At 32.0% G+C, this 72,089-nt stretch overlaps 4 protein-coding genes across 5 annotated transcripts in view; 2 read left to right on the top strand and 2 right to left on the bottom strand.

The window, feature by feature from the left end:
* Positions 1–6,008: 6,008 nt before the first annotated feature.
* LOC139520444 (protrudin-like) lies at positions 6,009–18,805 on the bottom strand. Its single transcript, XM_071313051.1, has 12 exons — positions 18,682–18,805; positions 16,473–16,636; positions 15,501–15,571; positions 13,486–13,669; positions 12,754–12,849; positions 10,745–10,857; positions 10,421–10,506; positions 9,856–9,927; positions 9,001–9,127; positions 8,669–8,718; positions 7,647–7,728; positions 6,009–6,314 (listed from the first exon to the last, which is right to left on the bottom strand). The coding sequence occupies exons 1-12, from the start codon at positions 18,682–18,684 to the stop codon at positions 6,226–6,228; spliced, it is 1,137 nt and encodes a 378-aa protein (XP_071169152.1). The 5' UTR covers positions 18,685–18,805; the 3' UTR covers positions 6,009–6,225.
* Positions 18,806–23,944: 5,139 nt separating this feature from the next.
* On the top strand, positions 23,945–25,058 carry LOC139520408 (uncharacterized). The gene has a single exon (XM_071313001.1). It carries the CDS (start codon positions 24,264–24,266, stop codon positions 24,942–24,944), a length of 681 nt encoding a protein of 226 aa, XP_071169102.1. The 5' UTR covers positions 23,945–24,263; the 3' UTR covers positions 24,945–25,058.
* Positions 25,059–33,042: 7,984 nt separating this feature from the next.
* LOC139520409 (high mobility group protein 20A-like) lies at positions 33,043–47,903 on the bottom strand. Of its 2 annotated transcripts, none has more exons than XM_071313004.1 (11): positions 47,858–47,903; positions 45,893–46,086; positions 45,591–45,694; positions 44,619–44,800; positions 44,112–44,191; positions 43,069–43,192; positions 42,309–42,420; positions 41,621–41,673; positions 38,476–38,731; positions 37,527–37,618; positions 33,043–36,382 (listed from the first exon to the last, which is right to left on the bottom strand). In XM_071313004.1, the coding sequence occupies exons 2-11, from the start codon at positions 46,057–46,059 to the stop codon at positions 36,245–36,247; spliced, it is 1,308 nt and encodes a 435-aa protein (XP_071169105.1). In that variant the 5' UTR covers positions 46,060–46,086; positions 47,858–47,903; the 3' UTR covers positions 33,043–36,244. The 2 variants fall into 2 exon arrangements, with proteins under 2 accessions (XP_071169105.1, XP_071169104.1); XM_071313003.1 differs by having other exon boundaries at positions 47,785–47,903.
* A 21,835-nt stretch (positions 47,904–69,738) lies between these two features.
* Positions 69,739–72,089, top strand: part of LOC139520447 (programmed cell death protein 4-like) — a gene marked incomplete in the record, with an annotated part of 11,805 nt that continues 9,454 nt past the window's right edge. Inside the window, 2 exon segments of the mRNA XM_071313054.1 lie at positions 69,739–69,888; positions 69,984–70,295. Of these exon segments, the coding sequence (XP_071169155.1) occupies positions 69,992–70,295 (304 nt within the window).

The raw sequence follows: 72,089 nt of genomic DNA on the forward strand, positions 1-72,089 counted from the left end.
AGAGTTGTCTTGTTGGCAATCATACCACATCTTCTTTTTTTATATTTCAAAGGAAAAATCTTTACTTTATATGATCAGCTTGCTGTAGAGAGTTGATATTATATAGTGTTATTTAGTGTTTTCAGTCATTTTCCCTAATAAGTTCTTTCTGAAGATTAACCCAGACCTGGTGCTTGATTTGTGACAAGCATTTAAACATGTGGCAGTGTTTAAACATTTTTTAATATATTTACTGTCCCCTTTTTATCTCTGTCAGCTCCATGAACTAAGTAACAAATAGTACATTATACTCCTAAATAAACATTGTTGAAGGCCAGTTGCCTATAATAAGTTCCATCTAATTCACTTGCACTTTGATGGATAATAGTTTCATTGTCAATCATATCACATTTCCTTTTTTATCAATACACAAGTTCTTTAAAAAAATCCAATTATAAGCAATATCATATCATAGAATGTTCCTGTTTACTGGAAGAAAGATAATTTATGCATGCACAGGCAGCTACTCGATAACAAAAACAAAAGAAGAGTCCAAAATCATCATAGGTCAACTTTGTCAAGAAAAACTGGCATAAATATTAATACATATAAATGTTTATTTTATTTGTATTTTAATGTTCTTTCATTTCTAAAACATCTACTATCAAGCTAAAAATCGGAACAACATTGTATAGACTTAAAAGGAAGCACAAACAACCATAGATTGGTATATTAAAACATCTATTCATTAAAAACCACACAAACATTTTTTTTATCATACATTCATTTATATCCGAACCAAGAGTTTTATACAATATATATACACTGTAGAATTGTATATGTCTTTAAAACAAAACAAAATGTTTTAAGCTTCTTATTCTTGATCATCTATTTCATTTTTCATAAAAACGAACACTGCTCAAATGCATAACTACCAAGACTCCAGGATACTTTCAACTTGTTATTTTATCTGTATATTATAAAAATATTACATTGGTAAGTAAAAATAGATCATTGACAAAAAATAGCTAAAATGTTTCAAAAAAAATATTCTATCATATCATTAAAGTTTCACATACATATGAAATAAAAGATTTCTGTTGCAATTAATGATTGAAAAAAATGAATCTAAATAAAAAATTTTCTTCAATCTACTAAACTAATCAATAGTTAAAATTTTTATTACACAGCTTTGTTGAAAGAGATGTATCCCAATAAATAAATAAATAAGAAGTTACTTAAAAATCAATACATCTTACTTAGCATTATGCTTAAAAATAATGCTTAAAAACTGCGACAGCATATCAAATATTGGTTATCTATCATACATTTATATAAATGTAAGTATTAAGATGAAAATACAAGCATTAGTGTACCAAAGTTTTATACAAAGCACTTCTTTATAAATGAATTAACAGATCTCTATTTAAAAAATGTAAGACCTTAATGAAGTCACTCTCAGGAACAAATGAAAGGAAATGGCCTTATATTTAAATGTCAATCATTAGTACTATTCTAGAAATTAAAAAAAAAAAATTAACGTCAAAAAATCAATATGCACTTACGATTAAATTTATGCATAGGATAAATACAAAAATTAATATTTTTTTACAAAATTGTCTATATAAAAATGTTAAGACTAGAAAACTTAATTTTATCCACTTTTACTTCTTCTTACAGATCGTAATTGAGTTATTAAAACCAGCTATATGTAGGTGCATGATTGATAAACAGGCCAATTCCCAAAAGGGAATTTAACAGAATTACTGATATAGAAAAATATTAAAATACTATCTAATATATTTTTCGTTCTTGTAAAATCATTATTGTAACTATTTTTGAACTATGATCACCTAATGGTTTGTAAGATCACAAAAACAGATAAATTAATAATAATACAGAGAAAATTCATGAAAGATAGATTATGAACTGAACTATTCTTATAACATTTAGTTTTATTCAAGCCATTGGGAAGGTCTTAAAACATGATTTCACTGTTATGCATTTACTGGTATAATTTTTGAAGTTTTGGCTATTTTAAAATAAACCTATTAAATAATTACAATACTAAACAAATACATGCACTAAGACATGGCTTTTAAAAAGCAATGAGACAAAATATGGAATGAACTAATTACTAATGAGGTAAGAGATTCAGATGGATGTAAGTGATAAATCAGAAGTAACAATTGATTAACCAAATCGTCAAATGAACTTCTTTGACAAATTCTTGAAAAAAAATGATACTTTGAAAAATGGGAATAAATCAAGCGCCTGTTCAATTAATACATATATTGGATCAATTGCACATTGAATTCTCTACCATAAGTTGGTGTCAAGTACAATGAAAATCAATAGATCAACGAAAGGGTTATTGCAAGGGTTCTTTAACATTCTGATAGCATGGCTAATTAAATAGAAAAGAAATAATCAAAATAATACTATATAATTAAAAAAAATTTACCTATAATTTACATGTAGTTATGGATTAAAATATCCCACGAGAGATACAACTGTATGAATAAAAAAAGATACCAATATTTGTCAGTTAAAATTACTTTTGTCAGTTATAAACATTTATATAAGTGACATTTGTCAGTTAACTTAGATTGACTAGGATGATGACTAGCATTATAACCAAAAGTAAATATGTTCTTGTTCAATTTTGATAAAAAAAATATCATGTAACAAAATTGAATTGCTCTTGTGAAGATTATGTTATGTTATATATTATATATATACTGTAAAATATGAAATATTTCCATGCATTTATCATATTTTATTGCGATTGTTGAACAATGAACAATAATGTGAGATTAATTACTTAGCAAATGCCGAGTACAAATAATGCTAGCATATTTTACGTACGGTGAAAACTATTTCTCTTTCACAATCCCCCCCCAAAAAAACAACAGATTTAACAGTTATTAGTACAATAATTATTGAACTGCATGGTTGCATGAAAATGATTTAACATCTATAAGAGTAAATATAAAAGTATAAATGTTTCCAAATAGCTATTGTGAGTTTTTGGGTTTTCAGATGATACCTAAAAAGTATGATAAAGCTTTCAAATTTTTTCTCTGTCTCAATGAGAGGTTGAACAAATATGTTTAGATTTCCTCAATTTCATTTATATGCTTTAACTTGGATTTTCTAAAAAATTTCAAAAATCTTATCAATTTACAAATCTAAAATGTAAACCCAATCTTTACAAAAAGATAACTATTAAAGATAATTCTAACTAATAAGAAATATTTAACTGAGGTATTTGTTAATGCTGATGAAAAATTTAGGCATGCAACATGTGTAACATAAAGCATAATTATGGGCTTGGGTTTACATTTGACCAAAGTATGTTCTATACATAAAAATAAATTCTGCTCAAGAAAATATGGTAATAAATTCTTCAAAAGTAGTTATATTTTTTAAATCCTTTATATATTTCAATATAAACTTGAGAAAATTTAAAATTATAACTTATTATTAGCATTTTAATTTAATAAATTTTGTGAATAAAGTTGGATGTCTGTCATCACTGTTACAAGTTCTAAAACAAATTATTAGTGACCACTTAAGCTTATCACCTTTTAGATACAGCATGAGTCTCACTTTAATTATTTGTAAAACTAGATTTGTCCATATTACACAAATGGTATCAGGGCTCTAAAATTCGGTGAAGAGAAGGCCCACAAAAAGGAAATGATTTGTAACTTACTAATTAATATCTGTAAACCAAATATAAGCTTATTATCAGGTATAACAATGAACAAAGTCTGGATTACTGATTAGTTGTTACTGGATAAAAGAATTACAGAACAAATATGATGGAAAAGGATAACACTATATTCTCCCCTCAACTGGCATGAAAATGGTCAGTTATACTCAACCTACTAGAATAAAAAAACAATGCAGATTTCTCGTCACTGGTGACTGGTTTAGCCCCAAGTCATTCTTGATTACCCCATCAATATAAATAGCTGTTAATAATTGTGTGTAAAAAAAGAGTGTTAAATATATTGCTTAAAATATGTATGTAAATAGTTAAAATTGATCACTACAAATACTGTGAAAAAAAATGTTATGGCATCTGAAGTTCTTTTGTAGAAAGTTGAATAAAATTTATTTGTAGCTAAAAACATACAACATGTAGAGTAGGACCAGATCATTAGTAGAACAAATTGTGTTAGTAATATTCACAAAGAAAGTTTTAAAACAAAAAAATCATGGGTCCACCACCAAATTATCTCAAAACTAGATTAAAGGTAATACCAAGCAAAAAAAATTATGTTTTGTAGAAATCTATTCTACAACATATAAGCAATAACAACCTAATTCCTTGCATTTCATTCTCTAAATATTGTATTGAACAACTATAATTTAGTTTTTATTACAATCAGTATAAACATAGCACTGAAAGAGCAAGTATGATCAAAACTTGAATGCAAAATGTTCAGTTGAGCAAAGAAAATTATGAAATGAAAGTTTTGTATAAGAAGACTTGTCATCATTAATTGGGGATTTAAGAGTTGCAAAAGCAGTTTAACTTGTCATTCAGTAAAATGATATATGATAAACATTGTTGCTACATTTATGCTGATTGTAATTATGATAAGATGTACTATTCTAAAACTAAGAATGAACTGTAAAAAAATCATTTGAACAAATTCACTGCTTGATTATAAGATAAACATACAAGAAAAGACCATACAATATAAGAACCAGTTTAACAACTTTTATTATGGCATGTGTATCAGTTCCATTCACTGGAGCTCAGAATATTGCTGTTAATTCCAATATAGTGAGAATGAAAAACAAAGAATTACATTGTTAAGTCTAAAAATAATACTCTAGAAAGCTTATCACAGCATTTACATCTAATGCACAATCCCTTCAACTAAAATTACTCTTTCATTTACAATATTGTTATTCTGAAAATAAAAATTGCACTCACACAAATGGCATAAAATTGTTATTTTGATAAATAAAAAATGCATAAATCAATAAAAACAAAACAAAAACAACTGACTATTCTCATAAACAAATATTGAACACAATGATTTAAATATATGATGTCATAAAATTTGTAGTTAAAAATAAAACTGAACTTGACACATTTATATACATTTTTAGACACTTGTAAGAATTGTTTAAAATTACACATGTTTAATATACTAACAGTCTCATTAACTATTCATAATTCATGATTTAACAATAAAACGGTGGTTTATATTACAAGATCACTTTGATTTTTACATGAAACTCAGAAAGAATATGAAATTATATCAAATAGGATTTTACTTTCACATCAGATAAGATTTGAATTTCTCATTAAAAAGGTTTTTAACTTCATATTAAATAGTATATAACCTTTACATCAGGCAGAATTGACCTTCAAATCAGATAAGATAAGACCTATAGACAACTTCAACTGCTTTCTATTCGACAAACTATAAATTTGAAAATTTGTATGGCAATTCATGAATATTTTTTGTTTAATAAACAGCAAGAATTTCAGGTCCATATGACATTATTAGTGTAAAAAAATAGGGACCTTTGATATGGAGAGTACAGGTCATAATATTCTGCTTCTTTAAAAAAAAAAAATTTCAACAACAAATAATGAAGAAATTGTAAACTGAAATAATAAATTTTTCACAATAAAAACTTCAAAATGTAAGTTTAAGGTGGTACCTAACACCTGAACTAAAATTAATTTGGCTCGTTTAATTTTCTTAAAATTTTGACAAATTATTTACTTTGACCCTTTAACAAAAATATGAAAAAAATCAAAAAGATGGAACCAACCGTTTAATCAGAAAAATTACACTGGTTATATAGCAATTTGACAAACACTTATTTTGATCATTGAGAAGCTTAATATTCCCTTGAGAACACAACGTCATTAAAACGTTCTGCTTATTTTACAGAGTTATCTCCCTGTAGTGTCAGGTACCACCTTAATCTGATGTGGTTAGTTACAAATCATGTTTTAGTCATATTCATTCCACATTTTTCCCTTTGTTTCATTTTTTCAAGATCCGCCTCTGTCAAATTCACAAAGTTATTCTTCCATATAAATAAAAAATACATCTTCCAAATATTTTTTTTCTCTATTTCTGTGTACAGCTCATGCAGCACTACAAGATGTGGTTATAATAAGTATTCTTTGTAGCTCTTGGTAGTCCCTTTTCAACCTTTTAATATCAATAGGAGCTTCATATCAATATGGTACAGTGCTGTCTATCAGCTTTTCTTATCTTTATCTGGTGCTTTAGTCAGATTCTTATGACAAGTGTTACATACGAGAACAGTCTCTGTCTGTGCACTGGGTGCTGAAATGTAAATATTACTTGTTTAATAAAAACTATAGCTGTCCACAAAGCAGGAAAAACAAAATTCATATTTCGTATTGATGAAACTTCTGACTCTGACGTCACCTATTGGTAATTATGCATATTGTTAATATTGTTTGTAATATGTCATATGTATACACTGTACATGTATTTGACTATACTGATAAGCAATAAGGCTCAAAGTTAATAAAAAATTTTGAATTTAGAAAATTTAGAATATTGTAAATCTCTGAACACCAGCCGAAATGTCAGTTTAAATAAATATGATTCCAGTTCACAATCAAAACAAAAACTGCCAAAAAAATCAAAAATAAGAGATTTTATATATGCTAAAAATGTTCCGTTTTTTTTTTCACATGAATAAAACAATCACAATTATTTCTGAATTCATAATATTTTGATCAGGTTAACCAAACTCATTCAAAGTTTTTAATTTATTTAACTTTAATTAGGGTTAAGGTCAGAATTACTTGATTTTGGTATTTGACACATCTATATCCCATGGTGCTTCTGCATACAAGGTTTTGTCACTAGAATTTCATTTTGTACTATAAGAATTTGCTAGTTATTGAAAAAAATAATGATATTGTGTCTATGTCGAACTATCACTGTTGGTCCAGTCTAAACTAGTACAGAATTGGGTTGATTTAGACCTTGAGATTGAGAGATACAGATTTGACCATGACCTCTATGTTAAGTGTTTGAGTGTTTATAGGTTGCTGGCTCATGGATGTTTACTTTACATCTCTTTAAATGCAGATAAATTAATTAACTTTTAACCTTTTGTTGTTGGCAATCACTGAAATACAGTGTTGTTTGCAAATTTTTTTTTTTTTAAATCTATGATTCTCAAGCTTGTTTGTATTTTCAGATTATATTTACATATAAAAAGGAAGATGTGGTATGATTGCCAATGAGACAACTATCCACAAAAGACCAAAATGACACAGACATTAACAACTATAGGTCACTGTATGGCCTTCAACAATGAGCAAAGCCCATACCACATAGTCAGCTATAAAAGGCCCTGATAAGACAATGTAAGACAATTCAAACGAGAAAACTAACGGCCTTATTTATGTAAAAAAATGAACGAAAAACAAATATGTAGCACATAAACAAACGACAACCACTGAATTACAGGCTCCTGACTTGGGACAGGCACATACATAAATAATGTGGCAGGGTTAAACATGTTAGCGGGATCCCGACCCTCCCCCTTACCTGGGACAGTGGTATTACATTACAAAATAAGAACAAACTATAAAAATATGTTTATCAATATTGTATCATTAACTTGTATTGACTTACCAGTAGCCCCAAATACAGATTTTGGTACTCGTTGATTACAACATTTAGAACAGAAATTGTTACCACAGTGTCGACAATAGAACTGAAAAAATACATATTTATAGTAATACATAGACATAATAATAGCAATGGAATACTTTTTAACTATTCAGTTGAATACATGTAGTCTTAATGCAATAATGGAAATTTACAAGTTGTATATCTTTATTTTCATGAATTATTTCCCTTTAAGGGGTACTCTTATGTGTGTTTTTTTACTCAAGGTTGACAGTGCTGAAAGGAAAAGGTTGGATATACTTTTTGAACTACCTTAATCTGTTGTAATCTGACAGTCTGGGATGTGTTTCCAGTGTTTCAAATTCTGACTCTTTTCTCATAGCAGTATTAACCCTTTCCTCCATTGAATTTTTTTTTTGCATACTTGATTCGCATTGGATTTTTTTAATAAAATGCTGAACATATGCTTTAAAGTATTAAGGCATTGCGAAAAACAACTATTTCATCAAATAAATTTAAGTCGGATTTTCCTATGATATTCCTTTTCATATTGGATACAAATTTTATTAAGTCAACTGCAGACACTTTGTAGTCAAAGTGTTTCAACTCAGGTACTACACAGGCGTCAAAAGGGATCATTATGGAGTAAGGGGGGTGGCGTCAAAAGGCGTCATTATGGAGGATATACTTTGCACCAAATATGATATGAAACACTGTTGCTCAAGGATTTCATCTGAATTTCTCTGAATTCCACCAACTCTCTTGACAATTTGTAAGACTATCTACTGTTTTCAGTTGTAAAGTGTTCAAACCACTTAGATTATACCTTGATGTGTTTTATTGAGGACACATCTACCAAAAATAGAATCTTTTTCATGTGGAATATATCAAAACAATTCCAGCCATTTTTTTTTCCAAGAACAAGTATTTTTAAATGGTTTTTTTCTTTTGAATATTTGTGTGCATGCTTCCTTGCTTATACTAAATGTGTTGCTATTGTTGTTTATTTTTCTAAATATACATACTCTTCTTTTTAGAATTGATGCAAATGACACTTTACAGGCAAAACAGCTTTCTGAAAAAAAACAAGAATAAATTCGTATATTCAGTTCTATCCAAAATTCATTTCTGAAAAAAACAAGAATAAATTTATATATTCAGTTCTATCCAAAATTCCCAAGTAATATTTGACAAATGTCAACAATCCTTGGCTTAAAGTCAATCTAGTAGAAAGAAATAGCAATCTATCTTAAAAAAAATAAATGCTTTATAAGATTTTTATGTCTGTATTTAGATCAAACAGACAGTTTCAATCAAAAAGGTATTTGTTTTGTGGTAACTCATCCAAGATATTTACCATTGGCTATATGTTGTCTTCTTTTCTTTAATTCCATCAACCTAGCCACCATGCCTGGTTTGTTTGTAGAAGGTGATTTACCATCTTCATCCATTGTAACTTCAATTGTTTCAGCATCATAATCAAGCTGTAAAATAAAGTATATAAGCTAAGATATTCAACACAATAAATAAACAGTGTAGTCATATTGGGAAATCAATTAAATCCTAGCTATATATTAATTATTGAACATGAGTGACACGTACAGAAAATCTTACAAGTTATATAATTATTGGGAAGATAACTTGTTAATTTTGTTAATTTAATTAAAGTTGATAAATAAACTGGTACAAATGTAATATTATTTTTAATAGAAAGTTACAGGAGTAGAAAACAAGGTTATTTACCAATTCAACTACTAGCTCCAAATCTCTGTTCAAAACCAGTTTCAATTTTCATTATAACTTTTGTAATGATTATATTGTTAGTAAAAGCATTACAATGTAAAAGTTGAAATGGCAAATCTGTTCCAAAATTAGATGACTGCTGAAGAGAGTTAAATTAAATAGATACAGGGGACAGCTGAAATGACATGACTGTTAAATCAGGTTTGACTGTATACTTTGTCATGTTTGTTTGGTTCTAAAACAAATACTGTGGATTCATTTATTTTCGTGGGTTTCAATTTTCGTGGATTGATGAAAACCTTCATTTCGTGGATATTTGATTTCGTGGTTTTGCCAAAATATGCATACAACCCTATAGACAACTTGCAATTCGTTGAACATTTGAATTCGTGGTTACCTGTTCCCACGAAATCCACGAAAATTGGTATCCAACGAATAATAATGAATCCACAGTAGATACATGACTTACATCAGATATATCTTCAGAATCTTTAGCAGTAGATTGCTTGTCTTTAACTTCTTCTTCAGATTTAATTTCTTCCTGTAATTAAAATATATGAGATTTATAACAAAACTATGCATTGAACATTTATAGATGTTGAAAAAAATTCACCTAAGTAATATAAAGGTAAGTGCAAATTTAAAGATCTAGCCTGCACTCCTGAAGTTCTGAGGTTCACTATCAATGTATGGTGTATAGCAATGTACTCCCTAGAAACTCTAAAAGATTACAACAAACAGTTGTCATGATTGTTCAAAGAAAAGGCCACAACTTCAATGTGGTAAAAAAATTTAAAAGTGTTCACCTTTTTGATTTTAAAAGATTTAAAAAAAACCTGTAGCAATTCAGTCATTCATGCAATAACCTATATGTCAAGTTGACCTAAACTAAGCTTGTGGTTGGGATACATGAAGGATATTGAATTGTGTACTTCATTAACTAGATTTCAGAATGTGATTGTTTACATATTGATGTATCAATAACTGTGGGTTTGAAAACAACAAACAGTCATTGCATATTGAATTGTGCTTACCTTTGAATTGACTGTTTTTGAAACAGGAGACTGTAGTGCCTGTCCTGTCAGACAAACAAAAAACAACTGACTGTTATCTATAACAACTGGAATGTAAAACAAAAAACAATAAATAATACATTAAAAAGGAGAAAATATGTCATTTTAAAAAGACTGTTAGGTGAAAGCTGTCAACTTCAAATAAATAGAACAGTAGTTCAACTATATTAAAACTGAAAATTCTGTAAATCAATTTAACATTATATTATGACTTCAAAGTGTACAAAATATAAAATACTTTAAAAATATGTTTTTTAATATTTGAATAGCTAAAGCATAACTTACATTGTATGACAATATCATTGTCCAGAAACACCCAGTTTACTAAGGCTATATATATCCATCTCGTTGGTAATACAACAAAACTCAGTAATAATGTACAAAACTCTATGTGAAATCTGCAAATTAAAGTAACAACAAATATAATCCATAAGTTTCAATAACATGCATATCTTAAAACAAGAGTGCACACGCTGAAATGTCTCGCCTTCTATACTAATCATTGATATTATGTTGATAGTCTTAAGTATAAAGCTAAGCTTTATTACAACTGACACATAAACTTAACATTAACCAAGATAACTAAACAAAGACCAATGAACCTTGAAAATGAGGTCACGGTCAGATGAACCATGCCAGACAGACATGTACAGCTAACAATGCTTCTATACAACATATATAGATGACCCATTACTTATAGTTTAAGAAAAATAGACCAAAACACAAAAACTTAACACTGTGCAATGAACCGTGAAAATGAGGTCACGGTCAAATAAAACCTGTGCGACTGACATAAAGATCATAAAATATTTCCATACACCAAATATAGTTGACCTATGGCATATAGTATTAGATAAAAAGACCAAAACTCAAAAACTTAACTTTGACCACTGAACCATGAAAATGAGGTCAAGGTCACATGGCATCTGCCCGCTAGACATGCACACCTTACAATCATTCCATACAACAAATATAGTAGACCTATTGCATATAGTATGAGAAAAACAGACCAAAACACAAAAACTTAACTTTGACCACTGAACCATGAAAATGAGGTCAAGGTCACATGGCATCTGCCCGCTAGACATGCACACCTTACAATCATTCCATACAACAAATATAGTAGACCTATTGCATATAGTATGAGAAAAACAGACCAAAACACAAAAACTTAACTTTGACCACTGAACCATGAAAATGAGGTCAAGGTCACATGGCATCTGCCCGCTAGACATGCACACCTTACAATCATTCCATACAACAAATATAGTAGACCTATTGCATATAGTATGAGAAAAACAGACCAAAACACAAAAATTTAACTATAACCACTGAACCATGAAAATGAGGTCAAGGTCAGATGACACCTGCCAGTTGGACATGTACACCTTACAGTCCTTCCATACAGCGAATATACTAGCCCTATTGCTTATAGTATCTTGAGATATGGACTTGACCACCAAAACTTAACCTTGTTCATTGATCCATGAAATAAGGTCGAGGTCAAGTGAAAACTGTCTGACAGACATGAATACCTTGCAAGGTACGCACATATCAAATATAGTTATCCTATTACTTATAATAAGAGAGAAATCAACGTTACAAAAAATTTGAACTTTTTTTTCAAGTGGTCACTGAACCATGAAAATGAGGTCAAGGACATTGGACCTGTAACTGACGGAAACTTCGTAACATGAAGCATCTATATACAAAGTATGAAGCATCCAGGTCTTCCACCTTCTAAAATAAAAAGCTTTTAAGAAGTGAGCTAACGCCGCCGCCGCCGCAGCCGGATCACTATCCCTATGTCGAGCTTTCTGCAACAAAAGTTGCAGGCTCGACAATGAGTAACAATTATTCAAAAAAACATTTCGCAAAAAGATAACATACTGTAAACCACCTTATTTTTGTGGATACTTTATTTCGCGTTTGACCCTTTCTTAACCACTTCACGGCTATTTATTTTTCCGATTTTCTTATTTACTTGATAAAGTGTTATAAGGAAAGATCCAAGTTTTACATATTCGCGTTATTTTTCTACTAGCGAAAGTTGCAAAAACAAATCGATTGAGAAAATAAGTTGGTTTACAGTATTAGATATTTTATCCAGTGCTCAAATATGTATCAAATCTACTGCCTTTTGATCTTGATGTAGTGTGTTCATCCTGAATGTGCCCCATCCTTTGTTTACAAACAAATTGGAAATCATAGCAAATGGAAGATGACGCTAAATTCAACATTGAAAAATATAATTCCTTGCAAAAGTGTTTCAAGATTATCACTGATTTCCTTACCTTAATGATGGCAATATATTATCCCACTTCAGGATTCCATAAAGATGTGCCAGTAACTCATTACACTTAACAACAAACTCAAACATCTGTATTATGCTGAAATAAAGTAGGTATAGAATACTAAGTATGGTGGAAGATTTTCAATTGTTTTTCACTGATTCAGCACTGTAAATTACCTTCAACCCAAAACCGAGCAAAAAAACAAACAACTATTTTTAAAATAGACTTTAAAAAATTTTCTTTTAAAACAATATCTTGTCAAATTTTATTTTTTCCAAAAACAAATTTGCAAAACAAAGTATCAGCAATTTGTGTGGTAAGCATCTACTAAATAAAATTTAATTTTAAATCATACATGTATTCATTGTTTTGTTTGTGTCTGTCCCAAGTCAGGAGACTGTAATTCAGTGATTGTCTTTAGTTATTGTATATCATATTTGTTTTTTGTTCATTTTTTTTTAACATTTCTTGTTTGAATTGTTTCACATTTGTCATGTCATGGCCTTTTACATCTGACTGCGGTATAGGATTTGATAATTGTTAAAGGCCATACAGTGACCCATAGTTGTAAACTACTATGTCGTTTGATATCTGGTGGAGAGTTGTCTCATTGGCAATCAAACTACATCTTCTTATTTTTATATGTACATTGTGCATCTTTAATAAACAATTGTCAAATCTATACATGTATTGACAAGAAAAAGAAAAAAGATCAGATTCCGAACATCATACCTAACTCTGAATTGTCTGACTGTACTGTAGGCTGAATCTTCATCGTTCTCGTCTGAGGACTCATCATCAGGATTAGAGAGATGATTGACAGGTAATATTTTATCTAATATCCTTGTGTGTATCTGTACCAAGCCAGTGGCAGCTATTACTACCACCAGTAACGACACAAGAACAAATACAGCACCTAAAATATATACATATTGGACATTTAGCAATGTCAGAGGGCAAAGTTTACATAGACCATCTGATTACAGGAATAGGCCAGTAACTTACATCAGTGATTTTGCTAGCGCTCGTCACTTTCGTATTTTACGAAAAGGTTTTCGAAATGACGAAAATATTTCATATCAATTTCGTCACTTAAATTTGGAAAGTGTAAAAATATTTACACATCAAATTACTTGAATTTTACCTGTCTTTATGTTTCTGACAAGTTTATGACCCTCAGGTAATTAACGTTTACCAAAGGTGTTAAAAGTTGTGATGACAAGTAATCCGCCTATAGCCAATCAGATGGGTCACTAATCCCTTAATTATCATTATAAAACCTCATAAATGACCATCATAATAATGTATTTCAGTTAAATCAGTCAGTCAGCATTTCATTTTAATCATTTCTCACAGATCAGTCGTATTTTCGTCATTTGAACATCCCGGACATTTCAACTTTATTTTTATTTCAATATTTTCCTTACGATCATAATTTGCAGTTTGCTTGTCGTTGTTTCGTCATTTCAACGTATTTTCGTCATACTTTATATAAATATTCATCAAAAACTTTCGACAACTTCGATTAAAAAGAATGAACTTTATTCAAAACGTAAATATTTTCACTTGCAAACAGGTGCTTCCTGTTCTATGCATTGTGCATGTGTAAAAGTTCGTAGATGAATCCGGTTTTATTCTGAAATTATTATTCAATTGTCACTTCCCGTTTTCATTTCATTTCGTTTAAAAATCGAAAGTAAACGTGCTCTACAGTCTACAGTCATTAGAATCGTCACATTAAGTTTAGATGCAGATCCTTCTATCCAATAATAAAGAAATTGATTCCAAATAGATATTAAAACGTATTTTCAAGGATATAATTGATTGTGAAGTGAAAAGTCGTTACAAGTTCATTTGTGCAGTGGTTAAAAAATAGAGGCACCCAACTTTTGTTGATTCTTGTAAGGGGTGTGCCCTGAAAATAACTGAATTGAAGTTTTGACCATATTACCAGATCCCTGTTCTTATCTTCATATCTTAGCATCACATTAGTCAATTCATTCAATATTGCCAATAACTGCCTACATTAGCAATCCTAAAGTCTTCAAAGATCCTAGACTAGTCCTTGAAGGACTTGGACATATATGTATAGCTAGTTTGATAAACATCCTAGATCCCTTGCTTTATAAAAAAATAAGGCTGATTTTTCACACACAAAAGTGACTAAAGCCCTCAAAATCCTAGCTGAAACCCTGCTTACATGTATATATACAAAATAGACCATGTGTTTAAGTTTGAAATAGATTCTTTAAATTAAAATTAGTCAAGTCATTGCAAACAAAGTTTTGGCATCTCTTTCACACATCAAGAGACCTGAGCGGATCAAATTTGCTAGTCTTCACCAAAATTATTTTTTTACCGTCCTGTAATAGTCCCTTATTATTGTATGATAATCTACAGAGGGGGGGGCTTCCGCTAGGTATCAGGTTAATGATCACTTATCACTTTTACTGGTATTGACACCAGACAGGAAAAATATTAATCAAGATCACATTATTTACTTCATAATCAAATAACTTTTATCCAAATTTAAAGGCTAATGTAAATATATATTTTAAAATTAAAAGCTTTTTATTCTATTTTGTAGGGAAAAGAAAAGTAATTTTCACCTAGTCCAACAGATACTTTAATTTACAATTTAATATATATATATATATATATATATATATATATGCATGTCCCTCCCTATTTTTAACCAAAACAGTATTTTTTTATAGGTCAGCTGTGGTATTTTCTAAGATACATACCTTTTGTGAGAATTATACAGCAAAGATTACAAATAATCCATAAACATAAAGTAATTTTGGGATATCTCCAACTGAAACATAAAATAGAATCTGTAAACATGCAATACAGCAAGGTATAATAGTTTGTGAATTTCAATAATTTTTTTTTACAAGTCATTGTTCTCTTCAAAAAATAAAATTCTTAAATCATTTGAAAATTGGACTGCAGTATTCTCTTTTATAAGATCAAGACTCTCTATATGTTATACACTACCAAAATCCTGGTGTAACTGTAAGGTAAAATGATGGTGAGTTATAATGTTATAATAGTATAATAACAATTTGTTTACAAGATTTATAGCTCTGTCAATGAACAGTTTTAAAAACAAAAGCAACACAAGATTCTAAAGAGCTAACCTTATTTTATGAATTTTACATACATAGCAAGTGGCGTTCAAATCAGTAAGATTAAACACACTTGTTTTACATGTACAAATGATGTACATTGTACATTGTACACATAAAGGGATTTGGGATGGGAAACTACAATTATAATGATACTATATGCTGCAATTATATATAACACCAAAATGCAATTTTATTTGGTAATACAAATGTATCTTTCTGGTGAATGAATAACAGTAAAATAAGGCGACTTCTTGTGATTGGACGAGTGACAATGCAAATTTACTACCCTGGAATAAAGGAAATATTTCAAAGTGATTCAACCACAAAATATTGTATTCATTATGAAAAATTAGTAAATTACATGTAGATTGTATAATTGTACTAAATGTATAGTGATTCATAAATGAATCACATTTTGTGCACATACATTTTTAAATGCTTTCACAAATGACATGCTGGTTCTGTTATGCCCCTTAGGCTCATTAACATGTACATGTACATGAACATATGTATTAAATCATTGAACATGTTGAAATGTGCCAACATTTAAATTTTGTCCAAATCTATATATAAACATGTTCTTACTTCCTGATGTCATCCAAGCAATATAAAACAAATGCAAATGGTTCAATTAATCTAGAAAATCTGTCAACTTCTTTCACAAAGTCTGCCAGGTCAACTCTGCCATATTTTCCCGTACTATTTTTTGTTTTTGGTGAAGTTCCATTGACATCAGTGCTAATCTTCTCCTAAAAATTTTAAATATATTAGAAAATTATAATCTAAGACATAGATGATATTCCCATTTGATAAACTTATTGTGACTTTTGTTAATAAATAATAAAACAGAAAATCATTCTCAGGGTTCTCACTAAGGCGAGTCCATGAGTCCTGGACTCATCAAAATCTGTCTGGACTCACCATTTTCAAAACTGGTGAGTCCACAGATGCATCAAAATTGAAATATTTTGTATAAACTGAACACAGTTAAACACAAATATCATCATTTTATAGCAAAAGTTTAAAAGTGATCTGAATTCATTGCTCTGTTAGGAAATGGAGACTAAAATATTACTTTATATTGCAATAAAATATTTTCTTCTTGCTGTTGGACTCGCCTTCAAAAATCCTTAGCGAGAACCCTGATTCTTAGAAATGATCTAGATAAATCAAAGTGGGATATGTACAAAGCTGATGTATTATCAATTTACAATATGTGTCTGAACATACAAGTTTTTAAATTATTTTTGTATTACACAAATGTACCAATGTATATATTACCTTTTAACTAGCATCAAAAATACACATGTAAACATGTTATTTGCACACCTTAATCAAAAAGTAATTAAATGATATTCTTTTATCAGTACATACATATGCAACAAAAAATGTACAATTTAATTTATACATGTACATGTATCAAACTACATATTCCTGTAGAGTATAGAAAGAACAATTCTGTCAATTTAATGAATTTTGATATATTTTTACCAGTGAATTTATGTACATATACATTCAATCGTTGTGATATATTTCTCCTCCATGAAATTTACCCCAGGTATAGGCAAATTGTTATAAATCTGCAACAAGTGTTTGACATTTTAAAACTATCCCTCGAACTGTGTAATCATGGTAATATAAGTTTGTCTTGAGTGAAATTAAAAAAAAAATATATGAAAAAAAAACAGAATATATTTACTAAATGCAAATCAACATGTCAACCTTGGGTGCTATCAAATAAAATTTTCATGGGTGTCTATTTGACGAGGTACTGAATAGTCTATGTATAATAATGCCGAAGGAATCTTGGTCCATATGCCAAAAAACATTTGCCCCTTTTAACTTTGGCACCCTACAGGTTTCGCAACCAAAGTTCAATCAAACACTGCACCTTTTTTATTGGTTTCGTGTTTTGTAATGATTGAGGTTTGATAAGCAATTGCTATAAATGATTTTTTCACAATGTTTCAAAATAAACATGATAAAGTGAGATTCTGACAATTTTTTTCTTGTTAAACAAAAATTTATACTGATTTGGTAAGTGTATTGCTATACAAATTTTCTTTTTTAATTTCATAATAAAGACAGTAATTTAAAAATCGAGATCAATCTTTATCCAGGATTTTTTTTTGTTGGTACATGTCATGTATATAATATATATACATGTATGTATATCCATATAAACATGATAAAAAAGACATTGTAATTCAACTGGAATTTGAAAAAAAATTGGATGTGCATGTGAAGGGTGTGAACTGACCTAGGGGTGATTGTTTAGGTGCGAAAGTGTATTGGGTACAAACAAACCTGATGCTGAATTAACAAGGATTTGAAGATCAAATCACTTCCTTTTACTTTAAATGTTCTAACTTAAGATAAAACAATTCTTTCAATCATTAACCCTAACCTGAACAACATAACCATAAATGAGCTCTAACCCTAAAGTATATGCTCTAAGAACCCCTCAACATGCTATTTGGATGTTCAAACAAAAACGATTGGTGGAAGAATAAGGAAGAAATAGCAAACAAACTGGGTGAGAGATGAACTGATAAAAGGCAACTGGCAATACTATAGATATAAAGATTGGAATATTATTTCGAAAACTAAAATCGACCCTTCTTATATATTTAGAATGAAAGAAAGTGTAGGTGGGTGGAAAAGGGAGGTCTCAATTCCCAAAAATGCCAATGAGTTGTTAATCTGTTTGGTGTTGAAGACATGCTGATCTTACAGTTTTCAAGCCCCTACCACAATGAAATCGCACAAACTTGGGATTTTCATAACATCATACCATGTTTTCCTGATTCTCATTCAGTTATTGCATCCTGTTAGCCCGAAAACCATCAAACATTCTTTTGGGTAAGGTTGAATGTATTTTTTTCCAACACTTCCGTTTTTCAATGGCGATAGTAAATAATGTATGTAGAAATCAATCCGGAAAAGGGTATGTTTACTGGATACGGATTCAAGTTCAATAAACAAATTTAAACAAATTAAATAACAAAGAGAACAAAATCAATAATAACTAAATATAAGAAAATATGCACAATGGAATTTTCGTTTGCTTCTCCTAATAAAGATGATTCTCAGTTGAATGGAAGCATATACTTGGACCCCCCCCCCTTTTACTCTGGGTTGGGACCCCCCTTTTTTGAAATGGCTGGATCCGCCCCTGCATGGCGTTCCATAGAGTCCGATGTCAGAAGATGTATATAGTTATTCCGGACTGGTTCGGTTCTTTTTAATGCATCCGTTGCCCTCAAATATTTGGCATTGAGCGTCCGTCTTAAGGAATTTATATACAAAAGAGCTTCAGGCACAAGCAGTGTTTGAAGTATTGTTATAATTTTGATCAGTATACGTATCTATCATTGTTTGTCTAATGGTATAGTTCAAGGAGGTAGCGTTTAACAGGTGGACCCAATTTGCTGAAGTTCTCATAGAGCTAAGTATACTGTTTATCATAGAACGCGCTGTCTTTAAATTAATATGTTTACCACAACTTAATACAACAATGGAATCGTGGCATCACAGTAAAATAAAGGCGGCTCCATAAACTGAGTTAATGTAACAAACGCCATTATTTAGCTTTCCTAACGTTACGATACTAGTATTCCGGGAGATTTTTTTTGTTTAACGTCTAGTGAGAAATATTTCATAGATATATGAAGATGTGGTATAAGTGCCAATGAAACAACTCTTCATCCAAGTCATAAGTAAACCATTATAGGTCAAGGTACGGTATTCAACACGGAGCCTAGGCTCACACCGAAATCTAGCTATGAGGGGGTGCTAGAGGGGGTCTCATCCCGATTTCCCGGTTTTAATATCAGAAAATCCCGAAATCCCGGACATATTTTGTTATAAATCCCGATCCCGATAAACAAGAAATCACCATTTATTTATTAAAGAGGTCCTCCACTATTTTAGGTAACGAATAGACACATCTGACACATCTTTTAAAGGAGGCCGTCCTGGTAAACTTTGAAAATTAAACCCTCTGAGTAATGTTTTTCTTAATTATTTGCTTTCCTGAATTTGTGCATTTTGAACAATATATTCAGTACGTACATTTTAAACACGTCAAGTTGGGGTATTTGTTTTCTTCAAAATTGTAGAATGTCATAAGTATTTTTATATGATATTCGATTATAGAGAAACTGACTGTGTCTGTGAAATTATCTGTGTAGTAAGGCCAAGAAAAAATACAGGTGTTTCAGGTAACATCCCCTAAAAAATTAGGATAGGTAGGAAAGCAAAATTATTTTTTTTTCAAACGTTTTTGACTGGTTCATATGGAAGAAAAATTCTGACTTTATAAGTGCTTGTCCACATAACATACAAAAAACTTTAGTTGTAGAATTAGATTATAGGTACTTATAATTGGGGTAGATATATTTAAGGGTACCGGAAACACATGTGTTTTCTTTTAGGTCTTACATAATCTTACTCTTATTGAAAATATCCAAATCAAGTCTAACTTTTGGGAAGGGTTGTAAAGAGGTGTTATGTTCACGGACAAACGCGAAATAAAATTCAAATTTCACGATGAACAAAAAATAAAAAAAATGCTTGCACGTTGCCATTTTTACCAATTTCACAGTGAAGCGCGAACTATTTTCACAGAAGGTTGAAATTAAAAATGGCAAAACACGTTGCACGAAAAAAAACCTTTACCACCCTCTTTGGGTATACTGATCCTCTAAATCAGAGCGACACTAATACCAAGGAGATTAGACATTTATCATGAATTTTGGTTAGCATTTCATTCACGTACAGTGGATATAAAATATATGGCACTGGCTACGGTTACTTTAAAACAAGAATGTGTCCAAAGTACACGGATGCCCCACTTGCATTATCATTTACCATTTTCAATGGACCGTGAAATTGGGTAAAAAATCTAATTTGGCCTTAAACACGTTAAAGGTAAAAAGATCAACCAATAGGGAACATGTGTACTAAGTTTCAAGTTGATTGGACTTGAACTTCATTAAAAACTACCTTGACCAAAAACTTTAACCTGAAACTCGCACTTTCATTTTCTATGATCAGTGGACCATGAAAATGGGGTCAAAAGTCTAATTTCGTTTTAAAATAAGAAAGATCATATCATAAGGAACATGTGTACTAAGTTTTAAGTTGATTGGACTTCAGCTTCATCAAAAACTACCTTGACCAAAAACTTAACCTGAAGCGGGACAGACGGACGAACGAACGGACGGACGGACGGATGAACGGACGCACAGACCAGAAAACATAATGCCCCTCTACTATCGTAGGTGGGTCATAAAAACGAGCAGAAAATAACAATAAGATCTGGATCTACTCTGTTTCTAGATGCGATTCTGATTGAAGTATTATGAAAATGGCACTTTTATCTGTCCAAGGTACAGTTTTTTGTCAATCCCGTTATATTTCAACATAAAAATCCCGATTTCCCATGGCTAAAAACGTGGGTTTCCCGTATCCCGATGTTTTTCTATCCCGAATTCCCGATCTTTAAAAAAGGCAATCCCAATTTCCCGTTGCTAAAATCGGTCAATCCCGGCGTCCCGAAAATGGCCTCAGCTATAAAGGGCGAGTAAAGGGCCCCGAAAATTACTAGTGTAAAACCATTCAAACGAGAAAACCAACGGTCTAATCTATATAAAAACGAGAGACACATATGAACCACATACACAGACGACAACCACTGAACATAAGATTCCTGACTTAGGACAGATGCAAACAATTGCAGCGGGATTAACGATTCAAATGGAACCAACTAACATTATCCCTCTTCTGAAACAATAGTATAACATCGTAACATAGTAAGACACACTATAAAATATCAATTTGAATGGCTCAACTCAATAAAAAAAACCGTAGCAACACAAATTAACACACAACGAACAAATAAATTTGATCTTCATGCATATTTAGGATGAGAAAAAAAAAATCAACTATTATAAATAAAATTGATTTCTTCCTGTATTAAAAATGGGTCGACTATTATTTAGGCTCGGCCATGCTATTAGCATGGATAGCCACATGAAAAGACGAATTGTGTGAAGGCACATAATTGTTGCCTTACAATATGAGTAACTATTCTAAGTTTAATAGTTGAGAAAGCATCGAATCGGATATGGCTGCTATACATTCTTATAACATTTACATAGTTATGATTATTTTTGCTATGTGTGTATGCCCCTGGGGACATAATTTGGAAAATAAAATATCCTATCTTATCTTATATTCTGCATAGCCAAAGTCAATAACTGCCAGACATGACCATATGATTATATCCAGTTAACCATGAATTAATTATATGGTAGAAAACGGGAAAAAATGAAAAAGGCGTAAATGTTCACCGGTTAATCCTTTTATAGATACCGGGTCCAATAAGCATCTGAGATTTACTGTGTGTATTGCTACATGTGTATTGCTGTGTGTTTGTTTCAAATTATTCTACATTGGTTACATGTATAGATCGATGGTTGAGATCTCAAAAACCATGTTTACGCCGCATTTTTTTGCACCTGTCCGATTTCAGAAGCCTCTGGCCTTTTTAAGTATTTTTTTTTTAATTTTTGCTCTTTATATGTTTTTTAAGTTTAGTATGACGTCCATTAAAAATTTTCACTGAACTAATACACGTTTATGTTTAGTGGCCAGTTGCAGCCCGACTCCGGGTGCGCCATTTTCTCGCTGTGTTGAAAACTCATTAGTAGCCTTCGGTTGTTTTTGGTCAGGTTGTTGTCTCTTTGAATCATTCCCCATGCATATCCACTCTCAATTTTATTTCCATTTGTAGAATATAATGTCGAGCAGTTCGCCAGGGTCGGTTAGTCTGTACGATATACGTCACCCAAAACCAATTTGAATTTGTTGAACATTTACACTATTTGAGCTTAAACATCTTCTTTCTTTCTCTTCTCAATCAGTTTACATTTCAAGGGGACGATCAAAGTAAGTTTTGGGGAAGGCGCACAGGCACCTATCTCAGAAAAACCCTATATCTGTGGGGGATCTGAAATAAGTGTCTGTGGGTAGAGGTAGCAGCAGCGGATAATTTTCCACAGACGGAATATTCGGAATAAGAGCATCATAAGTTTTCGCGGACGGAATATTCATTCAACCTGTTTCTAAACCGGCCTTTTCTTTTAATCTTATTTCGCACAACATAGTGGATGGAAAAAACATTGACCTGCATGGACTTAATTGTCCCTTTAAGAGTTGCCATTCATTTTTTCCTTTGGTATCCACACCAAGCCATTTCATAACTGGGTTTGAACAAAAATTATAATACGAACTTAAACTTAATTTTGGCGTAAAGTGAAAGAAATAGCACACCTTCAACCTTGAACCAGGTAATATTTAAGCACATATAATGCTTACTTTTGTTATTTTTCAATTTACCTCAATCCAATCATCTGTATTCACATGACATCACAATAAATAAATGAGACGTTTGTGACACAATAAATTAAACCCCCGGGATATTAAATGAAAAACCAGTTATGTATATGTATCGTTATTATATCAAAATATGAATGTTATACGAGTCTTTAAATCGACACTTATATCAAGAAGTGTTTTCTTTGATACTGCTTCGTTTTACCACAAATGTATGGCAAGCCGTTTTACTATTTATTCGAATTTCAAGATATCTCCTATAATATATAAGATATCTTATATAGTAGTTTATGATATATCTTATAAAGACAATTATTTAAGATATCTGATAAATTATATGAGATATCTTATAAACTATATAAGATACCTTATAAAGTTTATGAGCTTGAAGTAAGAATAAATAGCAAAACGGCTTGCCATACCACAGGCACTTGTCTCAGAAAAAAAAATCCTATATACCTTAATATATAATGTTATATTAAGGTATATAGGAAATTTTTTCTGAGACAAGTGCCTGTGTGCCATACATATGTAAATATCCATTTACATCTATGAATTACTTAAATAAAGAAATCAGCGGCTTCCATCAATAAAATTATTTTGAGATACTACAGTACCTGGATTACAGTCTACCTGAACAAAAGACGTGTCATTGAACTGTGTGGGTTGTCCTAATTTAGATTTGAAGAAGAAAGTTGACCTCGTAATTTAATGAAGCGATGATGAAGCTGCACTCGAAGTAAATATAAATATTATTATATTTTGATTACCGAAGTGTATAATAATCACCAGCACGCGTATCTGCACGTCTGTAGCAATCAACTTCAAATTATCTAAAGCATCAGGAATGCTGTCTTATCATCGTTGATTGTTTACCATGTGGAATTGGTATCATCTTAGGCATATAAATAGTTTCGTCTGCCTTACATCTGTTTACACACAACAATTTTTGGCAAGGAACTAGTAACGATCAAAATGGCAGAAGAAATTGAATTCCCGTTCAAGGTTACCGATGGATATCTCGGGCCACAGGCAAAGTTTTTCCCGTATGGGCTGGCGTGTTTGTCGCATCCAGAACCAGTTTTAATATTGGACACTAACAAGTTGGAAATTGTTATTGGTACTTCCGAAAAGACCAGATTTACTACAAAATTTTTGCAAGTTGAACCGAAAAAAGAATGTAGCCAATATGTGTTCACACAAAATCAAGGATCGGAATACCATTTTACTATTGCTGTACCGCATACTGGATGGTACAAATTCCAGATATTTGCACTGCCGTCATCTGAAGCTGGACCAAACATGATAAATGTCTTCAACTACATACTACACGTCCAACAAGCGGACCACTATGTAGAGTCTTTCCCAAAACAATATCCTCTCTGGAAGCAGGAGGGATGTTTCGTGTACGAGCCACACATGATCTTGAAAGGAGTCCGAGAAGTCGGGGTGAAGTTTCGATATTTTATCCCGAAGGCCGTTGATGTCCAAATTAAAGTGGGTGACGACTGGAATCCAATGGAAAAGGTTGAACCTGACATTTATGAAGCCTTTTTAGATTTCAGCAAAGGTTATCCTGCTGGAACGAAAGTGAAATTAAACGTAAAATTTGGACGGAGCAGTAAATATGACATTTTGTTGGAATATACAATTTAGAGAACATTTACATTTTTTATACGCTTGTGTTTGTTTTTGGTAAGATATGTCACAATGTAAAATAATTTATTTTTATTTAATAGTTAATTTATATAAAACAAAACTTTGTTTTCATAGCTTGTTTTTACTGTCATTATTGGAAATAGGGGGCGGATCAAAAAATATTTAAAAAGGGGGTTTCAACCCAGGATTAAGGGGAGGGGTCCAACGAAATGTCCCGATTCAAAAAAATTTGATCGTCACAGAAGGGGCCGGTGTTCCAACCACCGGAAACCTTCCCCTGGGTCCGCCACTGTTGAAAGACACGCGTAATCTTACATTAGAAAAAAATTAGCAAGGGTAGCTGTATGTGACTCTTTGAACAATTCTTGAAGTTTTTGGCATAATAAAGCGTCATATTTGTATGCACGGGATCGGTCAAAATGCACACGACAAGTCACTAAGTCCACATTTTAAGATATATATATTATTATTTTATTTATATTGCAACTAATTTACGGTAGGTCGAAATCGTTGGTTTAAACTCCACAGGATTTTTTTCTGGCAATTTTCTATTTCCGGCGTATACGTATTCATGGTATTAAGATAAATAAAAACATACAAATTAGCAAAGATAATTTATTGTTAAGAAAAGTATGTAGGCAGAGGTAATGATAGATTGTGAATTGGACACAGTATTTATCACCAATGATCTCATACATCTAAGTGTAAAATTGAGAAAGGAAATGGGGAATGTGTCAAAGCCTATTCAGCGTGATAAATAGATAAACATGTGTTTGGGATATTATCATTAGAAACAGCGGGATTCCGCCGAACAATGGAAAGATCATAAGATGTACTAAATTGTTTACAGACAATTATTTTCTGTGATGACTTTTACACTTGTATTGCTATAGGGTCCAATCAGTGCAGCTGTGTCCAGGGTTCTATCTTTTCTTCGAATGTATTTTTCAACAACATATACAAAACACGAAAAAGAGATGTCCCATAAAATGCAATTTATTAATATTTTGTCTGATATTTTCTTACAGTTTCCTATATGCAAATGTATATTATGAAACATCGGACTTTTAAAAACAAAACAAGTGGAAACCAAACCAACATAAAAACATATTGACAGAAGTGTAAATTACAATAAAAGAACTTATAGTTTCAACTTGGGCCGTGAAAATTAAACTGCAGTCATATTGATCAAAGGTCAATACCCCCTTACTGGGTGACTGGGAATATGCTGGACAGGAATAAATAAACAAGTACAGACATTATCTCCCCCAACAACAACAACAAAACAAAAAGGGACAAAAACACAACACAAATAAACACACGCCGTAGAATGAATTGCATTGTACATAATTGAAGAAAAAAAATGTTCATTTTGACAAGTTTTGAGGTATAAATATAACATTTCAATGCTGTCAGTGGCGGATCCAGAACTTTTCCTAAAGGGGGGGGGGGGGGGGGCGCTGACTGACCTAAAAAGAGGGAGGGGCGCTGACTGACCTAAAAAGGGAGAGGGGCGCTGACTGACCTAAAAAGGGGGAGGGGCGCTCCAGTCATGCTTCAATGATTCCCTATATAATCAACCAATTTTTTTCCACGAAAGGGTGGGGGGGGCAGGCCTCCCTGGATCCGCCTATGACTGTTAAAACACAGGTTGACGTGTCATTTCACCCCCTACCTACCCATTGCAGTCTCCCTTCTGAATTATAACTAGATCTACATTTTTTGTTGGCATAAAAACATACTAAACGAACAGACAGACACTTTTAAATGATGAAAGAAAAGGAGATGGGTGTAAATATCAGTGAAAGCAATACCACCAACACATTAGAACAAACAAGATATAATTTAATTCAAAATCAGACAACCATATCAATCTAGTTGCATTAAGAATTCCACTGATATTAAATTTCATCCGAATGTACATATCCAACTTATGAAAAGCCAACGATGGCATTAAAAAAGTAGAGTAATAGGATTTAAAACTGACCATTTTGAGTTCCGAAACTTCCTTACGACAGACCCATGTCTATATAGGAACATGTTATTATATTGTTTCTGTCTATATAAACTTAGTTTATCGCTATGCCACATTTTGAGGACATTTTGGTTTTATAAAATAATATGGTGAGTGAAATGTGAAGGTTGCTGCGATCTCTGATCTCGAGCTCATTGTTCGATTTCTAGCTGATCTCAAGCTTGATATTACCAAAATTCGTATTTCGTGATTGCTATGATGGGGATGCAAAAATGGCAGGCAAGTATTGCGCGTTTCACAAGCCATGAGGCAAATTGTACCTACTGTAAGACAGTTGCCTTGAACCTTGCCCTTATACCTGAGACTACTATAACACATTTATATCGTATGGGAAGGCTGAGTTTGAGAATAATAACCTAATGTTCTACTTTTTATTTTATTAGGAAAACATCATTTTTTTCTGTCTAACATTCACAAATACCACTCTTTTTCTGAGCTATAATATTCATAAAAATGATATTATATAATGCAAGTCACCATTTGCATATTAAAATCAAAATCTTCAAAATATCTAAGATACTTCATGTACCGGTAATCATAAGTAAGATTTTAGAGTATGCACGGGCAAATTTACTGGTGGCAGCAGCTATTTTAAAATACAGCATTAAGATTGTACTGGAACGCAATGTCTTTACCCAGGTTTCATAAACCACTGTCTAATTGACTGAATAAATATTAATCATTAACTGGGACTTGATGATGAGAAAAGACATTGCCATTCAGTGGCGGATCCAGTAATTTTAAAAAGGGGGGTTCCCAACACAGAGTAAAGGGGGGTTCCAACTATATGCTCCCAGTCAAATGCATTGATCTGCCAAAAAAAGGGGGGTTCCAACCCCCGGAAACCCCCACCCTGGATCCGCCACTGCCATTAACCATTATGGTGTTATAGTAGTCTCAGCTTAATATACATAGCAACAAAGATGTATCTGTACTACGTAATATGATGTCAACTGTACAAGAAATCGCATTTTCTTTTGATTATTCAGCAAAACGACTTCAAGGTTTTTTCTGCGGAATTATGAGATAATCAAAACATTGAAGAACAGCTGGAAAGACATACACAAAATTACTCATACTATGTGAAACAGATGGTCGAGTCGTCTCGATGCATTTCATGTTGTAAGACACTTTGCAGGAAGGCTCGAATAGCAGTCCGAAGGTTAGATAAAGAACGGAGTGATCCAAATGTATGGATCGCCTTTTCTGAAAAAATAGTTAAAAGTTGCAGATGATTACAAAATTCCCCCAAAGAGTTCCCAGGCGAGATGGACGTCATAAGCACCAGCAGAATCATCCAACTTGGTTAGTGACCTTTCCGAATATTGGAGCGTGTACCTTTACTAGTTTTTTATTATTAGTTAAAAAAGTGGAACATGACAGACGGTCAGCGACCACAGAAAATATTAGAAATACTAAATGCAACGAATATTATAAGGATTTAAATCCGAATATTTGCTCCATTCTAACAGTTTAACTAACAATGCCCGTTTCTTCTGAATTAAGAGAGCGCTCATTCAGCGTATTGCGCAGTATCATTAGCTACGTTAGGAGAAAAAAGGTATATAACTTGTCAATTTTGCATTTATAAAGAATTGATTAGGTCTTTGCTGGTTCATTTTAAACAGTGCACGCAGCTTTTAAGAGTAAGAGCAGAGACGGTTCTGCTCGGAGTACAAATAAACTTGTTAATGCGACAACGTTAATTTTACCATATTTACTAGCACCTTACCTATAGAGGCTGGCATTATCGGTCTAATACGCAGCAGATCACATTTACAGTCGATTCCAATGAGTGTGTTGGCAAAGAAAATATCTTTGGTAATCTTGCTTGCTAGTTGAACCATGAAGTCATTGTTAGTTCAAGTAAACTATCCTCCTTTAAGAGTAGACTTAGTTTAAATATATTTTATTTGCTGAATTAAAGCAAAATTGATTGGACACAAGTAATCATACTTAAAAAGTCTTCTCCATAAAGAGTTTTTATCCATCTGGTGAGTTAAGCCTTTTTCAACTGATTTTTATAGTTCGTTCTTATGTTGTACTGTTATACCACTGTCCCAGGTTTGAGGGAGGGTTGGGATCCCGCTAACATGTTTAACCCCGCCACATTTTTTATGCATGTGCCTGTCTCAAGTCAGGAGCCTGTAATTCAGTGGTTGTCGTTTGTTTATGTGTTACATATTTGTTTTTCATTCATTTTTTTTTTACATAAATGAGGCCGTTAGTTTTCTCGTTTGAATTGTTTTACAGTGTCTTATCGGGGCCTTTTATAGCTGACTATGCGGTATCGGGGCTTTGCTCATTGTTGAAGGCCGTACGGTGACCTATAGTTGTTAATGTCTTTGTCATTTTGGTCTTTTGTGGATAGTTGTCTCATTGACAATCATATCACATATTCTTTTTTATATAGTCTGGCAGATAACCAATCTATCCGTCTGTAGGACTAGGCTACTGCGAATGGAGGGTAGTATATCCAGAGACGTATATATGTCTCTGGTATATCTTACTTAACAATGACTTCACGGTTCAGCTAGCAAGCAAGCTAACCAAAGATATCATCATTAGCTACACACTCATTGAAATCGACTGTATAGGTTCCTATCCTAATATTTTCCATGCAATATTTGCACCAGAGCGTTTAACACCAATCCATCTGTCCATCTAATCACCCAATATCATCAAACGTATTTATACACTGGGTGTCACAAGCATAGATATACACCTTAACATGTGGTGTGTAAGTAAGTTCGTAAGTTCGTATTAACCCCTGCTTTGTAGTAAGTTCACGTTACATAACTGATTTATTTTCTGTGCAGTAATGCAGAACTGATTTTCGTCTTTTCGACGTTTTCTTTTGGGAAGGATGTTTTGGTTTTTCTTCAAGACTTATCGCATAGTTTTGTTGGATCCCTGGTCACAAGATGTGGATTATTTCGAACAGGATTTGGAAGGGGTGCAAACTAGGCAACGTTTGAAGTGGGTCATGTAAAAAGGTCTTTGCGTTAACCATATAAGAAGCTCCATACATCAAGGGCCCTCTAAATACATCTCTGGGTATCATCTCCCAACTGTGTTCAAGTCATAAATTTTCTCATAACATTGATAAATAACTATGGTTTCACAATTAATATAAACAAGTTATGGACTATTTTCAAGCTTCCATTGATTTATCTAGATATAGGAGAATATAGGAGGATGTGGTTAGAGTTATCTACCCATATATTAAAATTTCTTAAGATTTTTAAAATCTTGGCAACTTTCTTTGCTGTAGTTAATGATTGATGAATTGTTTACTTCCCAACCAGTGGCAAATATTTCATACTTATGCACATTTAGGACAATGAAGGTATCTCATAAACTTACTTAAAAATTGCAAATTGCTGAAAGTTCTTTCTTATTTGCCATGAGCAAAAAAGTTATAAAAATGTCAGTAGAAATATATTTATACTTTGTGATGTAGAGACTATTTTAATACGTTGAAGGCCTTTTCACAAGCAAAATTCTTCACAATCAAAAGTAAATGAAACACAATAATACATACTTTTTAGGACATACTTTAATAATTCTTATGAAGTCTTCTCCATAAAGAGTAGACTAGTCTGGCAGATAACCAATCTATCCGTCTGTAGGACTAGGATACTACAAATGGAGGATAGTATATCTTACTTAACAATGACTTTACGGTTCAGCTAGCAAGCAAGCTAACCAAAGATATCATCATTAGCCTATAGTTGTTAATGTCTGTGTCATTTTGGTCTTTTGTGGATAGTTGTCTCATTGGCAATCATACCACATCTTCTTTTTTATATTTTTTGCAGAAGAAAATGTGAAATAATATAATTTGAATTTAATTTCATAACACTTTAGAATAGATATTTGATTTCGTTTTTATTCATGAAATTATAATTTTAGAAGAATCTTCAGGAACTTCTTCTACAGAGTATTTAATGTATGTTCTTCCTTCTACAGAGTATTTAATGTATGTTCTTCCTTCTACAGAGTATTTAATGTATGTTCTTCCTTCTACAGAGTATTTAATGTATGTTCTTCCTTCAACAGAGGATTCAATGTATGTTCTTCTACAGAGTATTTAATGTATGTTCTTCCTTCTACAGAGTATTTAATGTATGTATGTTCTTCCTTCTACAGAGTATTTAATGTATGTTCTTCCTTCTACAGAGTATTTAATGTATGTTCTTCCTTCTACAGAGTATTCAATGTATGTTCTTCTACAGAGTATTCAATGTATGTTCTTCTACAGAGTATTTAATGTATGTTCTTCCTTCTACAGAGTATTCAATGTATGTTCTTCTACAGAGTATTCAATGTATGTTCTTCTACAGAGTATTTAATGTATGTTCTTCCTTCTACAGAGTATTTAATGTATGTTCTTCCTTCTACAGAGTATTTAATGTATGTTCTTCCTTCTACAGAGTATTCAATGTATGTTCTTCTACAGAGTATTCAATGTATGTTCTTCCTTCTACAGAGTATTTAATGTATGTTCTTCTACAGAGTATTCAATGTATGTTCTTCCTTCTACAGAGTATTTAATGTATGTTCTTCCTTCTACAGAGTATTCAATGTATGTTCTTCTACAGAGTATTCAATGTATGTTCTTCTACAGAGTATTTAATGTATGTTCTTCCTTCTACAGAGTATTTAATGTTCTTCCTTCTACAGAGTATTTAATGTATGTTCTTCCTTCTACAGAGTATTCAATGTATGTTCTTCTACAGAGATTTCAATGTATGTTCTTCTACAGAGTATTTAATGTATGTTCTTCCTTCTACAGAGTATTTAATGTATGTTCTTCCTTCAACAGAGGATTCAATGTATGTTCTTCTACAGAGTATTTAATGTATGTTCTTCCTTCTACAGAGTATTCAATGTATGTTCTTCTACAGAGTATTCAATGTATGTTCTTCCTTCTACAGAGTATTTAATGTATGTTCTTCTACAGAGTATTTAATGTATGTTCTTCCTTCTACAGAGTATTTAATGTATGTTCTTCCTTCAACAGAGGATTCAATGTATGTTCTTCTACAGAGTATTTAATGTATGTTCTTCCTTCTACAGAGTATTTAATGTATGTTCTTCTACAGAGTATTCAATGTATGTTCTTCTACAGAGTATTTAATGTATGTTCTTCCTTCTACAGAGTATTTAATGTATGTTCTTCCTTCTACAGAGTATTCAATGTATGTTCTTCTACAGAGATTTCAATGTATGTTCTTCTACAGAGTATTTAATGTATGTTCTACCTTCTACAGAGTATTTAATGTATGTTCTTCCTTCAACAGAGGATTCAATGTATGTTCTTCTACAGAGTATTTAATGTATGTTCTTCCTTCTACAGAGTATTCAATGTATGTTCTTCTACAGAGTATTCAATGTATGTTCTTCCTTCTACAGAGTATTTAATGTATGTTCTTCTACAGAGTATTTAATGTATGTTCTTCCTTCTACAGAGTATTTAATGTATGTTCTTCTACAGAGTATTTAATGTATGTTCTTCCTTCTACAGAGTATTTAATGTATGTTATTCCTTCTACAGAGTATTCAATGTATGTTCTTCTATTTAATGTATGTTCTTCTACAGAGTATTCAATGTATGTCTTAATTTAAAAGTTTAAATTAAATAAGTTCTATTTTCACTGTGCATGTATGAAAATAAAAAATTACTAATATTCAGTTGCTATGATACATTATGAAGTTATGATCAGCTATGATATAATCTGAAAATTACAGCATTAAAAATTCATAAAATCTGCAATAATATAAAGAGGCAGTACATCATATGTCAGTTTTTCTTACTATATTTATGTTATATGTAAGCTATGTGAATTAATTGATTGTTGTTTGTTAAAATTCCAGTGACAAATATTGCACACAATTGCCAGGTAAAATCTATTTTGAAGTACAGTGATTCAACAAGGAGTGCAAAAAGGCCATGATTTCATATCTTAATTATTTTAGATCATTATAGTTTTTCGTTGTTCTTTGGTATTCTGTAATACATATATAACTTGTATTCATGTTCATAGAATTTTACAATTCAGGTATTAATATAGCACTTAAGCCTTTATTGGCATATATCCACAGAATCATGCAATTATATACTGAGCACAATATAAAATATACATGTTTACATTTTTAATAAATGTTAGATACAACAACAATAACAAAACATATATCTATGTCCATAGGACACAGACCCCTTTCATATAATGTAAGGAGTTTAAGAATCGGTATTTCTGAAGAAAAAGTTGATAAATACTGTAAATAAATTACTTTGCCTAGCAAAGCTGGATGCCACTGCAAAGGTCCAACCCTGAACAGTTGGGGTAAATATGGACACAATATTCATGCTTGATACAGGTCTGAAGTTGGATTGTAATTAAATATTTGACACAGAATAACTGTACTGAGTCAGAAAACTTAGAATTGATTATATGATTTGAGTTTATATTCAATGCATTGCTATTGTGCAATACACCATACTGTTGTGAATTAACCCCCAAGCCACCACGCCCAAAAAAAAATACCCCCCATTTTTAATGGTTTATGCAATACACTATGCTGTTGAGAATTGACCCTCACCCCCCAAAAAAAACCACCAAACTAAATTTTGTTAACCCCCACCCCACCTTTTTTTTGACAAAAAAATATGATTGAAAAAATTTTCTTTTGAAATCTTAAGATAAAAAATGATGCCCCCCTTTTCCTCAAGATATGGTCAAAATCTCAATTTAAATTTCCAATGAAGTTTGCAACCATAATTACCCACTTAATCATTTAAAAGCAGAGTAAGGGAGGTAATTCAAATTTAACATTTTACTTAAAAATGATAGTCCATTAACCAGGACATCCTTGTTTTTTTCCTCTTTCATGCCCCTACTCCTAAAGGGTTTGAGCCATAACCCCCAAAGCCAATCCTAACCATCCCTTTCTGGTATGGAACCTTGTGGTATAATTTCATAAAGATCCTTACAGTTTCACAAGATATTGTCTGGAAACTAGAAAATTATTTGGGCCCTATTTTGGCCCCTAATTCCTAAACTGTTAGGACCACAACCCCCAAAATCAATCCCAACCTTGTGGTTATAATTATAAACCTTGTGTTTAAATTTTATAGATTTCCGTGACTGAATTAAATTATATAACTATGCGTAAGCCTTATTTTAGTATTGGTATTGTCATCTGTAAAGTCATACCGATTATAAGATACACAGTTTTCTCTGCTTTCAAATCTTTCTGTTTGAACCTGTCGACCTAGAACTTATCAATTATTGGTAATATTAATTATTTGGAAAACAAAAGGTCCTAGAATGGACTTTTTTTTAATCAACAGCATTGTCCTTTATAAGTTATAAATAAAGTTGAATTCTTTGATTCTCTATATATGTCGTGCCTGCTAACAAATTGAAAAATGTACCTATACGCCTTATTTTAAGTCCAGATTTTTAGTATTCATATTGTTATCTTAGAAAGTCTTACTGATTAAAATACTACAATGGGGAACAATTTAACAATGATTGAATTTAGTAGTGTCAACCCTGTGATTATGACCCCTGTATATAGCAAAATCTAAAAACACCGTTTGGTGGTGCGCCTGTCAGATGCGGAACATACAGATAAGGTAATAGGTAACAGGTGAATATACTAATGGTATCGGTATCGGATTCGACCCGGAACTTGTTAATTATTGGCAATATTAATAATGTGGAAAACAAAAGGGTCTGGAGTGGTGTAATTTTTAATCTACACCATTGTCCTATATTAGCTATATATAAAGTTGAATTCTTTGATTTGTCGTTTTTACCCCATGACGGCTGACAAATTGGACCTCGTTATTTTAGTATTATAGATATATATATTTATAATATATATGTATAAACTCACCATAAGTTTGGTAAACCTTTAAAAAAAAACATTCCTATGAGTCATCATACCTAAAGTTATTGTCCTGAAACCATGATTCATATAAATATATAAAAAATATTTTCTTATTCATCAAGTAGCATACCCCTTCATATATATTTCATAGGAAAATCATTACCCATTTATATATTTTCCTAGCTATCATGAACGGGATAATCATATTTAGAAATTAAAACATGGGGTCATTCATATTATCAGAATAAAAGATCAGAACACAGTTTTGACAGACCTCCTAATAGAAAATGAACATTTTTAACATATTAACATAAATTCCTACCATAGATATATTTCACATTCCAAAAAAGTGACCCATACCAGATAGGCATATATGTGAAAACCTTTTTATAGATAGAGACAACCTTCCCCCTTTGATGTGATTTTATGCATACCTGCCAACTTTTCCATAATATCAATGGTGACTTTAAGTGAACTTTGTTTGTTGTGCTTGAGCTTTGGATTTTGCCATTTGTTAAGGAATTTCAGTGGAGGATCCAGCCATTTTAAAAAGAGGGGTTCCCAATATGTAGTTAAAATACCCCTTTTAACTCATTTAAATGTATGTTTTAAGGTTTTCTGTGTACAGTATATAATAAAGAATTTCAAAATTCAGATTAACATCTCTCATAGGGAAATCCCCCATAAATCAGGATATTGTAAACCAACTTATTTTCACAGATACTTTATTTTGTGTTAAGCCCTTTCTATTCCACTTCAGGGCGATTTAATTTCGCCATATTCTCAATTATTTATGTAGTTCAATAAGGAAAGATCCAAGTTTTAAAAATTCGCTATGATTAATATTCGCGTTATTTTTCTACTTACGAAAGACCTGAAAATAAATCGCTTGCGAAAATAAGTTGGTTTACAGTAGTTGGCAAGTCTGTATATGGAAAACACAGGGTTAATGGTGACTCCCATTGACAAAGGATTGTCATTTGAAAACTGGCCAATGACAAACATTACATTATAGATATTGAAGATTTACCTGGTGTTGGTCAACTCAACTCAACTCGTCATAAATCAAAATATTATTCACAAGGTAAGAAACTTTGTTTGACATGAACTTTCTCTGGTGTTTCATTGTAAAATAAATTTGTGACAAGAGAGAGACGAATTTTCACGAGAAAGAAAAAGAGAAGAGAGCAAGGATAAAAAGAGGTGGTCAAAAGAAGAATCTGAACATCTTCCATCACCTCATAAATGATAAGGTTTGCAGTGTAGAGCCTTATTAGAAACAACCTCAATGAACTCTTTCATAAACAGTGGTACAGTCTTGATCTATTAATACATTGAATAAACTAAGCATGTCCTTTTGTCATACTTCAAAGTTAAGGATTCCAAACATTGCACTAAATGTACTAGAAATCATTTTAAGTGTCTCTGTCTGACTAATTATATTTTGACAGTACTGTTTATTAGCTTCTACTTCATTTGATAATCTGTTTTCATACATCTGAAAATAAAAATAGATAATTTAATTGATTTGAGACAGTAATGTAGTGTTATTCGTTAGTAAAACTCAGCTATTTTTTTTAATCTTTCCTTTGGCTAATTCATGCATCATACATGATGGTAACATCCATTTAAACTGGTATCTAAGTTTTCTTTTACTGTATTGATATCACTGCCACTATGTACTATCATCCCCTCATAGCTAGCAAGTTAACACTTGCATGATTTAAATAATATGTTTTGTTTATAAATCTAGAGTGTTTATATGTAATTTTAATGAAAACTATATTTTCTACTTCTTCAGATAATGTTGACCTAAGACAGATTTTGGCTGTTCTGTTCTTGCCCTCTTGATTTAAATTCTGTTAGACCATACCAAGTCAACACTTTGGATTTTTAATGTCATCAAGAAAAAGATTTTTTTTGGTCTGAAAACTTACATACATTTCTGCTTCAATCACATCCAGATCCAAATCTAAAATGCTCAAATATTGCCAAGTATTACTTTTACTTTACTGGCCAGCAGCTTTGTCCTTCTTAGTTAAGTAAGCACAATGCACAGACTCTTCTGCATGAGAATCTTTCTGCTGATATCGATCATTTTTGTTATCAAATTCTATAATCAAAGTGCTTGTAAGCACTAAAGGGTAAATATTGCTTTAATTTATCAGTGGTAAGCAACATTAAACATTGCATTGTATAAAGCTTTGGTTGTAGTTGATTCAACTATTATTATTGACAAAGGAAGATAACTCCAATTTTAAAAATTACATAGACAATGTCATCAGTGATATTTTTCTTTTAGTTTGGAATGGGGATATATGATTCCTGCACCTTGTATAAATTATGTTATATTTGGTAAAAATATCCTTTTGTGTTCTTTTGTAACATAAATATCTGATCATATATTTCAAAGATAAACTTCTGGAAATGTTCAGGGAAAGGATGTATAGAATGTTACATGTATGATCAATGCACTATATTTTGTGTATCTCAAAAGTAGTGATGATCCTTGGAAGATTTAAATATCAGGTCAGTAACATAGTTTTTTTTTTAAATGTTTACCCAAAAATCCCAACTACTATGCAGTGTTTCCTTTATTTTGAATAGTAAACCCTCAAATTCTGTATATGATCAAACCTTACCTTAAATTCTTCAATCTGTTTGTACAGAGAAGCATTTTCTTCTCTTGCTAATTTTACAGTATGCCTTAACCTAGATATCTCTATTTCTCGTTCTAAAAAGGAGGAAAAATTATTTTATTGGTTTAAGTTGAATATGTGGTATATTTCAACATTTTACAATGAGTAATTTGGTAATATCACAGACAAAAAGCATTTTTAAAGGAGTATGTTCTATATGGAATATTTTTTTAGCCTGAAATTCCAACTTAAAGTTTGGTGGCCATTATCACAATGTATCATAGTTAAAAAGTATAGTAATGTACAGGACTATAAAAAAAAATAAGAATTGATGTAACTTTCCCTCTAATAATCACAATAAAAATACTGTACCAAATGTAACTATTGCAAGGTCAACCTAATTTTAATTTCTCATGATAGAAGTACATTTTTGGCCTTATATTGGTCCTGCAATTTACTAAAAATACTGCAATATTTCATAAATGTACAAAGATTTAACAATTTAGTTTGAAGATAAAAGATTGTTTGCAATATTTTTCAATTAAGATATATTTTGGCACTCAATCATGCTTTCAACTAATTTCTCAATCCACAGAAATTATAAAATGATATGTTAATATACTGTGGATTCATTTATTATTGTGGATACCAATTTTTGGTTGATTGAAGAAAAATAGTAGTTTGGTGTATACTTTTTTCTAATTAATTGTCAAAAGTATGCATAGAAACATATAGTAAATTGTTTTTTATTTCATTGAACATTCATTGAAAGCCGCAGCGAATGACCATTAAAAAAAAACTAATATTTTTTTTTCACGTCAAATGTGATGCTATCCAAAATTTCTGGGGAGAACACTGTACAATTTAGATTGTGGTGTCCTAAACTTAAAATGCATGAAAATTGATATCACACAAAAACTTATGAATCTGCTGTATCCAAAAACAGTAATACCGTGATTTTGAGCCCTAAAAGAATTTATAAATCCCTGAATATCCACAGGTCCGTCTGACATAGTCTGTTCACTATCAGAATATTCTGTTGTATCAAAAAGTTCAGTTTGTTTTTGTTTATTTTTTTCTGTTGACTGTCTTCTAATCTCTCCTGATATATTTTGAAGATGTTGTCTACCGAACATGTGTTCTTTCTTATTATGAGCACTTGTAAAGTACATATCACAGATCTCACAGAATAAACAGTTCATTTCTTCCTGTAAATCAATAAAACATAATTTTGTAGATATGAGGGTATACAAATAAAGACACAGGCACATAACAACACAAACCAGATGCTCCGCAGGGCGTAGCTTTATACGACCGCAGAGGTTGAACCCTGAACGGTTAGGGCAAGTATGGACACAACATTCAAGCTGGATTCAGCTCTAAATTTGGATTGTGATTAAATAGTTGACACAGCATAGGTTTCTGACACAGAATGAATGTGTTCTAATGAACTTAAAATTTTTGTTTCTCTTAGAGCAATTCACTATGCTGTTGAATATTAATCCTCTCAAAAAAATGTTTGAAGAAATTTTCTTTTTTATTTATGAAATTTCAAATGAGAAAAATTGAACCCAATTTTTTTAATCACATCCCCCTTTCCCTTATTCCAAAACTAATCTCAATTAAAATTTCTAATGGAGTTTGCAACAATAACTACTCATTTAAATACATCATAAAATATTAAGATGTAAAAAAACTGCTTGTTATCACTGAATGGTAAAGATTATTTTAATTTATCAGTTGGTAGTAAAAAGTGAATATACATTGTATATTGTATATAACAAAGATTTAAGTTGATTCTGGACAAAGAAAGATAACTCCAATTAAAAAAAAATCTTGCTATTGCACAATATTTTGCAATTAGATATTTCTTGCTTACTATTCTGGACAAAGAAAGATAACTCTAATTAAAAAAAAAATTTGCTATTTCACAATATTGTGCAATTAGATATTTCTTGCCATTGCGCAATACTGTGCAATTGAAAAGACTTGCTATTGCACAATACTTAATATAATAATTTTAGATCCTGATTTGGACCAACTTGAAAACTGGGCCCATAATAAAAATCTAAGTACATTTTTGGATTCAGCATATCAAAGAACTTCAAGATTTCAATTTTTGTTAAAATCAGACTAAGTTTAATTTTGGACCCTTTGGACTTTAGTGTAGACCAATTTGAAAACAGGACTAAAAATGAAGAATCTACATACACATTTAGATTTGGTATATCAAAGAACCCCATTTATTCAATTTTTGATGAAATCAAACAAAGTTTAATTTTGGACCCCGATTTGGACCAACTTGAAAACTGGGCCAATAATCAAGAATCTAAGTACATTTTTAGATTCAGCATATCAAAGAACCTAACTGATTCATTTTTTGTCAAAATCAAACTAAGTTTAATTTTGGACCCTTTGGACCTTAATGTAGACCAATTTGAAAACGGGACCAAAAGTTAAGAATCTACATACACAGTCATGACAGTTAGATTCAGCATATCAAAGAACCCCAATTATTCAATTTTGATGAAATCAAACAAAAGTTTAATTTTGGACCCTTTGGGCCCCTTATTATGTTGGGACCAAAACTCCCAAAATCAAACCCAACCTTTCTTTTATGGTCATAAACCTTGTGTTTAAATTTCATAGATTTCTATTTACTTATACTAATGTTATTGTGCGAAAACCAAGAATAATGCTTATTTGGGCCCTTTTTTGGCCCCTAATTCCTAAACTGTTGAGACCAAAACTCCCAAAATCAATCCCAACCGTTCTTTTGTGGTCATAAACCTTGTGTCAAAATTTCATAGATTTCTATTCACTTAAACTAAAGTTATAGTGCGAAAACCAAGAAAATGCTTATTTGGGCCCTTTTTGGCCCCTAATTCCTAAAATGTTGGGACCAAAACTCCCAAAATCAATACCAACCTTCCTTTTGTGGTCATAAACCTTGTGTTAAAATTTCATAGATTTCCATTCACTTTTACTAAAGTTAGAGTGCGAAAACTAAAAGTATTCGGACGCCGGACGACGACGACGACGACGCTGACGCCAACGTGATAGCAATATACGACGAAAATTTTTTCAAAATTTGCGGTCGTATAAAAACCATTACATGTGTCCATCTCACGCTATCACATGTACATGTTCAGTGAATCACAAAATCTGAGTCAAACCTAAATTTGGCAACTGTTAAAAAAGGTTACATTTGTTCGTGTACTATATTTCAACCTGATTTGCTTCAATTTAATCTTAAACTTAAATCATTAAAAATCATTAATAAGCCTATTAAAAGGATACAGGGACAAATGTATGTGTGCATGTGTGTGTGTGTGTTGGGATGGGAATGTTATTCAGACCCCAAAACATAATTTGCTCCTCCTATAGAACACAGGTTTAAAATAGTGAATAGAGAATATAGTGCAATGTAAGAACTTTATGTGCCCCATATTTTATGTTCTATTTTCATGACATAAACATGTCAACTCTAGTATACGTTCCTCACCACTAATAGATGTTAGTTAGTTAACACAACTCGAAGTAATTTTGACCTCTTAGTTTGGTTCATACAAAACAAAATATAAATTTATATGCATTCACAATAAAAAAAGTGTGTTCTACATTTACAAATAATCCCAGTGTAGACAAGTTGTGAATAAAAGGGAGACAATCAAAGATCTGCCCACAACAAATTCAATGTATTATTATAGTCTAGTTAACAAGGTGAACCACCTGCAACTAATTGCAAGCCAACATAAAGTTATCCTCTAAAAAAAAGTCTTTTACTTTTTATGAACAACATACTAAAAATCGAGAAAAACTATTTTATGTAGAGTGATGAAATTAACTTTTTATTAGTTGTTTCCTCTTGTTTAGCAATGTTGAAAAAAACATATCAGACAACAACAAAAAATTCATAAGTTTGCCTTAAATTCATTTATGCAGTAAATATGTAGATTCGACAAAGATCGGCAACCAGCACATAAAGTATTGCAATGACTGTAGGTTTTTTTTCAAAGTAAATTTGCAGTGTGAGGCAAAACATGTGTCAAAATGCAAAATATAAGTCACTATTTTAAAACTGTTTTTAACCCTACCTCAATACTACTTTTGGTACTGCCTTCTAGTTCTCCTTCATGCAATCCATTTTCTACAGAAAATATGTGAAAGAAAAACCTTATGAATAGTTTTTAGTTACTGAAGAAACATAATCAAAAGTATGAACAGACACAATTTAATTATTAACATAAGACTCTCGACAATTACGTTGTTCTAACATTCATTTGTTTCCTTGTTAAAGCAATTTAGGGCCATATCTGCTGAAAAGCAAAAGTTAAATTTAAAAAAAAAAACATGACCTCCATTTTGTCATCAGTTATTACATTTAAATTAAATGCTTTGGTCAAATTAATTTTAAAATGTCAAAAAGTGACTAAAAACATGTAATTTGGCTCATTCAAGGAATGGGTACATGAGAAATGTTTTAGTCTATTATCGTACATCCTCCCAAAATAAATGTGATGTGTATTAGTCAAAGGATCTATTTAACAAAACTTGATACTCTCAAGTAAGGCACCTTCAATAACATGTAATTTTACTTTCATTTCTTTTTTTTACTATTTTATGTGACAAACTATTTGCTCAATGATAAGCTAAGTCCTTTTTAATAAACAAAGAATAAGCTAGCTACAATGACCTATCAAAGTTTCTTAAGATATGGTTATGGATAAAAATAAACTGTTGTTCTATATAAGTCTAAGAATCTTTTATTATGTCATACATTACCACTAGCTTTCCTTTTCTTCTTCATCAAATTTTTATAAGCGTCAGATTCTTTGAAAATTTTCATTTCCTCAATATACTTTTTCTTCAGTTCATCTGCTTCATCTAGATATTTCTGCCAAATGATTCAAAAGTGTAATAAAATTGATCCACTTCAAGCTTTTATTCCATACATGTATGCATCATAACTCTGCATAGAGAATAAAACTATCCATTTTATGAATAAAAATGTATAAAGGTTGTAAATTAAGCTTCTGCAATAAGGCCCCCTGCTCATAAAGGACACACATTTCTCCTCTCTTTAACGACCCCTTTTTCAAGTTTTAACAAATTTAGCATACAGGCAATTTAGAAAATATCCAGCTGGACACCAGAGTGACATGAAAGATAAATTTTCAGTTTAGATCTACTGATCAATGGATAGATAGACAACTTGAATATGGAAACCCAAACTATGAAAAAAAACAAAGTAGAAATTTGACAAGATTCATGGTTGAAAAGGAACAAATCATTCACAAATTTTACAAGGAATCACTAGAAAAACAATTATTTACAAGCTAAGTCATAAAAGCTCCTATTTTAACTGTTTGATCCTGTTCTATTTATAAGAATGACAGCCATGTTGGTATGTTTTGTAACATTGTAACAGCATTGGATATAATTCTATAAGTTTCTTTAAAAGTCCAAAAATCAATGAGAAAAAAAGAAAAGAAAAAGCAGGATTTGGTAACACTATGACAATGTTAATTACAATATATTGTACCTGTTTCTTGTCTAAGTCTAATGCAGTCCATTCATGACCTAACAATTTGGTTACTTGTGAAAATGGTACTTCTGGATGTTCTTCTTTTATTTCCAGTCTTCTTTGCATTGCAAACAGCACATAACTACAAACATTTTAACACAGAATAGTCAAACTATTTTTTTTAGTACATACAAAAAATTGATTTACAAACAAAAAAATTCAAAGTATAAACTGGACCAACTGTAAAGTCCTGGAAAAATAAGAAATGTGAGTTACCTCACAGAAAGATACATCCCACCCTACAACACTTATAGCTTACTAGAGCGCAATTATTTGTAATGCATTTTCCAGAAGGTACCACTGGTGTTCTGTATTTTTTTCCTCGAAGACTACACAAACTAGGGAAAAACGGGTAACAGTTCCTGTTACTAGAAATGCCAGTGTTGCATTCTAACAAAATAAAATAAATTTTTTTTTCGCTTAATGAAAAAGGCATATTATTAATGGCTCTGACGTGCAGAAATGGAAGATATTTTCTACTTCGTAAAATGTGAATATGATTTTCTGCATTTTTTAAACCTATTTGGATAAGCTTTTGATAAAATGTAATTCCAATCCTGTATCATCCAATCAGAAGCCGTATAAGATTCTATTCTGAGTACCATCTTTGGGTAACAAAACTTGCCGGTAAAATGTAAACAAATAATTGAGCTCTTGTAACCATTAGTGTATTACAGTAAGTAAATTCAATTATCTCCCCTTGAACATGAAAGTGATTATATTTCTTTTGGCACATCATTAAGAAGCTGTTCAAGAGGAGTTTTGCTGACAAGTCCATGGACAGACAGAGAGGTGGATAATTCTAACTGGTATATATTGAAGAATGTTGTAAAAGTATATAAAGAAAGACAACATATTTTAAATTTAGCTAACTTGGTACTTATGTACAATGTAATTGTATTAGTTTTAAACTAGTTTTCTGAATACCAAAGATTCCCTTTTTCATGATAGCTTACAACCTTGAACACTAGCTAATAGGCATACAAGACAGTTTTAATTACCCAGTTGGAGGTGCTTTTGGAGTAATAAGTTCAGGGACTTCTTTCCTTTTTTTTCCTTTTGGCCATCCACCTTTCTTTTTCTGAAAACAGAAGTGGAATAAAATTTACAAAAGGATTACAAACTATTCTATAAGAACACCAGAAAATTTACTTAACTGATTTCTTACTTAATATTATTTTGTGAAAAATTCCAACATCTTGTGCATACAGCAAATATATACATCATGTCTGATGAGGAAAATGCCCTTCTCTCTTTTTTTTTAATTTTTCCTGAACTGTTTATGATTTAGTAGGACAGAGTACATCTTGCGTTATTTATTTGATAGGTTATACTTAATCTTGATGTGTGTTCTTTTGCAACTATATGAAGACCATACTTTTATACTAAAAATCTCTTGTGTAAAAATTAAGTATTGAATAGTCATCTGCTGATTGATATGTGTATGTTATGACAACACACATCTGGCCACATCTATTCATATACAATTATTGGAATAAATATCTTACTACAGGTCCCTCCTGCTTCTTCAATCCATTTTGAAGATTTGTTGTGTTAGTCAGTTGATTTTGTTGTATGAGATGTCTTCCATCTAAACTATCCTCACAGACATTACCTACATGTGTTGTACTATAAACATGATTAACATGTTCCTCATCTATCTCTGATGGGGTAACTTGTTGAAAAATACCTGAAAAATTGAATCTTATCTTAAAAATACTGTAAAATAAGTAATGTTTGATTGAACGTTCACTACAATTAGACATATACTTAAAAATCATGAATAAAGGAAGAATACAAAGCATGTCCTATAATTCTAACAGTTGGTGGTATGAGTCCATGACAACAGTGTTGTGCAATTGACAGTTTCAAAACCTAAAGGACTATGGGTAATTTCATTGTTCGTACTCCTAAATGAAAAAAACGTCATGTCATTGGTTGTATTTCTATTGTCTATGATATTTTTAACCAATTGCACCTTTTTGGTGTACAATTTTGAAAATATTATATGTTTAAGTTTTTAACACTTCATAATAATTGCAGACAAAAAGAAATAACAGTATTGTATTAAAGTTGAAAGCTGAAATATGACGGTTACAAATATCTTTTTACAGACAGCATGTAGCCATTAAGACTATATTTCCAACCCTTCAAATCTACTATTGAAGATGGCATCTTTGAAAATAAAGGAGCTATTATTCTAGTTGTCTGACTTATAATAGTTAACACAATAATTAGTTTTTCTAACTGCTCACAAACTTAACTAAAATGTAGAATGTCCTTATGGTTGTCCTTTAAAAATACAAAAATTCAGAAGGCCTAGTATTAAAAGATTACACAAAAATGACTAAACAATAGTGGATTGCTGTTTTAAGACAAAAAAAGTAAAAAAAAATATATTTTTGTGCGACAGTCAAAGGAATGAATTTGTGTTTTGGAATAAATGTTTCCGAAGCAATCAACCAATCATTTTGATTTACCTGGAATCGCTATTGTTGACTGTACTAGTTGTGTCCCTGGAAGTTCTGTAGCATTGCTGTAGTTGCAAGAAACACCATTAAGGTCAGCAGCTAACTGTACATTTCTGTAAAATATCAATTTGTTCAAGATCATATCAAATGGATAAATTACCATCTTCAAAAAATTATTAACATCATCTGGGTAAAATAATTAGCATAACATAAATCAGTGTTTTAATTTTTATAATATATGTATTCCAATTTATGTACACAGCAAATTAATTTCTAAATTTATAATAATACTTATACATGAATGTAGTTACCTAGAAGAAGTATCTACTAAAACTATTCCAAGACAATTCTGGGGCAGTGAATATTGTGTTGAAGATGTTGGCAAAATTCCAACAATTGGAATTTCTGGTTTGTCATGTTCATTCAAACATCCAAGACTTTCTGCACCATCATGAAGTTCTGTCAAACTAGTTTCCATTATATTCTACAAGCATTCTTTATTACCCTGCAATGATAAAACTATTATTCAATGTTTTGGCAGAAGATTTACTCATAATTATTTTGCCTACCACATTCCAAAGGCAGCTCAAATGTAGGCAGCAACCATAGGCACTTGTTTCATTCCATGGGTACTGGTAGGTTGACTATCATCCATATAAATAGAAGAAGGTGGCTAACAAGATTTTTTAAGGTCACAATGGTCTCTGCTTCCTATGCTTTTTGTACCCTTTAAGTTAATGCGAAAAAGCCATACCTTATATAAATCGATTACTTGAAAATTTTTCTTTAACACTAAACATGTTTCCTCTTCACTGTAATCCAACATTATTCACTTAAACGTGGTGAAAACTTGAAATACCAACTTTTTAATGTATTTTCTTGTCAGATGAGAAGATTTTTAAGCAAACATGATGAACAAATTGTGTCAAATTTTTTTTTTATAAAGGGCAATAGCTCCTTAATTGACAATTTTGGTCATATTAACTTTTTTTAAGATCTCACTTAGCTGAACATCTTGCAGTTTATTTTTTATCTATGATAGAATTTATGATAAACAAAATCTGCAATATTTCCTTAAATTACCAATTTAATGGCAGCAACCCATTGGCATTAATGGGTGGTTAGATTCATCTGAAAATTTTAGGGCTGATAGAACTTGACATAATCAACATTTTCTCCCCATGTAATGATGTTAGCGTTAGTTTTTGAGATATAAGCCAAAAACTGCATTTGACCCCTAAGTTCTATTTTTAGTTCATGTTTGTTGATAGATCAAACCTTCTGATACATTTATTAACTAGATACTCTAACTTAAGGAATATTCAGTTAAAGTTTGAAGGTTTTTGACCCAGTACATGTAGTCAGAGGAGAAGATTCTTGAAATAGTTTAAGACGACAAATTTTTTTTCAAGGCATTTACACATATGATTTGGTTGAAAAAAAAAAATACAGGTCATTTTGTCCAGGAATGCATATCACTTTAAATGGACCAAACCAATTTTTACTTTGACCAACGACCTTGGGAATGACTGAATTGATAATATTTATTTTATTTAGATCAAATCTAACTTCTAAATGCTGATCGAGTGCTTAATGACAAACAAAGCATTAAACTTCTCATCCCAAAATGTATTTCAAATATAGACTACCAAAAAGATAACACTTACAAAAGGAATGTACTGCATATTAATTTTGTGATTTATTAACATGATTATTCTTTTATTTTTTAAATACTTTATAATATTGACCATTTTCTAGTGCTTTTTTATGAATGAATTATGCCAGTTGACCGACCCAAAATGAATTAGCCTAGTAAATGACATAATTGAACAATTGACTGTAAGTTGTAACTGTTATGTAACAACATGTACAATTTTAATTTGGGAATGTATGAAGGCAAATACACTAATCATAGTAATGTGAAGTAATTTGTCATGCTTGTTTACTAATCAGGTTTCACAATGGAAGGTAATAAAAACTCACACAAGCATAATGGATATTCTTTACTTTGTGTGTAGTTTATTATCTATAAAATATCTATGGACATGTCTTATATTATATACAATGTCCTAAAGAATAAATATGATAAAATAAATAAAAATGTAAATAAAACCTTTTGACAGTTTTGTATAATAAATTCAACTGCAAAGAAATGTTTCAGAGGAATTAAATAAAAAACACAACATGTGCCCGTTTAAAATACCTTTCTAAAAAAATTGAAAAAAAGTGTTACACTTTTTCTATCAACAAAGAAAGAAATATATAAAATAATTTACAGCCAAAAAAATCATCTGCTTTCTTGAAACCGGAAGTTTTCTTTCTAAACCTTGTTATTTAAACAACTACGGAATAAATGCGAACAACTTTCCGAAAACTTAACTTTTTTTATTCACACTTATTCATACTGTATACTGCAGCTGAAATGGATAATACACGTCATATTTTTCTGTATACTGCAGATGAAATGGATAATACTAGTCATATTCTTCTGTATACTGCAGATGAAATGGATAATACAAGTCATATTCTTCTGTATACTGCAGATGAAATGGATAATACAAGCTCAGAATACCGTGCAGATGAATTGGATTATAAAAGCAAGGAATTGTATTTACAATTCCTTGATAAAAGTCATATTCTTCTTTACAATATATCAAAATAAAGCCTATATTTGTTTTGCAATGGCAATCGGACACAACAGGCGTTTGTCTCAGAAAAAAATTCCTATATACCTTGATATAACCTTGTTAAACTGAGGGGAAAAATAGGGGGAAACATTCTGAGACAAGTGCCTGTGTTGAAAATGTACACTATTATACCGTTGGTTTTCCCTTTTGAATAATTGTTCAGTGACTAGGTATTTTTTGGGGCCCTTTTTAACTTACTGTTCGATGTGAGTCAAGGCTCCGTGTTGAAGACCGTACTTTGACCTATAATGGTTTTTCTTTAACTTGGATGGAGAGTTGTCTCATTGGCACTCATACCACACCTTCTTATATATACTAACTAAACAAGTGTTTACAATAGCAAAAACAACAGTGTCTTAATTCAATGTCAATGGGAAATACATATCGTCTTCTACTTTAGTAATACAACATTTCATCGACATCTGACGATAACATATTGCCGCTTATGTGGACTTTTTTATAAGCTTTATCCCAATTTAAACAAAATATGATTATTTAGTGCAATGAAAATAACGAGTTTGTGGTTCACACTACAATCTTGATATATGCTATCAAATAATAGTAGAGAGAACAGCAGGAGTGGTCGGGCTATCAACGGACGGTGTCGGCACAAGTACCACACGGAGCTGATTCCACTGTGATGATTGTATAAGAAAGGTATGGATGTTTGTGGGAGTCCTTATAGATGTATGTATATATGTACCTGTGTGTGAGTGTATGGTTTTTCCTGGTTCTTGAGCCGTGTGATTGAATGATTGTGTCAGAAGAATAGCTACATGCTGGTATAATATCTAATACATCATTACAAATCTATAGCCTATGTTCCGCTAGTGACGGCAATTTGTATGGGGTAGGCATGTTTGTATCACTATTTGTATTGTAATATTCATTGGAGATATACCGAACAGGACTTGGAGTTGGACCAAGAACAAGAAGGTTTTCGACATTTTTGGTAATACAACTAATGCCTTATTATCTCTAACACAAAAGCACAAACTACTTTTGTAATGTTTATTGATTTTGAAAAAGCTCATAAATGACAGTGTCTGAAAAGATGGTCTATGGTAAAATTGTACAATGGCATCAAAGGAAAAATGTGGATGTGGATAGATGCTTTCCTCATGCAGTCTTCGAGAAGCAAGATGCATGGTCAACAACTACAATTGTCCTTGGTTTCAAACCAGGATTGGTTTACCACAGGGATCAGGGATCTCCCCAATCCTGTTTAACATTTTCATAAAAGATATTTTTAAATCTGTGTCTAAGCAGATTGCTGTAAGCACAGTAGTCACTACTTCTGTGTTGACTTGAGTTATCATTGATATGTTCATAATTGTAAATTAACTGTAAACAAAACTTTAAATTTTAGAAAAACTAAGGCTTTTTTACTTCAGGAATAGATTACCTTAGCCGTATTTGTCATAACGTTTAGGAATTTTTGGTCTTCAATGATCTTCGAATTCGTACTTTATTTGGCCTTTTAAACATTTTTGATTCAAGCGTCACTGATGAGTCTTGTGTAGACGAAACGCGCGTCTGGCGTAATTATGAAATTTTGGTCCTGTATCTATGATGGGTTACTTTGCTGATGATTCAACTATTTGGCATTCACATTCAGATCCAAAAGTCATAGAAGAAAAATGGCAAAAGACCTTAATCAAGTACTAAAATGGAGCAATGATTAAAGAATGAAACTTGGCATTCAAAAACAGAGTACTGTTTATTCAGAAAAGAAACAAATAAAGTCCAAAATATCAAACTAAACCTTCGTGACACAATATAAAGATACAACCCTAATCCAGTTATACCGTGGATTAAAATTGGATGAACAATTACATATCAACAGCCAAATTCAATCTACAGTAAAGCAAGCCAATAGATCTTTAGAAATTATAAGAGAAATCAAAGGAATAGCATAAATACCAAACAAGACACTTATTCAAATTTATGACAGCTTAGTTTTTTTATGTTTTAATAATGCTAGCAGCAATAGGCAAATCAGCAAATCATGTCATCTTGACAAATTGAACGAAATACAGAGAAAAGCCATGTGTTTATATTTACCATCTCACTCATCTCAAGAGGCATTGGAATAACTTAGTGGAAAATTACAAATAGATGTATGAATATGAAGAGAAGAAATGGCCATCTGACAATTAGGTAAAATTAATACATACAACTTAATAATGTCCCAATTTAAAGAAAATTTGTAATTTGGAAAAGTGACAACTACCATCAACCCATTAACGAAATCACAAGATTTTTTTTAATTAAACATGCAATTTTAATCACTGCAACTGGACACCAGGGCATGCCAACATAAAGGAAATGATGAAGCAGACACCTTGTCAAAAGAAGCCGAAACATGATCATTTGAGGACATAATATTTACAAAACAAGTCGTAAAAAGGCAGAAAAGAATTTGGTTACAAAAAATGGCAACGCAGATGGGAAAACAACAATTCTGGACGTCATTATTTTAGATTTCATCATGAAGTTAATAATGAAGTCAAAAAGATTTCCAATCAAAAAGAATGTACAATATAATCAACAGTTAACGAACAGGTTATTCCAAACTAAATGCATACTAGTTTATTATAAACCCACACATCAAATCTGAAACCTGTGATCACTGCAAACAAAAAGAAGAATGTGCAACACTACCTTTTTAAATGTGATCTCTATTCCGATGCTAGAGACACATTGTTTCATAGATCGAAAATAAACTGACAACGTCAGGGCTTAAAAAGAAAAAGACAAACAGACAAATATACAAAGATAAACATAGAAATCTAAAGACAAAGCAACACGAACCCTATCAAAAAAGAGAGCCGTGGTGTAGTGGTTAGTGCATCGGACTGCTAACACAAAGGTTCCTGGTTCGATTCCCGTTCCGGGATGAAAATTTCAGGGACTGAAATTTCGGCTCTCCCTTGACACCATTTGCGAGTATGGTCTTGAGGAAACGACGATAGTCCGTCGGAAGGGAACGATAAATGGCTGACCCGTGTTAAGAGAGAGTCATATCTCTTGTACGTTAAAGACACCGTATTGTAGATTCCGAAAAAGAGCAGGCTAATGCCGCTACAAAAAGTAAAATCACAAAAATACTGAACTCAGAGGAAAATCAATTCGGAAAGTCCATAATCATATGGCAACTCTCACACCCGCAAACTGGAAAGGGATTAATATAAGTTGCAAAACTTGTTTCACAATCCACTATAAATAAATATGTTTAAACTAAAACAGGGTGTGATCTCAGGTGCTCCGGAAGGGTAAGAAGATCCTGCTCCACATGTGACACCCGTCGTGTTGCCCATTTTATCACAAACCCGGTAAAAAGTATAATTCGGTAGGCCACATAATCATTCGATAAAAGGGAAGGGGATTGTAATTACGACATAAGGAACATATCCGAAATTATCTACGAAACGGTTATTCCATAATGGTCAACCAACTCGTGATGACGTGCGCAAATTTATGAAAGGATGATCTCAATTTCACCATTTGGAACTCTTTGTTTAATATCTTCTTTGTGAGCAGCAACCATCTACCAAGGGACTCATGATAGGAAATACAAGCCCAGGAATATCGTATCAATTGCGAGATATATACTTCGTATACAGGCGCTGCTGGAATGTTGCTAAATAGAAATGGAAAGTTCACAATTGGAAAGGTGAAATCATCTTTTTTGTTTTCAACCGACCCTCATTGTCAATTTCTAGATTATCCTAAGAATTTCCTGTATGAAGTTAGTCTCATAATGATAAACGAACAAGTCGACAAGTAGAGGGGCACCGTGAATTGGTTACCATTGGAAAGCCGACAATCTGTTGTGTCTGTTTATTTAACGCATCAATGTAAAAATATCGGAAATTGATGAGACTGTCATTAAAGTGAGAGGGTTAGCGCTATAGAACCAGGTTTAATCCACCATTTTCTACATTTGAAAATGCCTGTACCAAGTCAGGAATATGACATGTCTTGTCCATTCGTTTTTGATGCGTTTTGTTATTTGATTTTGCCATGTGATTATGGACTTTCTCAATTGATCTTCCTCTAGGTTCAGTATTTTTGTGATTTTATTTTTTGAAAAACACGTGCTCCAAACATGTTGTCAATCAAGAAATCAAGCATCTTGATAATGTCAGTTTCAGAGAATTTTTTTTACATATTCAAGTGTATGACTATTAACAAAGTATGATAATATCTGTGCTCATTTGAGTACATTTATCTGGATAGTAATCCATCGGCTAATCCTTCTCCCAACTAGCCCCCCCCCCCCCCCCCCCCCGCCCCCTTGCATATAGATCTAGATATACTGAGTTTATTGCAGTCACTCTGGGATCTGATCGTTCTGTTTATTATGCTACCATCTGCGAAAAGCATGAGCTTACTGTGTTTGCCATTTGATAACGGACTTTCCCATTTGAATTATCCTTAGAGTTTGGTATTTTTGTTATTCAACTTTTTTGTTTACCAGAAACAAGACAGGACCCAGTACCTTGTGGAGCACCAGATGTGGCAGGGACAGTGAATGATGATGTTCCTTTTATGAAAACAGTTTATGTTCGTTTTGAAAGAAATACCTTTATCCACTTCAGTGCTTGTCAAGAGATGCCATACTATTTTAATATACGTATTCAATGTGAACATTTACCAAGGGACTAAGTAAAATAAATGATAATTAAATCGGTTTGAATGTTTTTATTGTCTGTTTCTAATCATAAAGGAAAGTAGTTGAGTTCCATACGAGTGTGAATTTGGAAGCTCGAGAAAACGGTTATTCCATAACGGTCAACCATGCCAACTCGTGGAATTTCGGAAGCTATGTTGGAGATCATTGACATGATAGAGGATGATGTTTATTTCAAGATGGTCCATTAAATGCTGTGTATATCTATGATAATGTGTTCCATTAAATGCTGTGTATATCTATGATAATGTGTTCCATTAAATGCTGTGTATATCTATGATAATGTGTTCCATTAAATGCTGTGTATATCTATGATAATGTGTTCCATTAAATGCTGTGTATATCTATGATAATGTGTTCCATTAACTTGCAACGAGTGCAAATTGATGAATTAAATGAAATAACATTCTATTGACATTGATAGCCGTTTACAGGGTGTGTGAATCTTAATAAGGTAACTGAGCCACGGGTAGAGATGTAGTGAAATACGAGCAGTTAGTTCTACAACACTGTTTACGATCTTGTAGAACATTACTACTCTGTTCCCAGGCTCTTCTGTGTTCTAGTGATTCTCAACCTAGTCTTGGATTCATGTTTGTGACACAGCCAGGTCCCTAGTATAGAAATTCCCTGTAACAAATCACGCAGCCTGGCGTTGTACATTTTCTAGTTCTTGGATTTGCTGTTGCTGGTAAGGGTTCCAGACAGAGCTGGCATACTCGAAGACAGTCCTCATCAATGTTTTGTAAGCTTGGCTGTTTACCTCTTTGTGACACTTCCTGAGATCCTGCACAGAAATCCAACTGATCTGGTGGCTTTCTCTGTCGTTTGGTTGATGTGCTGTCGCCACGACAGGTACTTGCTTATGTTGTCCCAACTCCGCCGACCTCCACTTTGCCTGGCAACATGGCGTTGTCATATTTTTTTCGACTTATGAGTTTAAATGTCCCTTTGGTATCTTTCAGAGTTCTGTTATCAATAAATACTATCTCTCGTTCTGCAGTTATTTGTACCTATCCTGGGTCGGGAGTCTGGTGTTCAGTGGTTGTCGTTTGTTGATGTGGTTCATGGATATTTCACGTTTTTATTTAGATTAGACCGTTGGTTTTACCGTTTGAATAGTTTTACACTAGTCATTTTTGAAGCCTTTTATAGCTTGCTGCTCGGTGTGAGCCAAGGCTTCGTGTTGAAAGACTGCATGTACTTTGACCAATAATGGTTTACTTTTTATAAATCATGACGGAGAGTTGTCTCATTGGCACTCATACCACACTTTCATATATCTAATTGATGCGTTTCATCTCCATCGGCACTGTGGATCCTATAGGTAAAGCTCATTTCAACTACTATTGCCACCTTTTAACCCATCTGAGGCAATCGTATACGTGTATATAACATATTTACAAAATAAACACATGCGACTGTCTAGCCGTATTTGGCACAACTAGTTTGGAAATTTTTGGATCATGTACGCTTGATTAGGGATAAACTCATCAAAGATATTATGATCGATATTTTCTATTTGCGGAAGACGCGCGTTTCTTTCAGTTTTGAATTTTCCTCGGAGTTTGGTATTTTTGTGATTTTGTTTTTTGGTAATGACTCTTTCATCAGGGTTAGTTGAATGTTCTTGTCCTACTATTTCCAATGAATTTGAAGACTGCCCGGTTTAACTTCCCCGAAATGCGACACGATATGCTAAAGTTTATGTCTGTCGATGACCTCTATCGAGGCGACAGCGCTGCCAATTTCGAGTTTGGATTTCCTTATGTTATGCAACTCTGGGTCCAGTTGCTTACAATCGTATTTCTTTTTAAACCTTATGTTTGTACAGTGTATGTCACTGGTTTACTTGCATACACCATGTCCTCAAAACAATTGATAAAGTAACTATAGGCCGATAGCTGATGGCTCTGCCGTTACAGCATAGTTCTAGTACGGTTTAAGCTTACGTGTATGGTTTGATGCATATATTTCCACCATTTCATTACCTAGTCCAAAATTATTCTCTCAGACTGGATTTGAAAAGGACAGGGTGCCTACTATTATTTAAAAAAAAAAAGGGAAACTAGATTTAAAAAAAATGCACTGTGACCAGATTTGGAGAAGGAAAACTGTACCGTTAACAATTGATATGGTACTATGTAGGGTCTGATACAATTTGAAAAATGGCAGCATTGAATCCTCTTGCAATTTGTAAAATGAACTGAACGTAATACACATTATTCGTCGCTCAATCGTGACTTAACGCGTAGACATTGTTGTACCCGTTCAATTTTTAAAACTGAACGATCGGCTTTTAACACACTGCATGGGAACTGAATGCTTTCGAATATGAGCTAATAAATCCAATTTTGATTTTTTTTTCTCTAAACTACTACACAGTTCTTGTTATGGAGCTCAAAATCCTTTACTTTCATGTAAGAAATTTGCAAAAAAAAACCTTTTATCTATCATGATAATAACCTCAACCTGACCTAATGTATTCTATACTGACTTGTTTTCGCGACAGTTGTGTGTTCATATTCATAATATTTACATTGAAGACTAAACTTTCAGTCCTTTCTTCTCACTTAGCCCTTGTCATGATTTGGAGTAGCTTTCTTATGAAGAGCTTTTGCACTTGAACTTTCAGATAGTCTTCCTATTGCCAATTCGTTTTTTCTTTACTCTCTTAAGAACTCCTTTAGATCTCATCATGTTCTTTGTTGATTCGCAGAATTTCCCGGATGGTTTCGGTAATTTGTATCTTTTCTCAAAGCAGTTTACCATTGTCGTCCTACTTTATCGTGTGGTTCGTATTCATCATAAAAATTCCTTGATTTCCGTGTTTGCCACCCAGAAACTGCAATCGTTCTGGTGCGTATAATGCCACAAGCGGGTGTTGCTTCAATAATAGAGTGTTAGGAACGTTTCATTCGCAGTGTTCCAACATATGCATACTAGTACTTTCATCCCACAGGACCATCGCAGGATTGCGGCAACATATATTTTCATTATCAGTCATGAGGCTTGATCCTGTTTTCCCCGTTATTTTGCTGGTTATTAAATAGTTTGTTAAGTGTTTATTTGTGCACTAAAATCATTCCTCTTTATGGACATTAGTGTTATAAATCCTGTCATGTTTTGCAAAAGTGGTTTGGTTTTGCTAGTAATCAGTTGAGACCGTGTCCGTTCTTTAACCTTCTTTCCATTTCAGCTTTGGACAAAAGGGAACATTTTCCCCTTAAAAAATGTGACTGAAAGAACCCCACTTTTGCACCGATTCAGAGATGGATGTTATAACTTGAAATTCACCACTGGGCCCGTTGTATATTTTGTTTTACGAACAAGTGGTTTTCCATAGTTTACCCCTTAACCAGTCGTTTTACTGCTTAATATATTATTAACAAAGTTTTGGTCATTCAGGAAAAAACTGAAACCTTGTGATAGTTAATAATATAATATGTGAAATAAAAAAAGATGCGTGTTCCGTTGTTAATGAATAAAGGAGGATGTTATTTGAAATTATAACAATAATGATATTATTCAAATCTTCACAATACATGTCATTCCTACCGGAAAAATAAACAGATTATTATCATAATGATACTTTATTGCAGAAAGGTCACTTGTGGTGTCAATGTGATCTCATAAACATGTCGAAATTGACATATTGGATGTCAAACGGAAATTTTACACTTAATGTCTGGTAAAAATAGATAGAAGTCAAGGCTTTGATAAAAAAAAATAGTGCACGGTCGTTTGCACTTTTCACCAGTCTAGTAGTCAGCACTTTGGTGTTGACATGAATATCAAAACAGTAGATAAGCTGTCGAAAAATTCTGCAGTCAAATGACGGTAATATGAAAAAAGTCTATTGAATTTGCATCAATGTTTATAAATACAATGCTCAGGTTCTACGTTTCTTTTGTTGAACATGAATTTATAAGACAGGAATGACATTCAATATAATAAAGTATACATGGCCTCGGTTGACAATGTTTTCTAGACGTAACGATCGGCTATATCACTCTGACTCTATCAGCTATTTGTTATTCATATAATATTATATTTACATACAAGATCTTTTTATACGTCTAATGTGTTCCAGTTCAGACCAAGCTATTTCTGTATTGTTTCTTTCATATCCAATAGTACATGTTGTACATATAGTATATATCGTTATCAAAGGTACCAGGATTATAATTTAGTACGCCAGACGCGCGTTTCGTCTACATCAGACTCATCCGTGACGCTCATATTGAAATATTTATAAAGCCAAACAAGTACGAAATTGAAGAGCATTGAGCATCCAAAATTTCAAAAATATTGTGCCAAATACGGGTAAGGTAATCTATTCCTGGGATAAGAAAATCCTTAGTTTTTCGGGAAATTTATAAAAATGACCACATAATTGATATTCATGTCAACACTGAAGTGCTGACTACTGGGCTGGTGATACCCTCGTGGACGGAACGTCCACCAGCAGTGGCATCGACCCAGTGGTGTAAATAGTTATCAAAGGTACCAGGATTATAATTTAGTACGCCAGACGCGCGTTTCGTCTACATAAGACTCATCAGTGACGCTCATATCAACATATTTATAAAGTTGAAGAGCATTGAGGATCCAAAATTCCAAAAAAGTTGTGCCAAATATAATCTGCTGCAGAAAAAAGCCTGGCATGACACATGATTTAAGTTTAACGTGGAACCGTACCATTGTGCGTGTTTAATTTCCTGGCGTTAAGTGCGCAATCGATGGATAATACAATGTTTGTACAATCCTAGCATTTGACCTAGAATTTACAAGGAATTAACTAATGTGCCACAATTTTATCAAGGTTTCTCGATGTACACTTTCAAACGCCTTTTTAAAGTTTGTTAATATGGATAGATAAATAGGGGTATGTCCCAATCTATGTACTACTCTACTATTGATCCTAAAGGTTGAAGATATGTTTTATATAGCATCTGATTTATAAGCCTATTAAATTTTTACAGATAATTATTTTTTACCTCTTTGAAGCCATTCAGCTTACAAGTTCCTCCCGTTGAAACTTTTGTCAATAGCATTTCTTATTATGTTGATGATTATTCTGTAGAAGACTTTCCCTCTGAAAAGATAATAAAGCTGTTTTTTCTACAGGTGTCACCGTGTTCTAGTTATCCTTTCTATGGGACCTGAAGTTTGAGTCTCTTCCGTCAGTCTGTTGGTATTTCTTCGCTCTTCCAAAGTTGCTTAAAAGAGTTATGAAAGACTTTAACCTTTCAAGTTATGCCTATACATAAAGGCAACAGTAGTTTACCGCTGCTCGACATTCATTAATCGATTGAGATGAAAAAAATCCGGGTTGCAAACTAAAACTGAGGGAAACACATCAAATATAAGAGGAGAAGAACGACACAACAGAAACACAACACTAAAATGCAACACACACAGAAAAGAACTATAATATAACAATGGCAATTTTACTGACTTGGTACAGGACATTTTAAGAAAAAATGGTGGGTTGAGTCTGGTTTTGTGGCTAGCCAAACCTCTCGCTTTTATGGCAATGTTAAATATAACATTAAAACGACAACATTACATGACATGACTACAATACAAATAAATGGGAGAACATACAGGACAGAGAAACACACAAATAATAGCTATCAAAAGGCACCAGGCCTATAATTTAACACACCTGACGCGCGCCTTGTCCACGAAGACTCACCAGTGACGCTCAAATAAAAAAAGTTATAAAGCCAAAACAAGTACAAAGTTAAAGAGCATTGTGAACCAAAAGTTAAAAAAAATTGTGTCAAATACGACTAAGGTTATCTGCTTGGGCTTAGAAAATCATTAGAATCTAGAATAATTCAGACTTTTGCAAGCAGTAAATTTATAAAAATGACTCTATAATAGATACATAATTACACCGAAGAGGTGACTAACTACAGCATAAAAACAAATACGTAAAACAACCTAAATCAGCACATAAAAAAGAACAATGAAAATTACAATACTTATTAATATAAAATTGTGGTAGTACTTTATTACCTAGCTATGTCGGTATTTCTTCTAAATCAAACTGTAAACCAAATACATGTACATCGTATAAATTTAGTTGACCCAAACTAAAATCTTATAAATGGACTGGGTGATTAATAAAACAGAAAAAAAAATCAGTTTTACAACTACAAATAAAAGAGATTTGACAAAATCTGATGAGAATAACAAATATTACATCAAAACTAAATACATGATTTTGGATAGCAAAATACCGTGACACGTCTTATAGCAATGCCAATTCACACCCAGCAAAACAGTCACATTCGGTACCTAAAAGATCAGACGACGTAATGGCAAACCACAATCTAACACGTGGTAAAAACATCCTTAGTTAGTTTGGACAAAGACATCATATGGATCAACCAATTCGTGATGGTGTCCATAACATTTACGGAGTGTCATTTTTAATTTTTTCTCCTCATAACTATGTTGTATCAGCTTCTGCGTTAGGAGCACACTCCTGTATATGAAGTCCGTATAGTGTGAACAAGCACGAGCATAACGTATCAACTGAGATATATAAACACCATACGAAGGGGCAGAGGTAGGTTACTACTGAGAAATGGGAAATTGATAATCGGGAAGTTGAAATCGTCCTGTTTAGCATAGATTTTTGTGTGAAGTCGTCCATCTGTGACAATAATGAGGAAAATATCAAGGTATGAAGCAGTCCTTCTAGTCATGATCTGCAGTTGTATACTTAATTTCAAGTTCACTGGGATATATGAGATGTAAGTATTGGCTGAAATATGAATGAATTCTGCGTTAAACGAGTACAAAAACAAATCGGCCAGTAGAGGTGGACAATAAGTATCCATTTGAATATCAACTGTCTGTTGAAGTATCAATCCTCCAAACTCAACAAATATATTGTCGACCAAAAAGTCCAGCATTTTGATATATCATCTTCAGTATATTTTCTGGTAGATTCAGTGTGGTTCTTCACAAAATGAATTATTGTAACCCAAAACAAGAAATTTGTATCTACGATTCCCATTTTTATAGAAAAAGCTCTGTTAAATGAGATGTTGAAGTCGATCTTTCAACTGAGCATGGGGAATAGTAGTGTATATAGTACCAATATGCATACAAAATGATTGGCATATATGTGTGCAATGTGAAACAAACCCCGAACAAAGTCATGTTGATTGCGTTGAAAACAAACATTTTTTTTTTAAATACAAACTTTATCACTATAGAGGATTGAAGTCAGAATCTTATACCTCCCTATCATATCAACTACCCAAACGTGAAAATGTGCCTTTTTATGCAAAATGTATGCATTATGAATATTATTTTTTGTAAGTGATCAATTTGTATCTAAAAGCTAGAAGAAAAGATCATAATTTAAGTTAAAGAAATGTTGTCTATATAGTGTCTTGATTTATGACAATGTAGTAAAATTTAATACTTGTACAGTGTATTATGTAATATGTGGCGTTATATCTTTTGTAAAATATGAACCTTTTACGCAGTCTTCTGCAACTGATTTTTCCTAATGAATTATGAACAATTAACAATATGATTGATCGAAGAACAACTAACTTGATAAATTACAGTTAACAACATTCTGCTTACAAAAGTTAATATGCCAAGGTATATACGTATAATTTCTCTAAATATGTATTGAATATACATAGCCAGGACAAAGGGGGGTTCCAACTATATGTCCCCATTCAAATGCATTGATCGTCTAAAAAACGGGGGGTTCCAACCCCCGCAACCCTCCCCCTGGATCCGCCACTGCAATTTTATATGGCTCATGTAACGCAGTTTTACCTCCCTATGTTGTGTTTTGTGAACTGATGTATGACTTTTCGTCGCTTTTAGTTTTTTTCATGGCATTGTCATAGTTTGTATTTGACTTCTAAAGTTTTCATGCTTAATATGAGGATATGATTTTACTTAAACACAGGATTCAGAGGGTAACAATTAATTAATGTTACCTCTATTTTCAGTATGTCATTCGGTTATCTGATATATTTACTTCTGGCATAGATGAATAATTTTTATTAAAAGATCCACATCTATCTTAGAATTCCTGATTTGAAAAACTTAGAAAAAAAAGACTGGACCTGTTGGTTACGTTTTGGCTTTATCAAACGTCACTGCATGGAGTAGACCGTCTTTTCAATAGTACTAAAATACTTCATTTCTGTCCTTCTTTTGTTCTGTGAGAATGTATAGAATATCTTTATACAGCACCGATTTTTCATGATGTTATTTTCTTGTGGTGTTACAATGATTTCCACATACTGCCTGTATATGACCTCCTCTTGCCTTGTTGTACGTGGCGCTTGAGTGTTTGATATTCCTCAGCGTCTCCTTTGTCATGAGGTTTTTGTTATATAGCCAATCATTTTCATTGAATGAGTAGTTTGAGATCTCTGGATATCCACGGTAGGCTAGCGCTGTCCTTTGTTGTTGTCTGTTTGTGTGGGATAATTCAATTAACACTTTTCTTTAAACTTGTTTTAAATACTATCTATATTTCGTTGAAGTTACTATTGCTTGTTGTCTTTGTTACAATTTCTTTATTATGATATAATTTCTATCCCAATTTGATTTGCTGTATAGAGGATTTTCTTGTTGCTTGCTTTTTCTTGAAGGAATAACTCTTATTTCGACATAGACGACGTCATGATCATATACCCCTACATTGCCTTACCAAGTCAGGAATATGACAGTTGTTGTCCATTCGTTTGATGTGCTTAAGCTTTTCAGTTTGCCTTTTGATTAGGGACTTTCCGTTTTGAATTTTTCTCAGAGTTCTGTATTTTTAATATTTTATTCGTTTTCATCCTTGTAAAACTATAAGATTGATTAGTTATCAGCAAGTTACGTGTTTGTGTATGCCTTATTGGTTCTTCAACAAGTGAATTGTAATTCAGTATATCTCCGAATCTTTGATGTATTCCAACATGTTGTGTGTTATTTTTAGTAATTTTGCTTTCCGGACCCATCCAGGAAGATCGAAATCGCCACCTAAAACAATGATGTATTTTTTTATACTTGCTGTTTGGTCGGTATTACTTTTGGATTCCAAAAAGCCAATTTCATTTTCTGTCTTTGTAAAACGATGATGTATGTATAGTTTTCAGTCCGTCCAGTTCTATTTTATACCAGATAATTTCTCATGAGGTAAACTTGTATATGTATCCTAAAAGGCAATAAGTAAACGTCCTCCACATAGCTTTCTGGCATTCTGGTATATCTAAAATCTGTGAATCTATTATATATAGAAGAGTCAATCCAATTTTCAGATTCTATTACGATTTCTAAAAGTGTGCTCTCTATAAATTTTTAGCTTGGCATTGACTTTTTTATTGACATGAGATTAACATTTAGTTTTCTTAATGGTTTTGTATTTTTCTGTTTTCATATAATAATTCCTACTTGATCTATCAGGTCTTGGACTTATTGAATACATTTCAGTCAGTAGGTGAATTTTCAATGAATTATCTTTATATAATAGTATGCTATATTAGTTTGGCATACTGAATGACAAGTCATACCACAGGTTGAATAGTTTGGGAATTCACACAAGACACAATCCCAATCTAGTGTACTATTATTTGCCAAAATATCGTATGACCCTCTATGCATTGATTGACAGTTTATGTGGTACCATTGATTGCAAGTCTCGCAACAATACCTCGATCATCCCATGTCACAGGTTTATCGCATGCATCGCATGGGTAGATTATCTGGTTTTGGACTGGGGTTGAAAAAAGATGATAACCAGCATAGAGGAGTACGAGAATATTTGAAGATTTTATTGCCTAGCTATGCAGTGTAACAACGAATCAAAATAATGGATTGACCTGTTGACGATATTTTTACTGTTGTTTTGGTCCCCATTAGGGCTCTAAGGAATAATCCACTTCTATTATGAAGCATTGGAACTTCCAAATGATAATATACTTCTTTGTAAAAGTTTTCAGGTATGACCAACACATGAAAGCTTACCTTCTTTCGACTAGTATCTTTTTAACATACTCGACCTGAACATAACATGTATCTGTTCAACAGATACATGTTAATGCGTTATTCTGTTATTTTGGAACTGATGGTCGCAATCGGAGAAATTTGCTTTAAATCATTAGGACACAGAATCTATTCAATGATTGTCCCCGTTGACAAGAATATTTACTCATTTTCATTTTTATTTTTCAATTTGAACGTGCCGGATGATTCTTGCAAGACGTTTAATTACCTTAACCGTATTTGGCACCACTTTTTGGAATTTTGGATCCTCAATGCTTTTCAACTTTGTACTTGTTTTGCTTTCTAAATAATTTGATATGAGCGTCACTGACGAGTCTTATGTAGACGAAACGCGCGTCTGCATGGCGTACTAAATTATAAGCCTGGTACGTACCTTTGATAACTAATTAAGGGTCATTATCAATAAAGCATACAAAACTATGTTATTTGGTTTTTTGAAGTCAAAGACATGAAAACTTATCAAAATATATCAAAATAACACTTGCATATGTTAGATATGAATGTTTTGTGATACATATATATCCTTTCAGACCTGAAATAGGACTATTATTCAAATCATTTTTATCAGGACTTATCACTTTTTATTGCATTTTGATTCATACAAACATTTTTTAATAATTTGGGAGGTGTTTGTTGGTTTTATAATAAAATAATTGACCAAAAAAAAAAAGTCTCATGATTTAAGTCAATGGTGTAACCAAAAGACAAATTGGTAGGACGTCGCGTACGGTGTTGGTGTTAGTTTTGGTAACGTTATTTTGACGTTGTTTTTCATGCATTGTATAAATTTTTTTACATACATTTATAATTGAACTCTAATGTTCTTTTGTATTATTTTGTATTTCATTGTATTACATTGTATTTCACTGTATTGCATTGTATAGTATAAAATTATTGTTTGATTGTATTGCTTGACCCTCATGGGTGTAATTTTGCAATAAAGATTATATATAAATAACGTCGTACTTTTTTTTATTTCGTGCAGCTCAATTATACAGCATAATTTATATGAGCGGTTTGCTTGACTTGCTACGCATAGAACCGAAATGCAAAAGCGGCACATATTTTTTTTTAAGTACAGTTAAATTAAAACGGAAAAATAATATTCATTTACATTACTATCCCCTCGGAGCAAAGATATTTTCTCTTTCTTTTGATTGAAACAGGATATTTAAAACAAAAAGTTTAAACCACTGTCTTTTCTGCTGCTTTTTCTTTTAGTTTAAACATATTTATTTATAATGGATTGGGAAACAAGTTATTACAACTTATATTAATCCGTTTCCACTTTGAGGGTGCGAATGCTTCCTTGTAGCCTTAGCCTGCTCTTTTCGAAATCTAAAAGGGTGACTTTTATGTGCAAGAGATATTGCTCTTTCTTAATAAAACACGGGTCAGTCATTTATCGCCCCCTTCCGACGGACTATTATTGTTTCACAAGACCATCATACTCGCAAATGGTGCATGACAAGGGCTTATTCTTTTATCCGCTTTTGATAATTTCCGAAAAAATTTTTATTAGTTGAATCGTTTGTTTCATCGCCTGTATTAAATGGTAAAAGAATCAACAGTTGAAAGAAAATTCAAATTAACCACAATAAAATTAATTTAATAAAATTTGCCAATTTCATAAACAAAAAGAAATTTAATCTCAACTATGAACAAGAAAACAGATGGGCGCAGATAATTTTAGCGCAAAACTACTAGGGGGCATTTTAGCGCAGACATTAGAGCCCATTTTAGCGCAGGATTAATCCGTTCAGCTGTATTTTCGATAGCCCATTTTAGCGAAAACTTTCCTAGTTGAATAATACTAAAACCACGAGCATTAATTTATGCTGGTTTAATATTAAAGTTGTATGTATATATCGTCGCTGGGCTTCAAAAATGTTGTAAATTACGATTTTTTCAAGAAAAAAAATTCTCACAAACAGGCTTTGAAAATTTTGGCAAAATGCATGCTTCCAAAATGTCGTATGTGAACTTGAACATTTTTGTAAATAGCAGTGAAATAAAAACGTTGACATTTCTGGATTAACCAAGAACTTAAATTATTTTTTACAGAAATAAAGAAATGTACAATTATTTTTTTCCCAAAACCATTCTACAACGATTTTCAAGTTTTCATACAACATTTTGGAAGCAAACTTTACAAACAACTGACATTGGCAATTTTGTAATATGCCTTATTTCACACATTTTGATTGGTCTAATTGTATGCTATTTTGTGATAACAAAGATTTCCTCCCGCCCAGACTATTGGTGTCAAAAAGTATTTTTAGCCAAAAAAGTCATATACGACATTTTAGAAGCCCAGCGACGATATATGTTCACTTTGGTTCATCATGGAAATAAAAGTAGTTCTATAGTTGTCACTCAGCTATTTACGTTTTTCTTGATACTATCATCAAATTGCAAACAACAACATATATAAAAATACAATGTATAGGCGAATGTGCACCACAATCTAGACAAGATAAAGAGAAAAATCAGTTCCTACTGCAACTTTATCAACAGTATTGTACTGATTGTGCATGGGTTTTCTCTTCCAGATCTCGCGCATGGGTCTTTGTTTTTTAATGAAAAGTGTGCAAACAAAATAGATATTGAAACAAATATATAAAGAAAAATGCAAGGATTAACTTAAGGATGTTTTATTAATCCATCGAAATTGATAAAGAAGCATGCCAGCATTTTTTTTATCCTTTCATGTTCCTATGTCCCTAGAAACACACTATCCATTCTTTCTGATTTGAAAATGTGCAATATAAATTGATCCTTTTTCTATTTTAATCGTTCGTTCTCAGACACCAGGTCCCATGTACTGAATAGAGAACATTCAAACTAGTCCCCCAAACTACCTCAAATAATAGATAAAAAGGGAGGGAGAGGATTTCAGAAACATTAAACGTGTTAAAAAAGTTTTGAATAAGCATTCAATGACATATGATAAACAATGAATCAATAAACAAAAAAATGCGCCAATTTGGGTTACGCAATGTTTCAACCAATCTCATTATTATAATTAAATCATACTATTGGTAGAGAAATTCACAATTTGTTAAATCAAATTGACAATTTGTTATTTCTAATTGATAATTTGTTATATCAAATTGATAATCTGTTATCTCAAATTGATAATTTGTTATACCATATTCTATTCTATACCAAATATATAATCTGTTATATCAAATTTATAATTTGTTATATCAAATTCATAATTTGTTATATCAAATTCATAATCTGTTATATCAAATTCATAATTCGTTATATCAAATTGGAAAAAGTTAATTAGCATGGCACGTAAAGGCTTCCGCAATTTTCGACGTTAGGCACTACATGTCAAGTTTTACAGAACGTAACGTCAAAACAAGTAAAAAAGCATGGTGTGACATTATGACTAGACAAAAGTAGTCGCTGACTGTGTCGTTAATACTTCCGACATGTGATCGAAAATGGGTTCAAAAAAATCCCTGTACAGTAGATTTTAATGTTATATAGTATTTTTTGTGCTATTATAATTTCAAATCCCCCCCCCCCCCCCCTCCAAAACTGTATAATACGACTTATCATACTTGTAACAAAAATGTAAAAAACGGCGTTTTGTGACATTTTGACTAGACAAAAACAAAAAGATCGCGTTTATTTTTTTTTTAATATTTTCTCTTAAAACTTCGACACAATTTTTTTTCATACACTTAAAAAAAAAGTTTTCACGTTTGAATAAAATTTCATATCGTAGAAAAGACAGCAACTGCCTATTACTTTTCATAAGACACTTTACAAATACGCCAAAACGTCAGAAAACTGCGAGTGTGACATTTCAACGGATTTAATAAAATGAACAATTTAGGACATAATTTAAACAATACTTACTAATTGAAGACATAAAAAGTTGTATATTTATTGTATAATTTTGACACAGGAAGGTTGGATATGTAAATTGTGGTTTGGATCTGCAGCATTCGTTCGAATTTTAAAGAGCTCCAAAAAATATGCAAGATTTGGGTTTTGTGACAGAAATACAAATTTCAAAAAATCATTAATATTGCCACGATCTTTTGAAATGTTGTAACACAACTTTTTATTTTTTTTTCCTTATTATATACGGAATAAAAAGATATATCATTTTCGGAATAATCTATTTGAATTACCTGTAAAAATCACTCTTAACTTCACCCCTATCCATATTTTTTTTCAATTTTCGGCTTGACAAAACAAAGTGAACTTTTCGTCCTGGTCAGACGCGTCCAGTTAACGATGACGTCATAAATAAAACATACACCATTAACACCAAAGACTACTCTTGCTAGGAGTACAACTTTTTTTTAATAAGTTTAAAAATTGACAAGAATAACTTCAAAGCAACGCTGATCATATGTCGCGGTGTTACTTGTCTACACGCTCAAAATCAGTGTTATTAGGGATCATTCGAGTAACAAAATTAATAAAAGTATTGATTTTAAGGCATATTCCATTTCTACTTTTAATTACGCACATTTTGATATTTTGATATATACATTTATATAGTTATCAATTCCGAAACTTCTAACAAATGCAAGGCGAACTGGAAAGCAAAACCCGTATTATCACCAACACCGTACGCGACGTCACGGGTAAGAGTTATCTTTCTCAAGATTACAGCATTTACAATAGTTTCTCCCTTAGCAATGTTACCTGTATAAAGCATGTTATGCAAAAGAAAACAAACGTTTAGTGAAAAAAAATTAAAATTTAGTAAAAGCTATATCGTAAATGCACAAAATAGTGTCCATGGTGTACCCTTATAAAAATCTTTTTTTTTTAAACATTTCCGGAACTTTGAATTATGAATTATATTGATCGTAGAAATATGCACCAGGAATAACATATAAAATAAGGGAATGGAGCACTTATTTTGTAACTAAATCTAAAAATTCACCTGAAAATCATTGGTGTTACTGTCAATGGTGAGACCACTTTGATAAAATAACATCATTGACCAGTTTAGTAACACCACTGAATATATTATGAAACTCAGCACGTTTTTGTGTTTCTTTCGTGTTTAACAAGCGACACATATTATTTATGAAAAAACAAAATTTATTTAACAATGTTTAAACAATATCATGTATTCCATGTACAAAGTTTTCAACAACTTGTGTATGCTGGTAACACCAATGACACTGTATCTAAGAATTATGTTTACCTCCTTTTCTTTTGCTCGGTGTCTTTGTTTTGTGTTCAGTACTTAAAGTAAAATTTGAAATTTGTTGTCAATGATGATACTTTTGTGTCATTGGAGTTACAAAAGGGTCAGTGGTGTTACTATATAAACCAGATTAACAAAACCAATAGAGAAACTGAATCTGGTCAAAATATATTTTAAAATGTAAAAAATATGATTTCAAGCAAATTGTATACTCAAAGGCATTTTATACAAATGCATCTGTTTTTAAATTTGTTCAGTAATAATAATAATAATAATAATAATAATAATAATAATAATAATAATAATAATAATAATAATAATAATAATAATAATAAAAAAAAAAAGAAATAAGTAATTGTCAACAAGGAATGTAAAGAAATTGTCTAATTTGTGAAAATATTTAAAATACGTCACAGATATGAAATTTATATGACAATCATTTGAATGACTTATACTTTATAGTCTTGTCTCCAATTATATTTAAAATGTTATGCTATAAAATATCGTAAAAACGCGAAAAGGTGAAAAGGCGCCGAAATCGCGAAAACGCAAAAAGGCGAAATCGAAAAATCGAGAAAAAGCGTAAACACGAAAAGGCGAAATCGCGAAAAGAATAAAACGCGAAAACGCGAAATCGCGAAATAGCGAAGTCGAAAACGCGAAGTTGAAAACGCGAAATCGGTTCGTTTTCGACTTCGCCTTCTGAGTTTCGCATTAGTGGCACGGTTCCGGTGCAAAATATCATGAGTTGATATGCATTTTGTGTCCGGACACATGGACACAACGATAAATTACAAATATTGAATATAATAATTCAGGGTAAAGGTATGATTTAATGATCCGATTAATACAAATGACCAAATGACAAATGACACAAAATAAAATTTCAATCAGATACAATTTTCTTAAATATAAAGTATACTGTAAATTCGTTTTGCATTATGTATAGGCACCGGACACATCCATCTAGAACACCAATACTAATATTTAATATTCAAATAATTCCTGGATATAATGATATGCATTATTCAAGAAATAGACAGAGTGAATTAATCGTCAATATAATACAATGTTCTACCCGAAAATAGGACATATCTTCCTTTTCGACTTCGCGTTTTCGCCCTATAGAATATGAAAGGCGAAACCGCGAAAACGCGAAATCATGGCCTTAACCGGCCACCATACTAGTTAATCTGTTAATTAACTTGAGCGCTGACCAGTGTGATCAATCATCAATACTGTTCATGTAAATAATTGAGGGCGGTACGTTGCATTAGACATATTCACTTTTTTAAAACATGATGCAATGCGTTCTATTTAAAATATGGGCTTATCATTTTATAATTTATTACGTCTCAAAATAACAATGGTGAATTGAAGGACATTGAACATGTGAAAAATTTCTCAAGACGCGTTAATGTTAATCAATAAAATTGAGAATGGCATTTATTTAATTTCATATTTTTAGTTGTATTAACTTTTTTGTATTAAATAATTCCAATCAATTCATTATTGGTGATTGAGTTTATGTGTTGCTCACAGAAAAACATTCACCCTAGGCCAGTATCCTGACTAAGAAAGTGCTACTTATAATTTCGGCCAATGAAATTTGTGAATTCGTACCACATGACAAACTGCGCTAAACACAATAACAGCTGATAAACAAGTGAAAGCATAGGAAGGAAGGTAAGCATATTTTGCAAAATATACGAATTGTGCAACCATCTGCTTGTGATAAGCATATAAATAGATAGTTAAGGATTGCATATTTTACTTTTCAGAGAGTGACATGACTTCAAACGGAGTAATTTCTGAAGAAAATTTCCTCCAAAATGGCGAAGTCGATATAGAAAACGATGAAGTCAATGGCAATATTGGTGAAGATGAGATGGTTTCCTCACTTGACAGTCCTTCTAAAGAAATAAGACTAGTTCATAAAGCAAAAAGATTTCATCGACAGAACTCTGGAGAAGGAAAACCTGGCAATGGAGTGTTACCAAATATCAAACCAAATAATAATAAATCGGTCATTCGTGGCCTAAAAAATAGTCGTAATTCTCGAGATGGCTTGGGTCGAGGACTAGCAAAAAAAGGTATTGATAATCAAAACTACTGAAATATTTCAGGGAACTAGAATATTCGGGTGCAAACTATGGATAAATGGTTTATTGCAAAAAAATATCGACCACATCAGTGTTTGTAAACAAACTAGCCTCGTTTTGAAAATTGTAAATAAGGTAAACACGTGCTTCTGTTTTGATTACACATCAATCAATTTTTCTTGTGACAAACAATTTATTATACCACATATTCACTTTTTGCAAAATAACAGTTTCAAAACGTTGGTTAACTGCTGTAATGCATTTTTTATGTCACTAAAGAAAACAAATATTAGAAATGTAAATAGAGCCTAGAGGGGTGAAAGGGGCATTGTCATTTATTTCTCATTCTTGCTGCCAAAATAGTGTTAAGACAAAGTTTGGAACTTTCATGTTTTTATGAAAGTGAGAAATAAGGAGAAGGTAACTTCAAGGCATTTAGTGGCTATTAAAAAAATTCTAATTATTTCGTGGAAGAGGGGGGATAGGAGGGGTCCTGATCCCGAAATCCCGGACTTAAAAAAACGAAATCCCGAGGTCCCGAATTTAAATAAAGTAAATCCCGACGTCCCGAAATCCGAAAAAAAGGATTCCCGGATCCCGAAAGGGTCAATCCCGAAATCCCGAGCTTAAAAACACCCGATCCCGGAGTCACGATAAAGGTCCTATCCCCCCTCGTGGAAGGGCAGACTAAAAATTGTCAATGGTTGAAGATTATAAACTCTAGTTATCACACACAAAACAAATGATTTTTTCGAAGATATGCATTTTCATCATCCAACTTGAAAGACTGTCAAGTACTTTTAGTAAAAAAATAGCTATTCAAACACACCTACTCTGTTTTTGTGATTCATTAGATAGGTATTTCACTTGACCCATTATATTTCATCTTTTCGTACTGTGATTTTTTTATGTAATAAAGTCAACCTGTAGCTTTAATATATAAAAATGATAGAATATGAAGCGAGATGATATATCAAATACTCTTGCTTTGTACGTTTTAAAGACAAAATATACACCTCTAACCAACCCTAACATAAAAAGGTGCACTCGATCTTCTCTTTTCGATACAATTGTTACTCATTTTTTGGAATTTTTTCTTGAGTCGCATAATGGCAGGGCAGACACGTAAATTACTGAACTAATAGATCAATATGTTCCCCGTCCGTGGTAAATTAATTTTTTTAATCGGAGGTTATGCATTTTCTTCATCCAGCTTGATAGATACTCATGTCGTCAACTTGATATATAATTGTTGTGCATTACTATGTAATAGATAAATTGAAAACTTATGCAAATGGTGTTTTTAAAATAAAACACTTCGTAATTGAAGAAAATTGTCGTTTTATTTGTTTCTATTAACTTTTAAAAATTTTGTTGCTATAAAAAATGTAGTAAACATTACATTACAGTAAGCATTTATCGCCTTCTCTAACACAGAGCTTTGATTCTTTTGTTCTTTTTCAACTGGGTTTCCGCCTGAATATCTTGAGGGAAAGAATTTTTTTTTTGGAAAAAGGAGAGGGGGGGGGTAAAAAAAAATCCCAAGATTTCCGAAAGTAAAAATAAAATTTTCTTCAAATTTTCTTTTTAAAAAGCCTGGAAGGGGGAGTCTATTCGCATCAGCATAGTGTATTGCACATAAGCAAAAAAATGAATGTAAATTCAAATCACATAACCAATTCAAGTTCTTTGACCATGTTAACTACAGTTATTCTGTGTCAGAAACCTTAAATATATGTCAAATATTTAATTACAATCCAAATTCAGACCTGTATCAAGTGTGAA

The sequence above is a fragment of the Mytilus edulis genome, chromosome 4 (assembly GCF_963676685.1).
Source record: "Mytilus edulis chromosome 4, xbMytEdul2.2, whole genome shotgun sequence".
In the NCBI taxonomy this organism is placed as follows: domain Eukaryota; kingdom Metazoa; phylum Mollusca; class Bivalvia; order Mytilida; family Mytilidae; genus Mytilus; species Mytilus edulis.

Coding starts and splice junctions, on each gene's coding strand:
- LOC139520444 (XM_071313051.1), bottom strand. Junction 10,507..10,744: donor CAATGATATTGTCATACAAT/GTAAGTTATGCT, acceptor TTTACATTCCAG/TTGTTATAGATAACAGTCAG. Junction 9,928..10,420: donor CAAAAACAGTCAATTCAAAG/GTAAGCACAATT, acceptor TTTTAATTACAG/GAAGAAATTAAATCTGAAGA.
- LOC139520408 (XM_071313001.1), top strand. CDS start 24,264: ATGGCAGAAGAAATTGAATTCCCGTTCAAGGTTACCGATGGATATCTC.
- LOC139520409 (XM_071313004.1), bottom strand. CDS start 46,059: ATGGAAACTAGTTTGACAGAACTTCATGATGGTGCAGAAAGTCTTGGA. Junction 44,801..45,590: donor GTCAACAATAGCGATTCCAG/GTAAATCAAAAT, acceptor TCAATTTTTCAG/GTATTTTTCAACAAGTTACC. Junction 43,193..44,111: donor CCAAAAGCACCTCCAACTGG/GTAATTAAAACT, acceptor AAATGTTTGTAG/TTATGTGCTGTTTGCAATGC.